This window comes from Balaenoptera borealis (assembly GCF_965194805.1).
Source record: "Balaenoptera borealis genome assembly, chromosome: 15".
Taxonomy (NCBI): domain Eukaryota; kingdom Metazoa; phylum Chordata; class Mammalia; order Artiodactyla; family Balaenopteridae; genus Balaenoptera; species Balaenoptera borealis.
The window spans coordinates 33,317,208-33,370,352 of record NC_138871.1 but is presented as its reverse complement, the minus strand read 5'-3'; the positions used below and the strand labels follow the sequence as shown (position 1 = coordinate 33,370,352).

The window sequence follows — 53,145 nt, the reverse complement described above, 5'->3', positions numbered from 1 at the left end:
ATTGCTTCTAAGGTTTTACCATGAGGTATGGGACTTGCTGCCTTTATAGATAAAAAAGATCATAGAGTTAGAATTTTACAAGCAAACCTTTTGTTCTCTGTCTAAATAATTGTCTAGAGGAAGAAATGAGGGAAACAAACACAATAATTCAGTCTTTTTCACATAAAAATAATCACAGGGTCTTTTTTTTATAACCTAAGCATAACCTAACAGCTCTTCAAGAATTGCCTTATGGCAAGCAAGGAAGAAAGGGGTCTCATGACATCAAGTGGGGGAGATAAGACCCAAGATACTCAAAAAGGCAGATGAAAGTGGCACTTGTGTCATAATTTAGAAACTTCAAGGTCCGTATAAAGAAAACATTGATAACACACATAGTAATTATCCAGGAGAGTATTTGGGAAGGTACTACGGCATCTTTTCCAGGAGAGTAAAACACTGAAGACCTATAAAAAGATCACAAAGTTGGTGCAGAGGAGTCAAATATTAAGTAATTCTTTGCTGAGAGGTTAACATTTGGAATATGTGACATGTAGTTTTATTGATAGTGGGCCTGTTTTTTGGGTTTTTTTTCTCACAGAATAAGTTTCTAGTTAAGTTTACTTTCATTCATAGCTTATAAAGAATTTTAAAAAGAAAAAATTATTTTGAATTTATTAAATTCTTTAGCCTCTGGTAAGTATATTTCTTCACCATTCACCTTTTCATGTAATGAATTACACAATAGATATTTAATGTTGAACCATGCTTGTATTCATGGAATAAATCCTGGTCATGATTCTTCTGCTGTATCCAGTTTTGCTAATATTTACTAAAAGTTTTTGATCTGTATTTATAAGGGTGATGGGTAAATATTTGGGTTGGCCAAAATGTTTGTTCGGGTTTTTGGCCAACCCAATATTTGGGGGAGATTTCCATCCTTTGTTCCTCACAGTTCAGCAGACTTTTTGCATAAATCTGGCTTTGTTACCTTTTATAGGAGGAGACTTTAACTACTTTTTCATCTATCTATAATTACTGTGATTTCTACCTCTCGAGTCAATTTCTGTAATTTCCAGAAAATGATTCATTTCATCAAGTTTATAAAACGTTACTTTCATATTTTAAAAAATCCTCTACAGCCATATTTACTTCCTTTTTTGATTGCTAAAGCTATCCTCTACCACTGATCTGTTTATTTTCTTCAGAGATTTCATGCCTTTGAAATTTTGTCTTGGTAATGGTAAATGAGGTTTATAGGTGATTTGAATGTATGTGACTGTTGTTTTCTGCTTTCCTGTTAATTTCTTTATTCTGTTTACTTTAGCCGCCTCCCTGAATCACTGACCACTAAAAAGGCAGAATAGAATAGGAAAGATGTTCTAATATCCAGACACTTGGATTCTCAGCCTGGTTCCAGAAACTTACAAGCCTTGTAAGCCTAAGGCTCAAACACATACCATATCATCAACAACCTACTCCTCTCAAAGTGAGAATTATTACAATAAGGGCCAGTGACCCAAGGTGGGGGAATGTAAGCCATAATGATGTCTGGTCTCTGGTCTTCCCCTGGTTTAAGGAATGTAAGTATAAAAAAGCACTGTTATGAATTGAACTGTGCCCGCCCCCCCCCTTCCCCCATTCATATGTTGAAGTTCTAATTCCCAGGACCACAGAATACCACAGAATTGGAAATAGGGTCATTGCACATGTAATTAGTTAAGATGAAATTATACTGCAGTAGAGTGGGCCCCTAATCCAATATGACTGGTGTCCTTATTAAAAGATTTCACGCTTATGAAAACATTCGGGCACAGAGAGAACGCGTGTGAGGATGAAGAGAAAAAGTGGGGTGATGCTTCTACACTGTCACAGATTGCCAGCAAACCACCAGAAGTAGAGAGAGACACAGAACAGAATCTTCCTCACAGCTCTCAGCAGGGACCAATTTTAACTACACCTTGATCTCAGACCTTGAGCTTCCAAAACTGCAAGACAATCAGTTTCTGTTTTTTAAGCCACTCAGTTCATGGTGCTTTGTTACAGGAGTCGTAGAGAACTAATACTAGATGGGCTCTAGGGGAGTATCTCTAGAGCATTTCATGCTGCTCGTCTTTGTAAACCATTACAGGCTGTATTGGTCAGCCTTTGCAGCAATAATGGTGCATTACTAAGTACCTCGAAGCTTAGTAGCTTAAATTCCAAACATTTACTTTTCACTTGTGGGTCTGTGGTTGTGGAGCTGCTCGATGCTGCTGGGGTGTGCTGGACTTGATACCATGTGGGAAAGATCCAGGTCTCTCTGTCTTCTCGTTTTGGGGCCAAGACTGACAGAGCAGCTGCTGTTGTTTGCAGGTGGACAGTACGAGTTCAGAAGGTCGAGTCAAAACATGCAAGTGGGCATACTGAGTATGTCCACTCACATGCCATTGGCCAAAGCAAGTCCTAAGACCAAGCCCAAAGTCAGCTGAGGAGGGGTGGGGCTAGTAGCTAGTGGAGTCAGCAAAGTACTCTACCTAGACAAGTATGAACAAATAATTACCAACAAATAATACAGTCTACTGCACAGTCCCTAAGGCCTAGAAGAAGTGTGTTTGTTTGTTTTATAAGACATATATAGACATATTTGTATTAATTAAAATCTGCAGAAGTTCTCGGAACCATCACTTTGTTCGATTTTCCTGAAATGCCCTCCCGATCTCTGTCTCCCCTTTTCTCCTTTCTTTCAAGACCTGCATTGCCTGGCATGGAGCTTTGCATACATCAAGCAGTCAATAAGTGCTTGTTAAATTTATGGTTGAATTTAACCTTTTCTTCCTGATGTGACTTGTAAAAAAGTAGCCTTTCAAAGAACAGGCATTCAAAAAAAAAAAAATGACTGAATTGAATTGAGGACAGGATAAAGAACAGCTCTTTGAATATAGCTGTTGATGGAGACCCAGACAGCCTTGTCTGATTCAAGGATTACAAACAAGAAAACCAGAATGCCATCCTACTGCGATCTTCTGACGTCTTTAAGAGCTAATAACTTAGCCCCAATTAATTAAAATCTTTTTTATTTGATACATTTCCTTTGAGCTTAATTCATTCTCTTGCTATTTTTATTTGGTATCGTTTCTAAAAATTGCAAGAAAATCTAAACACATTTTATTCTCTTGCTAACCAGATCTTCCTGGAATGTGAATTCCAGGCATGTGTATAATGAAAATACTCCTCTAGTGATTCTGATGCACAACAGATATTAAAAATCATGTTTAATAAGGTAACAGAATGAAACTTCAGGAAGCCTCTTAATCCCCCCAACCCCGAAACCTGAGAGTTGGGAGGCCATGTTCAGTGCTGTTCTTCTCTAAATCAGTACTTCATTTGCCTCACAAGAATGGAAAGGACATAAATTTCAAGTTCTGGAAACATGAGTTTGAACTCTGGGTCTGCCATTTACTGCCTGTGTGACTTCAGGGCATTGACCTCTTTTTTTTTTTTCAGTGTGAAAAGGAACTAATGATAGGACCTACCTCATAGAGTTGTTGTGAGGATTAAGTGAATAGTGTATGTACAGTGTTGGCACATAATAGGTGCTCAATGAACACTTGCTCCCTTCCTTGACAAAGCATGGCATCTGGCCCCAAAGGGTGACCAGGTCATGAGGGAAGAGAAGAATGCTGTAGAAAAACCTGGATTCTCCCCTTGGGAGTTAGTCTCCTCCATTTCCAGAAATGCACCTCAGGCGAAGACACTGTGCATAGGTAAAATATTGACTGTGAATGCTGTTGTTTTTTTGTTTTGTTTTGGTTTATTTTTATTTTTTAATCTGAAAAGTCTACCAGGCAGGGAGTATGAAACTGAATGAATAAAAGACTACACGGATTAAAAGAAAAAATCTACTAACTACTTTTGCTGAAGCTTTTGCCTGCTGATTACTCAAATTACTGACTTTTGAACTGGGTCTCAGTCCTTCTTGCAAAGGTTCCACAGAGCAGGCCTTTGTGCCCCATGAAAATGCTGGTCTACTGCCCATGCCCTGTGACAAACCCTTATCCTGGGCTCAGTTCAGGACTTGGCATGTGTGGTAGAACCTAAATGTTCATTTTCCTAGCAGTAAGGCTACAGAAAATAGAATAACCAATGGTTTAACGTTTTGTTAATTTCTGCTTTAGCTGGGGAGAGAGGTACTTTAAACACTTGAACTGAATTGAATGGAATTTGGCCCATAGCCAGAGGACCTTAGTACAGTCATACCCTATCTTCTCTGAGGCAGTTACTAGAATAGGAATTAAAATATAGCTAAAGATGGAAACACTTCTTTTTCACAGGAGCAACAGGAGTCTGAAGACCTATGAAGATGGTGGGTATAGTGCTGGGGGCAGCAACAATACAATGTTGCACAGCAGTTGTGCAACCACCCATTGTAATAAGTTCTACAACATTTTCAGCGTCTCAAAAGAGACTCTTGTAACCATTAAGCAGTCACTCCCCATTTCCCACTACCATTGTGCTTTCTGTCCCTGTGGATACCTCTTTTGGATATTTCTTAAAAATGTAATATGTGGTCTTTTGTGTCTGGCTTCTTTCACTCAACATAATGTTTTTAAGATGTCCCATGTTGCAGCATGTATTTCTTTTTCAGCAAGAGAAATTATTTCATTTCCTTTTATGGCTGAATAATATTCCATTGTAAGGATATACCACATCGTTTGTTATACTTTCATCAGTTAATGAACATTTGGATGTTTTTGGTTACTGCGAATAATGCTGCTATGAACATTCGTGTACAAGTTAATGAATGAACAAATATTTTCATTTCTCTTGGGTATATGTTGTCTTAGTTAGCCTTTGCTACAATAATGGTGCATTACTAAAATAAGGCATTTGGAATTTGATAGGGATTACATTGAATCTGTAGACCTTTGGGAAGTATTGCCATCTTAATAATATTGTCTTCCAATCTATTAACATGGGACATCTTTCCACTTATTTAGGTCTTCTTTAATTTCTTTCAACAATGTTTTGTAGTTTTCAACGTGTAAGTATTTCACTATCTTGATTAAATTTACTCCTAAGGATTTTATCTTTTTGATGCTATTGTAAATACAGTTGTTTTCTTAATTTTATTTTGGAATTTTTTTTCTTTCTTTTTTTTTTTTTTTCTTTAATTATTGCCCTGGCTAAAACTTCTGGTACAATGTTGAATAGAAGTGTGAGAATAGATATCTCTGTCTTGTTCCTTATCTTAGAGTGAAAGCTTTAGTCTTTTACCATTAAGTGTGATGTTAGTTTTTCATAGATGTCCTTTATAAGGTGGAGGAAGTTGCCTCTATTCCTAGTTTGTTGAACATTTTTATGATGAAAGAGTGTTGGGTTTTGTCAGATTTTTTTCTGTATCAGTTGATATTATCATGTGGTTTTTGCCTTTTATTCTATTAATATGGTCTATTTTATTTGTCGATTTTCATATATTGAGTCAGCATTCCAGGGATAAATTCCACTGTGTCATGGTGTGTAATCCTTTTTCTATGTTGCTGGATTTGGTTTGCTTGTATTTTGTTGAGGATTTTAATGTCTATATTCATAAGGGATATTGATCTATGATTTTCCTTTCTTAAGATACCTTTGGTTTTTATATCAGGGTAATACTGTTCTTATAGAATGAGTTAGGAAGTTTTCATTACTCTTCTCTTTTTTATAAGAGTTTGAGAAGGATTTGTGTTCATTCTTCTTTAAACATCTGATAGAATTCACAGGTGAAGCCATCTGGTTCTGGGCTTTTCATTGTTGTAACTTATTGATGACTAAATCAATCTCTATACTTGTTTTAGGTCTATTCAGATTTTCTATTTCTTCTTGGGTCAGTTTTGGTAATTGTGGTTTTTAGTACTTTACATTCCTGCTTTTACTAATTTTAGTCATTTCATTCATGATTTTAGTACTTTTCTCTCTTCAGGGTAGCTAAAGTTTTCTCAATTTTGTTGATCTTTTGAAATAACCAGCTTTTCATTTCATTGATTCTCTGTATTTTTCTATTCTCTATTTTGTGTATTTCCATTAAAATATCATTTCCTTTTTCTTGCTGTGAGTTTAGTTTGCTCTTTTTTTCCAAGTCTCTTAACTTGAAAGATTAGGATATTGATTTTATTACTTTTGAAGTAGGTATTTATAGCTATAAATTTCCCTCTCCACAGTACTTTTACTGCATCCTATAAGTCTGGATATGTTGTATTAATTTTTGTTCATTTTTTTCTTTCAGCACTTTGGATATGATATTCCTACATAGTTTCTGGTGGTAAATCAACTGTTAATCTTATTGATTATCCCTTGTACATGGGTCACTTCTCTGTTGTGGTTTTCAAGATTGTCTCTTTGACTTTCAACTGTTTGATTGTAATGCAACTCTGTGTAAATCTCTTTGAATTGATTCCACTTGGAGTTTCTTGAGCTTCTTGAATGTGTAGATTAATTTTTTTTTAATTTTGAAAAATCAAATTCAGGAAGATTTTGACCATTATTTCTTTAAGTGTTCTTCCATTCCCTTTCTCTCACTCCTGTCCTCTGGGAGTCCCATTTGTACATATGTTGATATACTTAATGGTGTTTCAGAGGTCTCTTAGGCTCTGTTCATTTTTTTTTCCTCTTTTTTTCTAAAACTGGATAACTTCAATCAACTTTCTTCAAGCCTGATGATTCTTTTCATGCCTGTTTGAATCTGCTGCTGAGCTACTCTATTGAATTTTTCATTTCAGTTATTGTACTTTTCAAATCCAGAATATTCTCTATTTGATGAGACACTCTCCTTAGTTTCTTTAGTTCTTTCTCTATGGTTTCCTTTGAACATATTTTTAAACAGCTGATTTAAAATCTTTGTTTAGTAAGTCCAACATCTGGACTTCCTCAGGTATAGTTTCTATTGATTGCTTTTATATTTCACTGTGTATTGTTTCTTCATATCCTTTGTAATATTTTGTTGAAAACTGCACTTTTTGAATATTATGTGGGCAACTCTGGAAATCAGATTCTCCTCCCTCCCTAGGATTTGTTGTTGTTGCTGCTTGCTGTACTTTTGGTCTTTGTTTTTTAGTGGCTTTTCTGAACTAATTCTGTAAAGTCTGTATTCTTTGCTATGTATGGCTACTGATGTTTCTGGTCTGTTCATTTATTGGTTACCTAATGATTTGGACAGAGATTTCCTTAAACACCTGGAACCAAAAATTCTTACAGCTTTTGCCAACAGGCTCTCTGTGAATGTTGAGGCATACATTTAGCATCTAGTCTGGAAGTTTACAGCTCTGTCCTAAGCTTCACGTTGTTATGCTTGTGCAGAGTCTCAAGGTCTGCCAATAATGAGAGTGTAGGGCTTCTTGGGTCTTTCTTGAGCAGGTACACAGCTCTGGGCATGTATGTAGCCTTCTATACTCCCAGAAATGTTTAGGAGCTCTTCAAAGTTCTTCATTCCATACTCTTTCTTTTCAAGCTTCCAGGTTAGTCTGTTGTTTGCCCAGCTGTTATCCATTGCCTCAGGCAGCCGTGGCTAAAATATTTCCTTGTAATTGTTTTTGACAAATGTTCCTGGGTAGTGGCTTTAGTACTAGTTGTGTTTTGAGTCAAGTGAGATGAAGATAGCCTTTCAAGCAGTCTTCCAAGGAGTCACTAGTAGGTCAAATAATGACAATTCTTTGTGAATGGGGTTTGTTCTTCTCTCTCTGGTATTGAGAATGGGGACCGTTATTTTCAAGGCTGTTACTGAGCTGGGGAGTGGGTGGTTGGACTAGGGTAAGTTAAAACACCACAAAGCTAACCATTCTAACATAAATTTAGCTGTTTTTCTTGAATGAGTGCTCCCCGTGTTATTGCAAGCCTTTGGTTAATTTCCAGATTCCTATCAAAACTGATTCTTACAGTTTTTGACGTTTTTTTCATTGCTTTCATGGAGGGACGTACTTTTTGGAGTTCCTTACTCTACCATTTTGCTGAAGTCCTATCTGATCTTGAATAACCATACCAATACTGGACATTTGAAGATGTTATGCAGTATTTCAAGCAATTTCATATCCATTTTCTCATTTCATTCTTATAACAAAATTTGAAGTCAAGAAGTAAATATGCCTTTTATAGATGAGGAATTTGAGGTGCCCTGCATACAGCTACTCTGTCTTCCCAGCTCATCTGTCATATTATAATTGTGATTAATTTGTTTTCATAGGTAGACCATGAACTGCAAGACAGGATAGATAATGCTATTTGTACTACTAGCATAATTCTTAGAACAAAGTACAAATTTTGGAATTAAAAAAAAAAAGAATAATGAATAAAGTTTAACACATGAGACCTCTTTCCTGATGAATGGATTCATGAAATCCTACGGTGTTAGACCTGGAAGTGTCCTCACGGGCTACATCGGGAGGGAAAGGATGGTGTAGGACTTAGTTCCTTCCCTAATGTTTCAACAAAACCAACTCCACATTAGTTTTTTCTCCCCATGTTCTTTTAACAAATATTAATTGAGCTCCTACTCTGCCCCAGGCCTTGTACTAGTAGCTAAGAACTTAGAAATTAATAAGACAAACTCCTTGTCATGAAATTTACATTTGTGAGACAAAGAATGAGTATATAATTTCTAGAATTAAATGTAAAAAAACCCCAGAAAAACAAAGAAAAGCAAAACAAGGCAGGGTAAGGTAGGAAGGGCACTGGAAGACACAGAATTATTTTAGATAGTTTTAACAGAGATGTCTTTTCTCAGGTGAAATTTAGGCAAAGATATGAAGGAAACGAAGGATCAGGCCATCTGAGAATGTAGGGGCAGTGTTATAAGCAGAGGAGCAGCAAATGCCAAGACTCTGAGGTGGGAGAGGGTTTAGCATGATCCAGAAGGAATGAGAAGGCAGGCATGGGCTGAACAAGGGCAGAGTGCCATGTATGAGAGAGGTGGAGATCAACCAGGTCAGCTCATGGGCTGCCTTGGTAGATTTTCTTTGAGTAAATAGTTCTATGGATAAAGAAAAAGCTGAAAAATACTCAGTTTTATATTATAATTTGTGATTATTGCTCCCTTTTTTGACCTTTAAAAAAAACTGAAGTATAGTTAATTTACAATGTTGTGTTAGTTTCAAGTATACAACAATAATATATATATATATAATATATATATAATATTTATTCTTTTTCAGATTCTTTACCATTATAGGTTATCACAAGATATACAGTACAGGATATCTTGTGATATACAGTAGGTCCTTGATGTTTATCTGTTTTATATATAGTAGTGTGTATATGTTAATTCCAAACTTCTAATTTATCTCTCCACCCTGCACCCCATCCTCTCTACCATCTTTTCCTCTCTTTCTTCATTCCTTCCTTTTCTTATCTTTCTTACTTTTCTTTCTTTCTTTCTTTGTGTTACACACCAACAAAGGGATCTGGACCATGTTCTCTTTACCTGTGATAAACACAGCACCTGGCACATAAGGATACTCAAATGATATTTTTGAATGAGTGAGGAAATTGAGACCTGAAAGGTAAAGTAGCATTTTCAAGGCCACACAGCTAATTAGTGGCAGAGCCAGAGCTGGACCTATATTTAGTTCAGTTTCCACTACTTTACCACATCCCTTGCACGGAATCAAAAACAGATCCAAAGAATTTTGCAATTAGCGTAGCTTGTCATTTCCTGCTACTGCCTCCAAGTATAGTTTAGTCACCCAATCAGGCAGCTAAGTCATTAGCAAAAGAGTACTTGTTGTTTCATTGAGTCAGGTGAAAGTTTTCATGGTGACTGACAGTCAGCATCAAAGATACAATGTGTTGTAAAGAACCAAAAGGTATGTTTTGGGAGGCAGGGTGGAGGGGCTGGACCATTGGTACAATGTCCCAGGTCAGGGAAGGGTGACTTAGCTGCAAACCTTCCTTAATGAGGGAAGAGAGAGAAAGGAAAAATAGCATCAAGAAATTGTCAAAGTAGAAAATGCCACATTTACTACTTTGCAGATGCAGAGGCCAGAAAGCAGACAGAATCAGAGCACACATTGTTAAAATGACCCATAATGCTTTGGAGAACAATAATATGATTGGCCAAGGCTTGAAGCATCTCTTTCAACACCAGCACAGGAGGTCATCCGTGTCTCCACACGATGTGCAGCAAATTCAGGTAGACCCGAGCCTGAAATGGATCTGGAAAGCAAGAACGCATGTGCTAAGACTGATGGTGTCTCCACCCACCCCACAGCTCTGAATGAGTCCTACAGCAGATCCAACTGCCATCCAAGATAAAAGAAGAGATGAATTTTCATAGTAGGTGGGGCAAGCCAGAGACCGCAAGGGGAAGTCACCAAATCAATAGGAATAGGAAATCTGGCCAGAAGACGGCAGTTGGTATAGTCAGGCCAGCCCAAGTCTCTAGCTATGACTGATGCTTCTACCAGCTTAACTGTGACGGAAATAGCTTGTGTTGCTGCTGCATTTCAACCAAGAATGAATGGAGTAGTTGGAAGTAAGTAGCCTTGCCCAGACTTCCACTCGCATTGATGGCAGCATCCAACGGATTCCATGGATGGAATACGAGATGTTCAGCACACAAAGGCTGCTATCGCTCTCCTGCACCAGAAGATCTGAAGCTTACATAACAGATCGAGGTTGTACAAACATCCCAGAGGACAACGCTGATGAGTAGTTGAAACTTGCCAGCAGTGCAGACAAGCAGCAGGCCACCCACATCAAGCAGGTCTTTGAAGAACCAGAAATCTACTCAAATCTTCTTCCAGCTACAAAAGAAGCTTAAGTGCTACCACTGGAAGTTCTGGGGGATGGAGTGGGATGGGATCTCACGGCAACCACAGGACATCTTCAGGGACATGCACCAGGGTCTGAAGGATGTGGAAGTGAGGGTGGCTGGCTTCAGTGAGAGTGTGGTCAGCTTAACAAAGGTGCGCTTTCCAGCTTCTCCCGGTAGCCACTCAGGGGTGGGGGCCGTGATCTCAAAGCCCAAGGAGATCATCTGACTAGTTGGAGCAAATTTGACCACGTGGAAATGTCTCAAACTTGATGCCCAAAGGAATCATGTAATTTTAGAGCTTGAAGGGATCTTAGAGATTCTTAGAGATTTTGGCAAAGCCGAATCCCAGAGAAGGTAGGCAAGCTGTACACCACCACACAGACAACAGCAGGGTAGAAATTTGAGCCCAGCATGTTAGCCTTCCAGCCTAGTCCTGGAGCCTCTTTACCCAACAGAATGTAGAATGGAGGAATACAAAGTTGGATGCAAATGATCAACTGGCATGCTGAATTGATAAAGCGAAGACTTTTAAGGACCAAGTGTTGATCCAGTAGACAGACTCTGGGCCACTGCTAGCATTTCATTTGTCTAAAGGCACCCCTTCCTCTGGGTGGACTCAGGCCACAGGAAGACCATCAGCTTGGCACAAGGTGTGTGGGCAGGGCTTCGGCCTCTGCATGCCTTCTTGTCTGGGTAGTTTGTGTAGGAGACACCCTGGACAGTCTCATCCAGCAGCCTGGCAAATTGGGGAAAAGTTACAGGGAAGCCCTTGATGTAGGAGGATGGTGCAGGGAGTCAGGGAGCTTTGGATACTCTTTGGTATCCATAGCCCAGTTCTGTGTGCTCTTGTCTAGCTAATGGGATCAGAACTCAGCTTGAGGCTGGAGGACTTCACACCGTTCCCTGACCTGGTTCCACCGGGGTGTGTAGCTGAGTTCTGTGACTGTCACGGCTTAAACCACAAAACTGAGAGACGATAAGCAGAAACCTCTCTTCCCCGCTGTTGCCTCCGATACCAGAATGCATCTCTCCCCTTTACTGGGTGCTTAGGGCCAGTTCTAGTTGCTTTCCTGGCTAGAAGTGGCACTGAGGCCTGCTGCCTGGAACTTGGGGCTCCAACACACTGCCAAGCCTTTGCTCACAGCTGTCCCCATTGTCAATCAGAAAAGAAGAAGCAGGGTCTGGCCTCACAACCATCTTGTCTCTCTAAGACCAGGGCAGTTCACTTCCGCTGCTGGACCTTCCATACGGCCTCTCCACGCCTCCTGCCACCTACTCCGAGGAGTTCCATCCTCTTGCAGGGCAAGGCTCACCTATTTCCTGCCTGAGCATGACCGAGATGCAGAGTAGCTGCATTTTTGTCTTTTCCTCATGGGTTCCAGGAGACAATCTCCCCACGGAAAATAGTCTGAGCTTGGAATTCTACCAAAGCACAGATTATTCTGCCTGGTTTCTTTAATACATACACAGAGAGTCTTCTAAGGAACCACATCCACTAGTAGACTGTTACACCAGTAACAGCCTCTGGTCCTGAGGTGGGTATTTTGAACATTTGTGACTTTATAGTTGATTGTCTCTATTTGTGTATTTAAAGTATACATTGACATATGCTAGTATCACATTAATAAATTTTATATAAGGTTGTTTTAAGATACTCTGTTTTTAGGAAAATACCCACACCAAACTGCTAATAATGGGATTAGGGATAAAGGTAAGTGTGAGAATTTTCATTTTCTATACTCAGTATGGTTTGAGGTTTGTTTTTTTTTTTAACAACAACACATGTTACTTTTGTGATCACAGACAACACTTAAAAACATGGGAAATATATACTTCACATACTATGCCTAATTAAACACTACACACACACACACACACACACACATAATGTATTCTTTACTCTTGAGAATAGTATTTGATGTGGGGAGAGAGAGAGAGAGCACGAGCAGGTGCAGGTGAGCGTAGAGTCTGGAGACACCTGAACATGGATGAGGTGACATCATCAACAGGTAAAAAGCTGATGAGGAGGTTAAGTGCTGCCATACAAAGTGGCATTTCTGTCTGGGCAGCTTCAACTCTTCTCAGACCCTTCCTTCCAAGTGATGGCTTCTGCTCTACTTTACCTAAATTACAGGAAGTCCTAGTCCTTTGTCTCAATATTCACACCTTTCAGCCCTCCCCCGCCTTTTGGTTAATCAACATTGAGAGCAGTTTCATTAGATGAGCTATATCACTATAGTCTGACTTTTGGCAGTGATAAAAGTGCTTCCAGGGGTTTGCCATTCATATCACTTGTCTTCCACCTCCCCCCACGCCCCTGCACAACCGTCTACACACACACACACACACACACACCACACACACACACACACACAACTTGAAAATGGTCTGAATGCAAGGCAGTTTTGTAACTTATTCAATAAACCATGCAAAAGATTAATTACACATTTTTACATTTAATTTGAGTTCAGCCTTCTCCTGTGCCTTTCTCTACACATACAAGGAGCACGGAACTCTGACACTTGACTTTCTGTGGAATGACATCATCTTCTTGGCCCTGTGCCTGTGGCTGTTCTCCTGGCTGAAATTCAAGCAAATGTCAGGCAGATTAAAAATCAGAAGGGGGAAATATGGTTGTGTGAAATCAACTGGATCAACTCACATTTATTATAAAGCAACTCTGGGCAGAATGCAGTAAAGGCTGAAGATTAAGAGAAAGCTTAAGATATTCCCAAAGTGAGAGTGTTGATTTGAATTCTTAAATTATGCTACTGATCCAATTTCCATTTTTACATTTTGTGATCTTGGCTAATTTGATGGGCAAAATTTTATTCCATTGTTTTTAGATGAAATTTCTTGGATTACTGGTGAGAGTAAGCCCTTTAAAATACATTTCATTGTTATTTGCATTTCTTTTTGTGAATTGCCTATTTGTATATTTTGCCCATTATTCTTTCGAGGTACCAGCTTTTTCCTTATTACAAAGTAACAGTATTTAATATACTAAGGATCTTGACCTTTTGTTTGCAATATTTGCCATAAATAATTTTCCTAGTTTGACATTTATCTTTTAGTTTTGTTTATGGTTTTTCTGACTTTCAAATGTTTTAATGTAAAAAATTCTATCCATTGCCTTTGGGGTTCATCTATTACCTTTTTGTTTTTTGCTTAGTAAAGGCTTTACTACTCTGAGATCTCATGAATCTCATAAATTTTTTTCAGTGTTTTCTTTCAGTTTTTAATTCTTTGAATTCAACTCTTTAATCCTTCCTTATTGCATTTTGGAATATAGTGTGAAATAAAGATCTAAATTAATGATTTCCCCTAATAGGTGAATCTCCTATTTGTTGTAATTAATTCACCCTTTTCTCATTTATGAAATTTAAAGGATTATACAAATAATATAGCTTCAATAAAAAAATCAGAAAATACAAATAGTGGAAATGAGGGGGAAAACACTTGTATTTTCTTTCCACTCTGAGTTGAGTGTTAGCAATTTCCTCTGCCCTTCCAGACATTTTCTTCTCTAGATGATGCATACATTTCCCCTACAAATGGAATCATATTGCAATATGGTTTTGTTACCTGATGTTTTTCCATTCAGTAATGTATCATGACTATCTTTTCATGTCAGTCAATATACTTTTACAGCACTATGTCCTAATTAACTTTTCATTGAAATATATTGTACATTCAGAAATGTGTACATTTCATAAGTGTACAGCTGGATGAATTTTTACCAACTGAACACATGCATGTAACCAGCTACTAGATCAAGAAGAAGAATATTACTAACACCCCCAAAACCCTCCAAATGGCTCTTGCCTGTGACCTCTCTTCCCCAAGGGTAACCACTGTCCTTCTGTCCTGACTTCTAACAGCGTAGATTGATTTCATAGTCCTATTTTTGATAGCTACATTGTATTCCATCATACGTAAATGTATCACAGTATACTTGCTATGGGTTAAACTGTGTCCTCCCAAAAGATATGTTGAAATCCTAACTTCCAGTACCTGCGAATGTAAACTTATTTGGAAATAGGGTCTTTGCAGATATAATCAAGTTAAGATGAAGTCATCAGGGTGAGTCCTAATCCAATATGCTAGTGTCCGTATAAGAGGAAAATGCCATATAAAGACAGAGACACACAGAGAAGAAGGCTATGTGACCATGGAGGCGGAGATGGGAGTGATGCAGCCGTAAGCCAAGGAACACCAAGGACTGACAGCCACCACCAGAAGCTAGGAAGAGACAAGGAAGGATTCTACTTAGAGACTCAAAGGGACCATGGCCCTGCCAACACCTTGATTTCAGACTTAACTTCCAGAACTATGAGAGAATAAATATCTGTTGCTTTAAGCCACCTAGTCTGTGGTACTCTGTTATGGCAGCCCTAGGAAACTGATAACCCAGTTTTGATGACTTTTGGGTTTTTCTTACATTTTATTATTTTATAGTGTTATGAATATTTATTTTTTTCCTTAGAAGAAACTATAAGAATGAACTATCTGAATCAAAGAATACTAGTAGACAATGTGAGTACAAAGTACGTAGTAAGATGATGGTTATGATTCACCAACTCTATCTCTAAGTGTTATACTTGGTGATAGAGGTGATGTGGGCTCCTTCCTTTGTAATGAATTCTCCTGTAACTCCAGTCTCACCAGGATTCCCTAGCCTGTGGGTACAGTGGGCCCACATAAAGATATAACTCACTTCTGCCACCACCTCCATAATCAGAACATTCCAGCCCCTTATCTCTAGGAGTCTCTGGGGTGGGGCGTGAGGCAGTGGTGGTTATCATTCCAGTTCTTGAATAATCCTCTCACCTTCTTCTCCTTAACGTCCCAACACATCCTCCATAAAGACTTTTGGGGGCCTGACTGTGCTACTCCCTCTGAGAGCGCATTAAGTCAGTGGAAAGGACCCATCTCATCTTCAGAAGCTGAGCTGCAAGGTGCCAGGGCACTGTGGCATTCCATGTGGTCCTCATTGCATTAGAACCAGGCAATGTTTCTTAGACAAGGAGAGAAGGCCTTTCTTAGCCACTGTGTACCAGGAGCCCCCAAAGAGCCCTCCCTGTTTTGTCTTGTGTCCCAGAGTCCTGCTGCCTGTAGCCCCTTCACCTGGGACTTAGCTAGGAAGATTGGAATCCGAGGCAGACACCACGTGTCAGCTGCATTACAGTCCCCATGTAAAATATTCCAGATTGATGATTCCACAGTTAGACTTCATGCCGGGATGTATCCAGATCTTAACAGTGAGCACACTTTCTGCTCAAACTCATTACCTGCTGTCTTCTTGAGCCTTCATAATATTTTGATATTCATAGGTAAAATATCCTCTTATTTCTCTTCTTTTTCAAAAAAAAACATTCTTATAAGCCATGACCTGTTTATTTCTCCAGATAAATATATAAATAATATTGTCGACCATTAAGAAGTTGTCAGGGATGGCATCAAACCAATGAAATTAAGAGATTTGACATCTTTGGCATGTTTGGGTTTCCATCAGGAATGAGAGCATGTCTCTGTGCCTAGCTGAATCTCCTTTCACATCTCCTCCAGAGGGATTTGGGGAGCTGGAGAGGAATGGCAGAGAGCAGTCCAAACAACCTGCTGAGTGGGCTTTGGGAAGCCGATCAAGCATTGCTGGCTCGAGTACAGGGGAGGTCATTGAAAAAGGAGGCGGGATGAGTTCTGAGCCAGCTCTGGGTGTCTTCCAGGAATTCTTGATTTTTTTCATGGCACTGGATGAGAGTGTGTGCCCAGGGAACAAATCTGATGAAAGCAGAAAATAAGCTGATTTAGTAAAATTTGTCAGACAGGAGGAATTGTGGCTGAACCCTGGAGCCAAGGAGCATGGAAAGAGGGGTAAATTGAAATCAGGTAGCAATGTGTCCTGTGGGTGTGGCTAAGCAGAGAGGCAGGGCTGAGCTAAATTTCAGGAGACTTGGATTCCAGTCTGAGCTCTGAAGTCACGCTACTCTGTTCCCTTGGGCTAAAGGCCTTTCCTCTTGAGCATCTGTTTGCTCTTTTCTCGCTATAAGAGTGCTCACTGAAGGACCTCTAAGGCTCTCCTTGAGCTGGGTTTCTAAGTGGTATTTACTAGAGCAACACGGGAGTTGCATGGCTGAAAAAAGCCCCAAGATGTTAAACGTTCATGTCTAAACCAAAGGACATAATTATAGAATGATGTGATGAAGAAATGAAATTTCAAAGCACCTTTGGGATGATTCCTGCCAGTGGAATAGGAAAGGAAAAAAATCCAAGGTAGCTCAAGAACATTATTTAGGGGTGAGGGGTACCTAAAAGCACTAAAAAAGTGCTTTCCAAATGAGTTCTTTCTTTTGGTTTTGTTGGGTGAGGGCTCCCTGAAGTGAAATTCTCTCAGATATTGTGACTTGCTTTGCAGGTGGGATGAAGCAAGGAATGTGCCCCTTGCAGCAGGAGACTCTAACCACAGAAAAAATTTCCAGGTCATTGGTGTCTTTGGGGCTACACATTTGAAAAAGAAATTACATCATTGGAGTTCCAGATTTTTTAAAACTCATTTCCTTTCCTTATTTTTTTTTTTAAAAATTTTTATTTCCAGATTTTGCCATAAGCCTAGGTTTAACTCTGTCACAGAGATGAATTATTAAAATTGGGCCCCAGATGTCTGCTTCACAGATGGAGGGGGGTCCCCTGAAGCCTTTGGCAGAAACTGACATGTAGGGACTAAGTCCTTCAAAGGAGTCCCCACCAAGAGCTGCAGTGCATAGAACCTGCCAGACTATATCTGCTTCTAATATTTCCATTTCCCCCATGGGGGTCCTGGCCAATAAATTCTTCCAATTATGCCCTCATGACTCCAACTCCAGAAGTCACCCAGTACCTCACTGCTCTGAAGGTCAAAAATGTCTTCATTGTGGCTAGCGTTATTGTTAGCCTCAAGAACCATTCATTGCCAGGTTTTTGAAGGGGAAATAGGAAAATTCTAAGTTTTGCATGGTACCCAGCCTCCAAGATGGCCTCCAAATCAGTCCCCAGTGATCCCCCTCTTGGTATTCACACACTTGTGTGGTCCCCGCCAACGCTGTGGCAGGGTGTGCGCGAGTGTGTGAAAAATAGCATATTGCAGAAGAGGGGAGGTCAGCTACCATGTAATGAGGTCACTCGGGCAGCCTAGAGTGAACCCCATATGATGAGGAGGAACTGAAGTCTCCAGCAACAGCCAGTGAAAACTAGAGGCTTGACAACAACCTTGTGAGTGAACTTGGAGGTGGATCCCCCAGCCCCACCCCAGTTGAGCCTTCAGATGAGAGTACAGCCCTGGCTGACAATTTGACATCAATCTCATGACAGACCTTGAACCTGGAACCATCCAGCTATGCCACTCCCAGATTCCTGACCCTCAGAAACTCAGTGAGGTAATACATGTTTGTTGCTTTCAGCTATGAAGTTTTGGGGTAATTTGGAATGCAGAAATAGATAACTAATGCACTCTGTGCTTTGTTTTTGATTTTCTGAGTAAATAGGAAGACATGCTATGTGGAATGAACACATATATACTATATGGAATGACAGGTCAACATGTGTCTATCTTATATCCTCCCTGAGTTTGGGGCGGGATCAAGGAATCCATATGTTTAACTAGCATCCCAGATGATTCTTATCATCAGGAAAGTTTGAGAAACAATACAGAACAGGATTCAAAAATGAATGAGACATACCTCTTCTTCAGGAAACTGTGCAAGATGGAAAGCAAATTGGTACACAGAAATACATTTGAAGAGAGGCACCAAGTGGCAAGGAAAGGTTTGAATAGCCTTGGGGGAATCAAGGAATGCTTCCTGGAAGAAATGACACATGAGTAGATCTCAAGGGTTGGTTAGGACCTCAGGGAGCAATATATGGAAAGAATCACAGAGTGAGAGTAACTGGTGGCATTTATCAGGGGCCTGCATTGCACCAAGCACTTTACCTGCCTCATCTTATCCAGTCCTCACAACAGTCCTGTGCAGTAGGAGCTACTGTCACCCATTTTACAAGTGGGAAAGCTAGGCTTTGGTTAGCACACTGTCCAAGGTCACACAGCCCCTGTGTGCAGTACTAGGTGGAAAGGAGATAGCTGACTCTATCTGTCATGCTTTTAACCGCTATCGTGTTCCATGTCCTAGGGGACATGAGACTCAGAAATGTGAAAGGCTGGAGATTTTTTGCAAAAGACAGTAGTTTTGTGGAAATAACAGAAGATGGTGTCCATGGAGGGATATGGGCCAGGGGAAGATACTGTATGAAGTGCTGGAACCTGGCAGTGGTTTCCTAGTGCAAGGTCAACTCATTCATTTAGTGAATGAGGAAAGGGAGCCTCAGAAAAGTTCTGTGACTTGCCTGAAGTTTGATAGTGGCAAAGAGGAGTAAAAGTCCAGACCCCTGGCAGCCCCATTTCCATTGTGGACAACTGGAGGCCAAACTTTGATGCCTTACTAACGAGGTCTGAGCTCTTCCATGGCTTTTTTTTTTTTTAAATAAATTAATTTAATTAATTTATTTTTGGCTACATTGGGTCTTCGTTGCTGCGTGTTGTGGTGTGTGGGCTTCTCATTGCGGTGGCTTCTCTTGTTGCGGAGCACAGGCTCTAGGCACGCGGGCTTCAGCAGTTGTGGCTCGCGGGCTCTAGAGCGCAGGTTCAGTAGTTGTGGTGCACGGGCTTAGTTGCTCCACAGCATGTGGGATCTTCCCGGACCAGAGCTCGAACCCGTGTCCCCTGCATTGGCAGGCGGATTGTTAACCACTGCGCCACCAGGGAAGCCCATGGCTTATGTTTGTTTTTTGTTTGTTTGTTTGTTTTGTTTTGTTTTTAAACAATTTTAAGTGTATACTTCAGTGAAATTAAGTGTATTCACAATGTTGTGCAACCATTACCACTATCCATTTCTAGAACTTTGTCATCAACCCAGACAAATTCTGTGTCCATTAAACAATAACTCACCATTCCTCTTCCTCATTCTATTTTCTGACTCTATGAATCTGCCTAATCTAGGTACCTCATATACGTGGAGTCACGTGTTTATCCTGTTGTGTCTGCCTTTTTTCACTTAATATAATGTTTTCAAGGTTCACCCATATTGTAGCATGTATAAAGACTTCATTTCTTTTTTCCCCCATTTTTTCTATTGTGGTAAAATACATATAATATTTACCATCTTAACCATTTTTAAGCGTACAGTTAAGTGAATTAAGTCATTCATATTACCCTGCAACCATCACCAGGATGCATCACCCTAACTCTTTTCATCTTGCAAAATGAAAACTCTGTACCCATTAAATAGGAACTCCCCTTCCCTTACCCCCTCAGCCCTTGGCAAGTGCCATTCTACTTTTGGTCTCTATGATTTTGATGCATCTAGGTACCTCATATAAGTGGAATTATGCAGTATCTGTCTTTTTGTGACTGGCTTATTTCACTTAGTATAATGTCCTTAAGGTTCATCCATATCCTATCACGTGTCAGAATTTCCATCCTTTTAAAGGCTGTAAAATACTCCGTTGCATGTACCTACTACATTTTATTCATCCATTCATTTGTTGATAGACGTTTGGGTTGGTTCTACCTTTTGGCTGTTGTGAATAATGCTGCTATGAATATGGGTGTACAAATATCTCTTTCAGACACTGCTTTCAATAATTTTGGGGATATACCCAGAGGTGAAATAACTGGATCATATGGTAATTCTTTTTTTTTTTTAACTTTTCAGGACCTGCCATATTGTTTTCCACTGTGACCGCATCACTTTACATTCCCACCAACAGCACGCAAGGGTCCCAATTTCTCCACATCCTCGTCAACACTTTTATACTTCATTCCTTTTTTCAAGGATAAGAAATATTCCAATGTATGCGTACACCACATTTAAAAAATCCATTTATCAGTTGATGAACATTTGGGCTGTTTCCACCCTTTGGCCTGTTGTGAACAATGCTGCTATGAACATTGATGTACAAGTATCTGAGTCCCGGCTTTCAGTCTTTTTTGGACGTGGAATTGCTGGATCAAAAGCTAATTTGATATTTAAGCTCTTGAGAAATCTGTAGACTTTTGGAGATCTGCGCTCTGTAAGTTAGCTCTGGTCATCCTAGCCTTTGGAACAGATATCCCTGGGTGGGTGGGAGGCCTCCTCTCTCTCCCGCATCCACACCGCTGCCCTCCCCCCCACTTCCTTGCTTTCCGGAAAGCGGTTCTCAAGAGCCTCTAACACAGAGGTCAAGCGGCTGAAATGCAGCTGACCCCGGCGTCCAGCTGGGCTTGTCTGAGGGAACTACCTTTGGGTCGCTCCCAGCGTCTCCTGCGAGGGCGGTGTGGGCAGGAGGAGAGGCGCCTCCCGGTTCTCTGAAATCTCGCCAGCTCATCGGGCCCGACCGCCCACTCTGGCGGTGGCTCCGGGGCTGACCAGGTGAGCGCAGTCCCGAGCCCCGGGGCGGGCGCAGCCCTGCGGGATGGGAGCCTCGGGCGCCCAGTCCGCGCTGAGCCGGGCTCCGAGCTCCACCGCCCTCGTTCCCGCCCCAGGCGGCCGTTCCGGAGCCTGAGCCCAGGGAACGCGCGCTCCCTCCCGCGTGTCCTCGCCTCGAGCTGCCGCTTCTGCGTCCCCGACACTCCGACCCCGGGGCGACTCCCGGGGTCCCCAGCCGCGCGCGTGCCTGGGCGACCCGACGTGCCCCTGCCTGGAGCCCCGACCCCCTCCCCCTCGTGCCTCCCGCACCCGGCGGAGCACGCCTCCCCGAGCCGGGCACCCTGGCCCTGGGCGCCCCGCGGTCGCCGGGGCGGGGACAGCGAGGGGGGCGGGGGGGGGGAGGTGGCCACGCCGAGGAGCCGCGGTCCTCTGATCTGCGGCGGCGAGAGCGCAACTCCCGCAGAGCCCAGCCGGGAAAGAGCCCCGAGCAGAGGAGGGAGAGAGGGGACCTGTGCTCTTCCTATGGGCCTCTGGGAGCAGCGGCTCGTGTCCCCGGACCCGGAATAAAGAGCTCAGGACCTTGTCCGCCCGGCGCCGGGATGCCGCAGGTACGGAGCGCGCCCTCCGGGGCGATGCTCCGAGGACTCCGCGCGGCACCGGCCGCCAGGGCGCGGGGGCTTTTGAGTGGGGAGGGGGCTTTTCAAGAGACTCGCGCTCGTGCTCATTTCTGCAGGGGACTCGGTCTGTCCCCTCCTTCTGTCCTTAGGCGTAGCCTCTGAGGCTCCGAGGACAAAGTTGGGAGCAGGAGGGGGCTTATCAGCAGAGACTGCAAACAGATGCTTCCAGAGATGGGAAGGTCTGGCCGGGGGGGCGATCCCTAAACGCAGGGGCTCCAGAGGACACCGGGTGGCAATGGGGTTCCTCTTGGGGAGGTGAGAATGAAGGAGAAAAAAGGATCGCTGGACAATTTCTCCCCAGATCCCAAATCTCCTAACACCCTGTCTCCCCAAGAAGTTTTTATGCTCTTTGCTTTTAAAACATGACTTTGAGCCTTCCAGGTAGCGAGCTTGCAGGGTCCCTCTCCAGAGGTGGCGCGCCTCGGAGACCCACAGGGCCCGCGAGGGGCGAGGACTGTCCCACGCCGACCGCATCCTTCCTGCCTGAGTGGCAATCCTGGCCCCCTCTGACCTTTGCGCTCTGGGTTCTGCTTCACACGTGATAGCAGCAAAGGGCAGGGCCTGAGAGGGGCAGGACCGATGCTCAGGGGAGAAAAAAAATCTGCGAAAAATGGAGGTGAAGTGTTGGGGGAAAGACGGGGGACTGGGGCCGGGCCTCCCTGTGCAGAGGGACTTTAGTTCTACCCCCAAAGGCAGGCTCCAGACATGTCACCTTTGAGGCATGTGGGCAGCGTGCTTTCCTGGGGGTCCTAGGAGTCTTCCTTGTGTCTCCCTTTCCCAGGAACCTCAGGCTTCCACACTTCCCCTCCCTCTCTAGATTTCCTGCCCTCTGTGGAGCTCTCTTAGACCCCAGCCCTCTTCTTACATCCCAGCAACCTGGCCTGATGTTTGCAGGCGCTGGGAGGGACTGGGGCTGCAGGGAGAGAGGGAAGGGGACATGGGGATTCTGGCTCCCTCTTGGTTCTCCATCCCCTCCAGTGCAGCTGACAACCCTCTCCTGGTACCCCAGCCCCATCATCTGGGTCAGGCGTGCCCTCTTCTTCCTCGAAGCTGACCGAGGAGGCCTGGGTCCTCACTAGTAATTCCTTGCAGTCCTAGGATGTAACATCCTCCCTCTCCAGGGACCCCCATGCTTTACAGACATCACTGATCTCTTGCCCGGAGGATGTTGAAACTCTGAGAGCTCAAGCTATTTATCTCAGGACACACAAGCAGCCAAGGAAGGATTTTGTTCCAGAGTCCCCTTTCTAAACCACTCAATGATTAGGCTGGGACTTCACTCTTGCAGCCTCTGTCTGGGGACAGGCCTTGGTAAATGCTGTGCCTGGCTTCTAGGGTCACAGCAGACTTGGAAGTAGGAACAGGAAACCTAGTGAGGAGAGGGGAAGGCAGCTGCTACATACGCTCTGATTTTAAAGCAGTGTTTTGCCAGAAGGAAAGAAGCATGGAGAGCAGTCAGGCCTGTCTCAAAAGTCTTGCCTCTTCAGTGGAATTCAGAATAATTTTTTAAGCTACAGAAAGGGACAATTCCACAAGGACAAAGTTCAGGCTGTCAGGACAAGGAATGGAGTTTGGAGCAGGTCACTTTGGTTCTCTTCAGCCTCCCCACACTCCTAACTTTGGTCCCTGAGAAAAAGTGCAACATTCAGAATCTTCAGTAGAACGGAAATAAACTGAGTTAGTGCTTGTTTGCCTCTGTAACAATCTAACCTTCCCTGAACGAGTGGGTATGTGGTTTTGATTCCTTTGTTTTCTTTCCCTGGTTCCTTTATTTCCACTCCATCAGCCAGTGTTCACTCTGGGCAGGTGGCTAATGGGTCAGCTTAGTTTATAGAATGGTTTTAAATTTGGCCAGGTTCACTTACATATGTAGCCAATTGTTTGTATGTCTTTCAAAGGCTTAGGATGGAGCTTGGATACTGGACCCCAAGGACGCTTGCAGGGACAATCTGACTCATTAAGGGAAAGCTGAGTCTCAGCAGAAAGGGGAGACCTCAGCCTAACGACATCTCCCCAGAGGAATTCCCAGGACACTGCTCAAGGCTTCACCTGGCCAGCTGGAGGTCACCATGGGGGTCATGGATGAGAACGCCACAAACGCCTCAACCAACTCTTTTTCTCTGCTTGACCCCCATGGAACCCAAGCTGCTTTCTTCCCATTCAACTTCAGCTATGGCGACTATGATATGCCCTTGGACGAAGATGAGGATGTGACCAATTCCCGGACCTTCTTTGCTGCCAAAATTGTCATTGGCCTGGCGCTGGTGGGCATCATGCTGGTCTGTGGTATTGGCAACTTCATCTTCATCGCGGCCCTGGCCCGCTACAAGAAGCTGCGAAACCTCACCAATCTGCTTATCGCCAACCTGGCCATCTCTGATTTCTTGGTGGCCGTCGTCTGCTGCCCCTTCGAGATGGACTACTACGTGGTACGCCAGCTCTCCTGGGAGCACGGCCACGTGCTGTGCGCCTCTGTCAACTACCTGCGCACCGTCTCTCTCTACGTCTCCACCAACGCCCTGCTGGCCATCGCCATCGACAGGTGAGTGAGGGGTGGGGACAATGAACGAAGGGGCAGTTGTGATTGATGACAGGTATCTGTATTCCCCAGAGCTGTGAATGCATGGGGGGCCCAAAGGTGGCCCATTTATTGAACAGTGCGAAGAGTTCTAGTTTTCCAGCAGTAAGCAGGCAGGAGGTAGTGGAGCCCCCTAGAGTTGGGCAGCAGGAAGGCTTTTGATCCCTCTGTTATGGACAATGTCCTAGAGGTTGTATCTGTCCAAGGTCTAGAGGTAGGCAGCTCCCAGGAGGTGTGGAGGGACAAGTTTAAGTTTCAGGCAGTTACCTCTTGAGTCAACTTGGAAATCTTGAGGGAGGTTTCTATCTCATCAAGACATCCTCTACTGAAACGTGATGTCCCTACAAACACCGGTTGATTTTTTTTTATTGTTATGATGATTTAAAAAAATTTTATTTTATATTGGGTATAGTTGATTAACAATGTTAACACGGGTTGAGGGATTTGTTCTAAAAAACAAACAAAACAAAACAAAACAAAAAAGGGGACCCATGCTTACATACTCTTTTTTGGTTGTTGCAGTAATCAGTTGGCTCCTTTTCATACGTTAGTGTACAACAGTACAGAAGAGCTATTTCTAGTGATGGTAAATAAAATCAGTAAGAGCAGCCTATGCAAATCTTTCCTATGTTATCTCTAGGCTTTTCATTTAGTATAATCGCCTGTGCTAATGGGCCAGAGTAGTTTTTGTTCCCTTGGAACAGTTTTGCAGGCTCCTGTGCCCAAAGGTGGACTCTTGTTACAAAACACCTTGTTGCAGTCCAGAGACAGTTACCCTGAGGGTCTAATCGGGCCTCTGTGTACTTGGATCTGCACAGCCCGTCTCTCTCTCTTAACCCAGAGAGCCTGAAGCACAGACGGTCTCCGTGTCGCATGGCCTCAGGGCTCTGGTGGCGTTCAGCTCCCTCCCCCCACAATCAGGACACCCCAGGACAGTGTTCCGGGGAGGAACACAGCAAATAGAGCTTGATTTCTGAAGCCATCAGTGGGACGACCAGGGGTAGAATACCTAGACATAGACCACTCCCAAGGGCAGGGCGTTGAAAAGGAGCCTGGCCTTAAAACCTAGGAGGATATTGGAATTAGCACATTAAACGACCCTCGGTCTGTCACCCATAGAAGGTGTCCAGAGGTGTCATCCCTGCGCCAGGCTTGGCCAAGCTCTTCCACGTGAGTCACGAAGCCCCCATGGTGTTCTGTCCACCCAGGAACGGACCCTGGGTGAACCTGTAGAAGGCGCAGGAGGGGGACAGTCAAGCAGAGTATCTGCCCCCCAAGTTCCCTTCACAGCTGTCGAGGAAGATCTCCAGGAACCTTGTCTCTGAAGTTTTCTGAAAGTGGAAGCTGCCACCATCCCTCTTAGTGCATGAACAGGACAAAACATATGGGGTCATTTCCTGAAGTTTCACTCTGGCAAGACAGTTTTTCACAGAAGGTGCTCTCAGCCACCGAAAGTGGGGTAGGTAGGTGCCTGCTGCGGGGCCCCTGCTCCCTGGGTGAGACCCATTTTACCATGGAGCGGGCTACTCGTAGAAAGGGGTAACACTGCAGGAGGAAATGGTTTCAAGGGGAATGGAAGCCAGGACAAAATCAGGGCATTGGGCTATTCTGAACATGTAACATGTATGTCAATCAATCCACCTCCATCTACTGAACTCTTTCAAACTTCATATTCGCCTTTCATATGAAACTCAGCTTGTCTGAAATATTGCAGGCATTTCTCTTACGGTGGGTATTTTAATCGGGAACGTGCTTTGCATCATGGGGACGGCTACTGTTTAGAGTGGGGTTGTGATTGGAAACTTGAACCCAGACACTGGGTTTGATTTTGTTAGTTTTAGGCAACTAATTTTTGTCTTGATATAAAAAATATGGCCACAGTTATAAACATATCTTTATTTTTGTTTAATGAAGTTTCTGTAGGAATAGTGTGAGCAGTTAGTCTGCCTGGGTTTAAACTCCTACTGCACCACTTATTAGCTGCAGGGCCTTGTGTTAGTTAGTTGACCCTTCTCTGCCTCAATTTTCTCATGTATAAAATGGGAATAATTAGAAAACCTAATGTATTGGATTGCTTTGAGGATGACATGAAATAATACATGTAAGTGTTTAGAACAATGCTTAAAACAGAGTAAGCACTCAATAAACAGCGGATGTTATGCTTTGTAAATTAACCCTTAAAGGAATAACAACAACAAAACCAGATAAACTAATGACTATTTCCGATTGGCTAACCTCTTTGCTTTCATTATAGTGATTGTTTTTGTGATGTGATTAAAGAAATAATGATACAAAGTTTCTAAGAAACAGGGCTCTCAAGATATAGTAGAACAGAACTATTTATTTCCCACCCTGTTCTCTGTTTCTACTGTTGGTTCCATGGTTCTCCCAGGCATCTAAGCTCAAAAGTCCCCTTTGTCCTGGCTGCTCTCTCCCTTTCTCCAGCATTCACTTAATTCCCAGGCCCTGACAATCCCCTCTCACCCAGGGCTGAATTATCATAGTCTCCTCTTGGCCTTCCTGCGGCCGGCCACAGGTGCCTCTCAGCTCCGCCCCTCTGCCAACCCTACTCCCTCACAATCCATCCTAAGCATTCATTCATTCACACAATGCATTTTTATAGAGCGACTACAAAGTGACAAATACTATTTCAAGCACTGGTGATACGATGGTGAATAAGCAAAAAAGCTCCTTGTGCTGATGGAGCTTGATGGAGAGAGAACAGTCAGGCAAGCAACCAAGGAAGGTAATTTCAGAGCCTGAGAAATACTCTGAGCAAAAACAAATAAACATAACCTATAATGGAAAAGAATCCGAAAAACAAATACATATATGTATAACTGAATCACTTTGCTGTACACCTGAAACTAACACAGCATTGGAAATTAACTATTCTTCAATGAAACAAACAAACAAACACTCAAACACTGAGAGTGACCGAGGGTGGGAGACACTCTAGCTGGGAATCAGGAAAAGTGTCTCTGAGAAGATACTTGAACAGACCTCTGAATGATGGGGGAAAAAAACTGGCCTTGTAAAGACTGGGAAAGAGCATTCCAGACAAAGAGAATTCTAAGTGCAAAGGCTTCGAGACGGGAGCAAACCTGAAGGTGCTAGGAATAGCGAGAAGGGTTCCATGGCCCAGGGGAAGAAAGCAAGACTGCAGCCAAATTAATCTTCTGCCTCATACAGCCCTCCCTCTCTTGCTCAAAAGACCTCTAACAATGCCACTGTATACAAAATATGGCTGGAATCTTTTCATCTGCTTTTCCAACATTTTATTATCGAGCTCCAGACTGCCTGCCAGTCTCATGCTGGGTAAACACACTGATGTCCTGTTTTCCAAAAAAAGTTGCAATCTTTTTGAGAACTGTCACCACGGCTTATTACATTTCTGTTCATCCAGTGCTAGGTACTTGCTGAGGGTGAAGTTTTACTAAGATCCTAGGTGCCCAGAATTCACAGACAGCAAAAGGTTATAAAAGAAGTAAGGCGTGATCCCTGCTCTTGGGAAGCTTACCATCCAGAGTGTGGGGGAGGGGTGAGAACTATCACAGGAAAGTTAGGGGTAAGTAAAGGGTCAGTCTGAAATGAAATTTAGAGAAGGGGGGGATCGTGGCGTAACAGAATAATCAGAGGAGGCTTCATGCAGGAGATGGACTTTTTACAGGCTTTCTACAAATGACGTTCAGCAAAGGAGAAAAAAGGATTTCCAAGAGGGTAGGTAGAACTGTGTTTGCAAAAGCCGAGAGGTGAGAATGCTTGAGGTGAGAGTGAGGTCCGGGGAGCGGGGGGGGCGGGGGGACAGGGCAAGGAATGTAAAAGAGTAGAGATCAGAAAGAATAGGGTCCTGTTCTAGAAGATCACAAAATCTAGGCACAGGGAGTCAGACCTGAGGGTAGCAGGGAACTGCAAAATGTCCTCAGAGGACTCTGTCCCCCCAGGTCTGGGTTTCCTCTTTGATGTGGAGACACCTGCACTGTCCTCGGGGAATATCTTTTGGATCTCAGGCACATGGGGCACTGGGGTCCCTCCTTTTTTTTATCCGGAATCCAGGGGAAGCTGGCCAGTCTGCCTGCCTGTTGGCAGCTCTCTTGTACTGTCTGGACGAGGCAGCTAAGGCATGAGGAACAGCACTCAGCCTTAGGAAGCCCAAATGCTTCCTGGTGAGCTTATCGGTTGGGGCCGGTTGGCCCAAAAAGCAGGTTGTACATTTGCTACCCATCCCATGAGCCGCCTAGTAGCTACTGTGACCGCCACTTCGGTGATTAGACCTGGGGCTGAGTCCTGGGGCAGAGAGGGAGCTCAAATGCTCTCTGCTTAATCACCCAGCCCACTGTCATCACACAGTTAGTGGCTGGACATTTCTTTGTCCAGCAGCCTTCATTCTTTGTTCTCTGGGAAATGCTGACTCTAAGTGGATCTGGACCTGAACCGCTGTAGTGGCAGACACGCTACAATGCCAAGGGCATACTCCTAAGGAAAGTAGCTGCCAATTGCCCGACTCCTTTTTGGAACATCAATAGGCCGAAGCTGACTATGATGAAAAGAACAGAGGGGCTGCCAGGATGCCAGAAGGGCAGGAGGAAGGGATATTGCTTGCTCTGGTTTGAGAAGGAAGGAACAATTGGCGTGTTGGCGAGCCCACTGGATTTGGAGCAAGATACGGATGGGTCTACATCATGGTTCTGTCGGTTACTAGCTGCGTGGCTTTTGACAGGTTATTTAACTTCTTCAAACCTCAGTTTGCCCTTCTGTAAGGTGGGCATCTTTGGTCCCTTATGTATTCAAATGAGTTGGGGTTATCTAATGAGAGTGTGGATTTGAAAACGCTCTGTAAACTGTAAGCTGCTTTACAAAGTCAAGCAACTATTACTAATAATGGAGTTCTGAGCCTAGCATACCCAAGGCTGGTGGCAATCCTTGAAACAGTTTTCTGCAATTTGCTTATTGGTTAATGTATTTGGAAGACCTCTTGCACAGCTCCTGGTGCTAACTTTGGGGATGGAGGTGGGGTGATGTCAGGATGAACTAACTATCTGATGGGCAATCACAGATTAATTTTGATGGGAAGATAAGTAAATCCAATAAAATAGGTCCAATAAAATAGAAAGTAGCATAGAACTTGCAAATGCAGTATTTGCCAGTAACAGGTGAAAGAAAATTGCTTGCTACACAGAATAGCTCTAAAAATACATTTTAGGATACTAAGAGTTTCTTCTTGTATATTAATAGCCTATTGTTTATGTGCAGTGTCTCATTGGAGCTTCACAGTATCTCTGTGAGCTTGGTGAGGCACTTGATATTCCCATGTCACAGATGAGGAAACTGAGTCCTCAGGGCTAAGAAAATGAAAAATTTGCATAGCAAGTTTGTGGCAAAGCTGGGAGTAGATTCTTGGTCTTCTAGATCAGCATTCTCCCCTACGTGTTCATTGGAAAAACACTCTGAGTTTGAAAATATCATAAAGACTTGGGAAATTACTAGTGGGAAAAGAAGGAACAGAATCATATAGTGATCGTTCATATAGCAAGCAATTACGAATACAGAAATATTCTTTGAGAGAGTAATCAGCAGAACACGGTGGGGTAGATAGAGAGGGAGAGAGCTGGTGAGAGCAAAAGCTCGAAACTCTTAGTTTTCGTTATGACTCAGAGCAGGTTTGGTGCCCTCCATACAGCAAGAGCGGCGTGGTCTTCATGTGCATTGACAAAAGCATTGCCAACACCCTGCAGACATTCCCATTTCACCCTCAGCATCCACCCTGGGAGACTGGCGAGTGCCAGGGATTGTTGCTGGCGGCAGAGCGTGACAAGCAGCCAGATGGGCGACCAGAGGGTTGACCCAACCCATCCAACTTCATCTAACAGCTGGTAGCTACAAGAGAGCAGAAGCCTTGTGCCACTGAACTCTCCAGATGACACTCAGTGGGGTTGGCTGTCTGTGTTGTGGGAAGGACAGAAACAGCAGGAATATGACACACAAAAAAAGAATGACCCTCCTCTTCCAGTCAAAATCCCAAGTAAGATGACCTCAAAGGGATCGGCTGCGAAGGGAACAGAATTGTTTAGCTTTCCTTCAGGCCCCTGTCACGTCTGCCCTTGGCTTTACCAGGGATAAGCTGTGGACACGTGAGGATGTGTTTATTTCCAGCGTTGATTAGTCATTCCCTCCCACTTCATTTGCCATCTTTCTCCTTCTCCTGCTTCTACCCCCTGCCACACATAGAACGTCTTCCAGGAAACCAGAGCTCTCTGTCTAAGTATGTGCACTCTCTCTGGGAAGGAGGCTTTCATACTGCACGAATGACTCACATCCCCCGGAAAATGCTCTCTCTTCTTTTCTGGACAACTGTGGTAACAGCAGTGTGGTTTTAAGGGAAAGAACAAAAGCAATATCTTTTACTGTCTGTTGCTTTGTGGTTTAAAAAACATGTTCGTGTATATTCTCAATTGATTTTCACATCAACCATGTGAGATAGGGTTAAATGTTTTCTATCGAGAGTCCTGTGGTATTTGACCTTGAGAAAGTCACTCATCTCTCACTAAGCTCCATTTTTCAACCTGAAAAGTAAGATAAATGGTCACATGCTTTTCCTCCACCTTTGCATGCAGAGCAATGTTTTTAAAAATGTGGAATGAAGGCAAAACTTTGCCCACTGTTTCTATCAGAAAGGGCAAATCCTCCCAACAACTCTTTGGAATTATCAGGTCCTTTTAGCTCTAAGCTGTTGGGTAATTAGGATGAATGGCCCTGAAAACAGGAAGGACCTGGGAACAGTGCCAGGCTAGAAACCGATAGGAGATGTTATTACTACATTTAATAATAATAGTTACCATTTATTGAGTATATACCGTGTTTTAAACTGTGCCAGAAATTGTGTCTATATTGGCACATTTAATCTTTAAAAACAAACAAACAAAAAAACTTTTGCAGATAAGGAAATTGAGATTCAGAGAGATTAAACATAACTTGCCTGTCCTGGGCATATATCCAGACAAAACTCTAATTTGAAAAGATAAATGCACCCCTATGTTCACAGCAGCACTATTCACAATAGCCAAGACATGGAAACAACCTAAATGTCCATTGACAGATGAATGGATAAAGAAGATGTGGTATATACATACAATGGAATATTACTCAGCCATAAGAAAATGAAATAATGCCATTTGCAGCAGCATGGATGGACCTAGAGACTATCATAGTAAGTGACTATGTAAGAGAAAGACAAATACCATATGATATCACTTATATGTAGAATCTAAACTATGACACAAATGAGCTTATCTATGAAACAGAAACAGAAGAGACTCGCAGATATAGACAACAGACTTGTGTTTGCCAAGGGGTGGGTGGCGGGGTGTGGGAAGGATGGATTGGGAGTTTGGGATTAGCAGATGCAAACTTTTACATATAGAATGGATAAACAACAAGGTCCTACTGTATATAGGGAACTATATTCAATATCCTGGAATAAACCATAATGTAAAGAATATGAAAAAGAATATATATATATATATATATATATAAAACTGAATCACTTTGCTGTACAGCAGAAATTAACACAACATTGTAAATCAACTATACTTCAATTAAAAAAAAAAAAAAACTTGCCTGAGGTTGCACAGCTATAAGAGGTGGAGCTGGAGCTGGCATTCAAGTCTGCCTTTCCTGGAAGCCCATATAGCACTGCTCTTTCCCTCTACACCTACCATTTGATTGTGCCTCAATGTTGTAAAAATAACGTCCTCCTCCAGCACTTCCTTACCACAGTGGTTGATCCCATTTGTGTCCTTGTCCTAGATATCTGGCCATTGTCCACCCACTGAGACCCCGCATGAAGTATCAAACAGCCACTGGCTTGATTGCCTTGGTGTGGATGGTGTCCATCCTCATTGCCATACCGTCAGCCTACTTCACCACTGAAACGGTCCTCATCATTGTCAAGAGCCAGGAGAAGATCTTCTGCGGCCAGATCTGGCCAGTGGACCAGCAGATCTACTACAAGTCATACTTCCTCTTCATCTTCAGCATTGAGTTTGTGGGCCCGGTGGTCACCATGACCCTGTGCTATGCCAGGATCTCCCGGGAACTCTGGTTCAAGGCTGTCCCTGGTTTCCAGACTGAGCAGATCCGGAAGCGGCTGCGCTGCCGCCGGAAGACGGTCCTGGTGCTCATGTGCATCCTCACCGCCTACGTGCTGTGCTGGGCGCCCTTCTACGGCTTTACCATTGTGCGTGACTTCTTCCCCACTGTGTTTGTGAAGGAGAAGCACTACCTCACGATCTTCTATGTGGTTGAGTGCATCGCCATGAGCAACAGCATGGTCAACACCGTGTGCTTCGTGACCGTCAAGAACAACACCATCAAGTACTTCAAGAAGATCATGCTGCTCCACTGGAAGCCTTCTTACAGTGGGAGTAAGTCCAGTGGGGACCTTGACCTCAAAACCACGGGGGTGCCTGCCACTGAAGAGGTGGACTGCATCATCCTGAAATAACCCCAGATCAGGACCTTTGGAACCCTGAGCAGTGTGCTTAGGTACATGCTATCAACCAAGAACACTTGGTTTGCTGCATAGGGCAAAGCAAATGGACAAATATGTCAACACTGTGTTCAGGGAGCTCAGAATCTCTAAAACTGGTGTGATTAGACGCCATCACCAGTGGCCGACATTCATTGAACATCTAGTTTGTGCAAAGAGTAGGCACTGGTGAAACCTATATATGTTGACGATATTTAATAGGCAAAAAGAAGTAATGATTAAACCAAGAAAAATGTTGGGAGATAGCCTGGAATAATGGGGTTTCCAGAAGGGAGCCTGAGTAGGCATCTAAGACTGTGGTACATGTGTCTGTAGGGTGAGGGTCTCTCTGGACCATCTAAGTTACTCATCAGACACTGATGTAGCCCATCTCTGGGATTGTTCTTAAGCTTGAGTTCACTCCTAACATTTGCAGGGCTGGGGCAAGAATACAAAGCAGGCTTCTGGCTCTTTCTGCAACTTTCTCTTCTCATCCTTGGTCCTGATTCTCACCCTGGGCACCCAGGAAAGAAAGGAACATACAAATTGTTGGTGGGGGGGGGGACCCAACAATGAGATTCAGTGACTCTACAGGCTTACTGAGGGCTCGTCCCTCTTTCTAATCCACCTCCTTTGTTTGGTGTTTTGAATTTGGAACTTTGGGATCAGAAGACCTGATCCAGCCTTGGCTCCATCACCTGTGTGGACCTGGGTAAAGCCTCTTGGTGGGGACAAAGATGATACCTGTGATAGCTACCAATGGGGTGGTTGTGAAGAGCCAATGAGATAATATATGGGAAAACTCTTTCAACCATGCAAGTAATCAAAAGAATGGACTAACAGCTGTGTGTAGTGCCCTGGAGAAGGAAAGACTTGTCACCTTAGCTTATGTATCTAGAAACCTCACCATCTCCCCGTTTCATTATTCTTTGTGTGAATATTCCCTTGCTCCTCTTAGCCCTGCTATGTATGCATTATGTGCCTAATAACATGATGGTACAACAAGGTAGTGAAATTTGGTGGCAGAATTATAAAAGGAGATGGTAGCTTGGTCTCCAGGCAGAAGATGAGCTTTTAGAAACTTCAGAATCAGAGCATCTTTGTGATCATGGAAGTGTCAACCATGACTGTTCCTAACCAGCGTGAATCTGGGCTATGTGATACTTGTTTCATAGTCTGGTTTTATTTTCATGAGGGTGTATAGCTATAGAGCAGATTTGTCCTTTACTTCTTAAATAATTCTAGAGCAGTACATCTATAATGTACAGTACATCTATAATTTAAGTGACATGTGTATGGTGTTTCCCCCTCCAAACATAGTCAACTCTTTATTGACAGCAAAGTTTATTTTTCTAATAGTTACTGTATTTCCCTGGAAGACACATTTCAAAAACCTATTTATTTCTTCTTATTCATCATCCAGCAGACTTACCCTATGGTTTAACCGGAATACTCTCAGAGGATAAAAACTAATTAAAATATTAGCCTAAAGCCAACATGCTTTGGAAGGTAATTCTTCTTCTTCTTATTTTTTTAAAATAAAATCACAGATTGTATTCTAAAATTAGGAAAGTTAGTTTTTGGACTGAACAATAATAAAATGATATAATTTGTTGTCATGTTCATCTTTTCCATTAGGAATGCTAAACAGGAGTTGACTGTATTAAATGGGAGATTTTTATATCTGACAACCAAACCTCTTTCTGATTTTCAGCCTAAAATATCAAATTTTCACTTGTTTGCCTGTCTATAATATTTCTAGATATTGTGTCTGTTCGTGATTGTACAGTGAATGAAAGTGCTGTTATCAAGTGAAATTAAAAAATCTATATATACAATCATTGACCATAGTGTTCCTGTAGTATCTGCTCTCCCCCATCCTTTTCCAAGTTACAGTGTGATGGTTTTCTGAGTGAGCACTGAATAGATGCTGATTCCATGATCATACAAGTTCTGAGAATAATACTATTTCATGTTCTTCTTGCCTACAAACTTCTCTCCATCTTAAAGAGATTTAAGTGATTTATATTTTCTTCCTATAAGTCTGCTTTGGTAAAACCATAGCATTTGAGTGCCAAGACTGGAAATCTGAGGACCACTTTATGCCTGTTACATTAACTAAAGCTAAACCTTTGAACAGGCTCAATGTCTGCATGTGGAAAGTGAGCCAGGAGATGAACCTAGGGTACCACGCCTCTTTCAGATTAGTGGCTGATTCATTAAACTGAGCGGTGGACTGGCCAGCCAATGGCTTCCCCAAAACTGGTGGAAAACCCAACAAGGTGGCACTTGTGCTTATGTATTTCTTTTCTGTTCCCTAATGCATGCAAAGGGATATGCACATTGTCCAATACAGAAGAATAAAAACATTATTTTATAAAATCAAACCATCTCCTGAACTAAAGTAAAAGAGAAGGGCAGGTTTTGAACAAAATTTTGGGAGGTTTTGCCTAATGAGTGAGTACACATTTAAAAAATAACTTCTTAAATCAAAGACATTATGGGAATGGCAATCACCACAGCAAGCCCTCAAGCATCGAACAAGTTCCATGCTCATTGTGGAAAAGAATGCTGAAGGATTTGTGAGATTGACAGAAAATTATGAACACAGGTCCTGTTTCTTGAAAAATATGATAAATGTTGGAATGTGTCCACGAAAGAATGAGTCCAGCTCTCCTTCCTAGAGTGTAAGAATATCAAATTCCAATCATTCATATTACAGGTAATGAAACTGAAGCCCAGAGAGGGGAAGAGAAGTTCAAGGTCACATATCTGGTCACTGTAAGAGCCAGGGTTATACCCCAAAGCTCAGTCCAGAGTTTTTCTACCACAGCATACATGGGTGCAGGAGCATTAATCTTGGAAAGAGAAAGATCCTTTCCAAGAATCCTTGAGATGACTCTTCATCTCCAGTCTGGCCCTTCTCTGGAGACCCTTAAAGAGTTTAGCAGAAACATTCCTGGTTCCTTTTGCAAGATAAGTTTCACTCATCCTACCACTGGGAACTCGTAGCACATACATGGAGATCTGGAGGTTTTAGGGAAGAACTCCTAAAAAATGTTTACAGCTGCTCTTTCTTTAAATGCTTAGTTGGGGATCCCTAGGAACATAAAAGAAAAGATAGCAGGCCCCTGTCCCTGAGGACAGCTGCCCTGCCCTAGAAAAGCAGAGGAGAGAGAGAAAGAAAACAGGCTTGGCTGGGTGTCCAGATGGAGGGCAAGCGTATGTGTTCAGAGTTCAGTGGCATCAGAAGTGAAGGTGAGAGGTGAGGAGCTTTGTGAACAAGGTCAGACTTGAACAGGACAAGTGGGGTTAGAGAAGCAGAGGGCAAGCACTCCACATGGGAAGAGAAGTATTACCTTTATCTGCTTCGGGAGACCAAAATTGATTTTTGCCGGGGGAAAAGGCTTCTCACCCAATGATAGGATTGCCATCCCTAGAAGAGGTAACTGAATAACACTCAGAGATGTAAGTAATATTGCAGCCTTATCTGAGAGTGAGTTCTGATGGAAGGAGGGGGAGGAGAGAAGGAGAGACAGAAAGTAGTCTTGGGAAGCTGGTCTGTATGATGGAGTGAGGAACGCATCTCATCATTAGGGGAAAAAATTAAAAAAAAAGATGCGGAGGAGGAAGTTGTTGAAAACACATTTGGTTGACTTTAATACCAACAATGAGGGGCCTCCACAATATGTAGAGTCTTGCACAGTCCTTACAAAAGCCCTCCAAGGCAGGGGGAGAGGTGGGGGCTAGTATGACTCATTTTACAGATGAGGAAACCGAGTCTCAGCTCAGAGTGCTACTCAAAGTCATGCAAGGAATGAACAGTGTGCTGAGATTTGAACCGAAGAAGTTCCACTCTAGGGCTCAAGCTTGTGATCATTCTGTGCTGTAGCCTTTAAATGATTTTCCTAGGTCTTCCACGTGCTTGCTAATAAACCAAATAAATGTCTGCCTCCTTCAGTCCAATCATTAAGTGATAAATCGTCTCTTAAGTTAATTAGATTTTTCTCAAAACCTGAGAATGGCACAAGTCCCACTTTTATTTTTTCTCCTCTGAGAAGATTTATTCACCCTCAGCAGTTTACCCTGATGCAGAGTCCTTAACCTTTGAGTGTCATGGGTGCTTTTGGCATCTAGTGAAATTCATATTCATGAAAAACAATGTTTTTGAATGTATTAAATAAAATACATAGGGATGCCAAAGAAATCAATTATATGGACATACACTTATCAAGGTATTTTAAAAGTTGATAGTATGACTGTGTGAATATTTATATTAAATTTCTTTATGTAAAACCTTTATTTAAGGCCTTAAATTATAAGATTAAGATCAAGGCTAATAACTACCATAATTTTGAAGCAGTGATGAATGTGATTGACATTTTGAGATCTCTTCCCAAACTGCAATGTAGTATAAAATATCTGTCATTTCTCCTGGGGACAGTTTCAGGGACTGCTAATACTAGATTGGTTTGTCACCTATGTCATAATAGCAAGAAATGCTAAAGTTTAGTTACAGGTTAGTGAGAATAACCATACATTTTTTTCCATCTGTGTTTATGGCCCCTGAACTGGTTAAGAACACATGCCTGGAGGGAGGCCAAGGCAAGCACAGCCTGGAGTGGGCACGGGTAGAGATGGAGATGGCAGGAAGGAAGAGTCGCACACATGTGAATGGAATTAAGTCAACAGGTCTTTGTTGGGCACTTTTCTTATAAAGATGCCTCTGGAGGCCTTGTGGTTCACCCACTCTCTATTCTGTGCCTTCTCAGTGGTCCCAGCCCTCATCCATGTGGCAAAAATTCATTCAAGAAGCCAGAGATGGTCTCTCTCCTTATAACCTGGACACTCCGGACTCTTTCACACAATTATTTAACAATCATATATTGTCTTAGACTGTGATGTTACAAAATGAATAAGACACAATTCCAGGGCTTCCCTGGTGGCACAGTGGTTAAGAATCCGCCTGCCAATGCAGGGGACACGGGTTCGAGCCCTGGTCCGGGAAGATCCCACATGCTGCGGGGCAACTAAGCCCATGCGCCACAACTACTGAGCCCGCGTGCCACTACTACTGAAGCCTGCACACCTGGAGCCCATGCTCTGCAACAAGAGAAGCCACTGCAATGAGAAGTCTGCACACCACAACGAAGAGTAACCCCTGCTCGCCACAACTAGAGAAAGCCCGCACGCAGCAAAGAACACACAACGCAGTCAAAAATTTAAAAAAAAAGACACAATTCCAGCTCTTGTCCCTTAATGATTGGTCTCAAGGAGACTGGGCATTTGGTTGCTGGAAATCACAAGGCATATTTACTTATCAAGTCAACTGCTTTGCTTCTCTTCTTGTTTGTTACTTTCTGTTCTTATATTAATTATTTTGGTTCCGCTTTCCTCATTTTAATATTGTTGGCCCCTTTCATATCTTCTTGAGTTGAGTATACATTTCTTTTATTTTTATTCTTTCTTGTGTCTTGTAAGTGATTAAGGGAGTGAATTTTTCTCTGAGTGGAGCTTTACTCTTGGTTGAAAGTGTAAAATATCTTTAGCTCTGAAATATTTTGTTTTATTTCATTATGTTTGACAAATGTATTTCTTGGTTCAGGGTTTCCATATTCTCTTTATATACTTAAGATTTCCAGCATTTGTTGCATTTATTTCCTTTTGTTTACTGTGATATTTATTTCTTCCAGAGTAGACTATTCATCTCTCTTTTGCAGGATCTCTTTCTTTTTCTTCTCTTTTCCTCTTTCTTCCTTTCTTTTGTCCTTTGTTTTTTGCATAAATGTGCACTCTTGTCCTGTTTTTTTCTTTTCATTTTACTCACCTTGGGCAGAAACAGCCCTACTGCCCGAATACCGTACAGGTGAATTTCCCTTGATTCTATGACCTCTCTGTTAGTTTCTTCCATCTGAGCTTCAACTAGATAGTTTGTGCTCCATGGTCTGCTTTGCTGAGGATGGAAAGTAAGGACTATTTGTAGCCATGATTGGTGGGCTGGTTCTTTTTTCTATTACTTTATTTTATTTTATTAATTAATTTATTTAAAAAATAAATTTATTTATTTATTTTTGGCTGCATTGGGTCTTCATTTTTGTGCGTGGGCTTTCTCTAGTTGTGGCGAGCGGGGGCTACTCTTTGTTGCGGTGCACGGGCTTCTCATTGCAGTGGCTTCTCTTGTTGTGGAGCATGGGCTGTAGGCGCATGGGCTTCAGTAGTTGTGGCACTTGGACTCAGTAGTTGTGACTTGCGGGCTCTAGAGCGCAGGCTCAGTGGTTGTGGTGCATGGGCTTAGTTGCTCCGCGGCATGTAGGATCTTCCTGGACCAGGGATCGTACCCATGTCCCCTGCGTTGGCAGGTGGATTCTTAACCACTGTGCCACAAGAGAAGTCCTCTCTTATTTTATTTAAAGTCTTATCCTGGGATTCACTCTTGCTAGACAGGTGCCCATCCTTCCCTTGGATTTTGGATTGTTCCCTCAACTCAGGGAGAGCTATTGAACTTCACTTTCTTCAATGATAATCTTCCCTAAATTAATTATTCTTAATTTCATCTGATTTTTTCCCCATCTACTTCTCTTCCTCCTCTCCCAGTCATTCGGTGGGAAAATAAAGAGAACTTGAGGCTTTCTTGCAGGATATTTCTTCTTTGCTTCTCTGACTCCTCTCTCTAGCCTGTTCTAGAACCCAAGAGACTGACTTTTGGATTATACCATTGGTAAACTGTATACTGTGTTTTCCTCTAGCTTCTTGTTGGATTGTCAATGGCAGGCACAAACAGAAGGTCAGAGGATAAAACAGACTGAAGATGGGGATTTATTCAGTTGACTCCCAACTTTCCAGATGGCAGGGCCACCTTCTATAGCTGTTGGTCCCCTTGGGTACTGCTCCTCCCCTTTTCCTTTAGGCCTAGGGGAGACCCTGGTTGCCTTTGTTGCTGGCCTTAGGGAGCTCACTACCCCTGGTTGGTTCTTCTTAGCCCTGTCTGTACCATTACAAGCCTGTGCTTTATTAAGGACAACCCCCCCTCCCCAACCCCCTTCTTCCTGGTAATTCCCTAGCTGGTAGAGTATCAGTCACAGCACTATGAATTCTAGAAGAAGAAGGGGATCATGCATATCTCTTATGGATCACCCACCCCATAAGAGGCCAAAACAAGTTCTTGTCTGACTTTTAATTTTCTCTTTCCATTTTGCTAAGTCACTTTTTGTTCTTGGATATATTAACCTGGGGTGGTCATTCTTCAAACCTCTCTTGACTTCTTCCCAGTTGGTGAAAAAGAAAATGGTGAATCCTGGCAATTTTCCTCATTTCTGGTATGTCATCATACATAGTATTGGGAAAAGGCTTTTAACCCATAAAGGAATTTTTAGTTTGTTTCTCTAAGATGTCTACCTCCCACACACAGTATGTGCTTCCTTCAAAGTGGGAAATATTTGTATGATTCTTCAAAATTTCATCTACTCATTTTGTTCATAGTACCACTTTTAAAGGATACACTATATCTATCTATCTATCTACACACACACATATATATATACATACATATATATGTATGAGGTTGAGATATATATCATTAGGTTTATGATCCTATGTCTCCTTTACCATGTTTCCCTAAAAGTCCTTTGTATGTGTCAAAGAGTACTATTGAAAGGTTAATATGTTGGAAGGATTTTTGTCAGAAGAACCAGAACAAGATAGGTCATTAGAAGGGAGTAAAAATACAAAAGAAGAGATGGATGGAGTGAAGGTTTTAAAGTGTTACTGGAGATAAGGAAGGAGGAGCTGGAAGGGATGATACTGATGTTTTGAGGTTGGGTGACTGGAAATTCAGGAGCAGGAACTGGTTTAAGGGGGCAGATAAGAAGTTTATTATCAGATATATTGATTTTGAGGTACTGATAAAATATTTAGCTATATCCAGCAAGTTGTTAGGAATATTGGGGAGGAATTTAGGAGATAACCGGAAGTTAGACAGGTGTGGCTACCATTCACACTGAACTATCACAAAGGATCGGATTGTCAAATTAGACTCACAGATTAGAGCTCTTTTTCAGTATCAAGGTTTACTAACAATCTCAAGTCTCAAGAAATCCAGAGGCTTAGGTAAAGGAGGGATTTTCTAGGACAATCTGGTGGCTACCTAGGTCCTTTCTTCCCATATCAGACCTACTCTTTGCCCCCAAATAAAATATGAGGTCTCTAAATGAGATTAGTGTGTCACCTCACTGGGTAGGGGGATATTTAAATTCTGAAATAACTCTTTTTTTTTTTTAAACACAGATCATCACAGGGATTTTCTGACTCTTTTAGAGGTCCCGACTCATAAATGCACAGACTCTAGTTTTATTTAACATAAGTAATCCTGAAACAGCGATATCCTGCTAAGAGAATTTTACTGATAAGGACTCTTTTCACATAAAATCACTAATTGATTCCAGAAGATCCAGTGATCAACAGGTTTACAAGGAGATTAGACTGGACCACCTGCCTTTGCGCCTCGGGAGCATTCTTCTGATAATAGGGAGAGAAATGGACCACAGACAAGCTGGCTTAACACCTTCCTAGCCTCACACAAACTTGGCAATTGAAGTCTTTGAAATGGATGAAGTTGAAATTACAGAATACAGAGAGAAAAGTAGAATGAACGTTGAGAAATAAAAAAAAAGGAAAAAACCAGGAATGAAAAGGGAGAGAGAGAGAATATTCAGAGAAGAAGAATGAATTTAGTGTGACTGGAAATTTTAGCTGCCTTCAACTCACCAATATCTTCTTTTTCCTTAGTAAGGGAACCAAATTTTTATTTCAGAGTAAAGACTATATTTCCCAGACTCCCTCACTGTTAAGGATGAGTGTGTGACCAGTAAAACCTAGAAGGAAAGATATGAAAGTATAGAACTTATTTCCCTACAAAGGGGGAAAATGTCTTTCTCTTTCCTTTTCAAAATTCTGTTGTTTAGAATGAGATGTGATGGCTCCAGCAGCCATCTTGGACAATGAAAATAAAGCTTGCACTATAGGCATGGCGGACCAGAGAGCTGAAAGGGTAATGGGCCCATAGTAACTCTGTGGTGTCCATTCCAACACTGGACTATCTCTACACTTCTCCTAAGTGAGGTAAAGGTAAACTGCCTTCTGATTTAAGTCACCGTTTAAGGAAGTCTGTTCCTACTTAACTTTGCCTCCAGAAGGGCTCAGTATCAGCTAGCTCTGACTACATTTTGTCTTCCAATGCCCATCTTCTCAATGGAGGTTACATTGTCAAACTACATGAACAGGATTTCAACATTCTCCAGCATATTAGTACCTTAATAAAAACAGAATCTGAACAATTCTAATTTAATCTGAACCACACATATGAGGAAAAATTTACACCTGACTTCAAGGTGCATCCTCTTTACCATAGGCAAGCTTTTCTTTTTAAGAATAAGAATTGCTTAAATGTTCTTTTTGGCTACTGTGATATGGAATATAGTAGTAGTAGTAGTAATAATAATATACTATACTATTAGTTCTAGTCAATCAATGCCTCTGTGACTCTATTAAGCACTTTACAAGCATGATTTTATTTAACCCACATAACCCAATGAGATGGGTGGTAATATTGTTGCTGAGGGTCACTTGTCCTGTGGTCAGACTATGGTTCAAAACCAAGCTGGTTTGGTTTCAGCATATGAAGTCACTAGGATGCATTATCTTGTAAACTTGTAAGGTCTCTTCCACCTTTGTATTTAAAACTACAAGGCCAAGGATTGGAAGGGATACCTCTGAATAATATTGAGATGACACTACCCTATCTGATCTTCCCTTTTTTCCCCTCTATGTCTACCTTTGTATGGAGGAGTGTCTGAGGACAAGCACTCCACCTTTTAGCTGCATTGTAATGAGAATTCTATCTAAACGCACAAAGTTTTTGAGTTTTTTTCCTCGACTCTAAAGCCAAAAGACAACAGACAGGGCAGGTGGATCCAATGTCCAATGGAGCTGTCAGCTTCTCCACACTGCTAATTAGAAAAGATCTCAAACTGGCCACCAAGATGGGATCTCTGAGGCTGTGGATAGAAAAGAATTGAGCACCCATGATTCTGTTTCAAACTTGGGCTCTCTGAATTATTTACACCAGAAAGCTAAAATTAATAGATATTTGTTTTTATTGGGAATTAAGCTTGCAGAAACCCAGGTTTAGAACAGTTCTCAGCATGAGGCATTAAAATGTATGTCTCTAGGACTTCCCTGGTGACACAGTGGTTAAGAATCTGCCTGCCAATGCAGGGGACACGGGTTCGAGTCCTGGTCCAGGAAGATCCCACATGCTGCGGAGCAACTAGGCCCATGTGCCACAACTACTGAGCCTGTGCTCTAGAGCCCACGAGCCACAACTACTGAGCCCACGTGCCACAACTACTGAAGCCTGCGCACCGCAACGAAGAGTAGCCCCCACTCGCCATAACTAGAGAAAGCCCACACGCAGCAACGAAGACCCAGTGCAGCCAAAAATAAATAAATAAATAAAATTAAAAAAACAAACAAACAAAAAATAAAATGTATGCCTCTAGCTCTGACCTTTTTATTTAGGAAGTGGGCAGACCAAAATCTTCTGTGAACTTCAAGGAAGAGCAGTTTGAGCATCAATAAATAATACACAGTCTAATGAGTACATTTTGTTTTTTAATAGCATTGAAAAAATATGGGACAAAGAAGGTCATCTTCATCTGAACATACACAGAAATTTATAGAATCCTTGAATTAGAATAGGTATTTGAATTTTAGTGTGATTATTTTTGGATTCCCACAAGAAAAATATGTCTATAGACTCTTAAAATGGCAGTTTGTAAAGCAAGCCATACCTCGTTCTAGGTGTACCTCCAGACATGTAAAAGAACTTTTGGACCCCAAGGGGGAGGTCAGGTTTTCAGATAAAACGTCCTCAAGAGTCAGTCAGTATATCCATGGCAACCTATCACCAAACCAAATAGGTACACCCCTCCCCCAATTGTTAGAGTGCAGTGACATCACATTTGCTTAATGTAATTGTCATTACGTTGTCACCTGTCCATAACAGCGGGAAGTCCTGATGTGTAACCCTCTTTCTAAGTATTACTGAGGCTCCCCAAGGAAGGTGTAGGTCTCACAAATTTCTTCTTGGTTGTTGCTCATCACTTCAGCCAGGCATCTCATGTCCACAGTCTGCATCAACAGTTGCTCAAGTCTGTAGGCTGTGCCCCTCCACAAGGGGGCTCCAGATGGCCTGTATGTTGTAGTGGCTTGTCTGCCTCTCCCGAAGTCTCTCAACATCAGAGAGAGAGGAACGTCCTCACTCCTCCTGTCTAGGACCAGGCTACATGCGTTTCCTTTGGCAGAATTTTCTCATCTCTCATCCAGTAGTTTATTAATATTTCTCAAAATCTGAGTTTTTCAGTCTTTAATGCTTGGGAGTTACCGGTAGTACACCTTGTGACATGTGCCAGGAAGCCTAATTCCTTTCATCCAGAGGGAGGTAAGGAGCAGTTGGCCCTTATATGTGGTCTTGAAAATGTGATTTTCAGTTAGTAAGCCCTTGGGGAAAGTATACACACACCTCTACTAAAAATGAACACCTAGTTTAGGGATTGATTGTTCACAATCCACACTTGGGGTGTGTCTGTTGTTGGGGGAGAAGATCCCTTTTGGTTGTAAGGACACAGTCTTACCAATGATATATTGAATTACATTATGAAAACCAAATTTATCTCAGTCTGAAGCATCAAAAGTCAGGTAATGGTGTCTTCTCCATGAACAATGAACAAGGAGTGGGTATTATATATACTATACATATATAGTGCCGCATGGCTGTTAGCAGAACTGATACCATCTTGGGCCCTTACAGGTTCTCCTGTCCTTTTGCTGCCCTTACCCAGGACTGTACTGTGCAGTAAATCACTTCTCTCTGGTCGAGGGCTTTGTAGTTAAATGATATTGTTTAATCATTAGATCAGGTGGCCTCTCTGCCCTGTTCATGCCCAAACAATGATGAAAACCTTCACTGACATATTCCCAGCACCCACGAGATTAGTTACCCATTCACTAATTTTTATTTAGGAATACACTTCCTATTTCCAAGCACCTACCCCCATCTCCTGGGTTAACTATAATATTGTCCCCACGGCCCCTTAGTGGTGCGGAGTGCAGCTGCAAATGCTTCCAGATTGTTGTCCGCTGGATTCCAATCCCACCCTATGCGTAAGTTACTCTATAATAAATGAATCCATTGATTATATGGAGCTGCCTTCCTCATTTTTTGCTCTCAATATGCCTTCTCAATTTAATGGGCACTTTTCATTCCTTCCATCTTCTAATGAGTATATATAATTTACTTTATATATTGTGATAGGCTGAACAATGGCCCCAAAGATATCCAGGTCTGAATACCTGGAGCCTGTGAATACTTTATATAGCAGATGGGACCTTGCAGAAGTGACTTAGTCAAGGATTGTGAGATAAGGCAGCAATCTTGGATTATTCAGGTGGGCCCTAATGTAACCACAGATGTCCTTATAAGTGGGAAGCAGAGGGAGAAAAGGTGGTGCTGAGACCATGGAAGCCGAGATTGGAGTCACGTGCTTTGGAGCTGGGGAAGGGGTCACAAGCCAAGGCCACTAGAAGCTGAAAAATTCGAGGAAATAGATTCTCCTCTAGAGTCAGCCCTGCCGACACCGTGACTTTAGCCCAGTAAAACTGATTTTTGGACTTCTGATCTCCAGAACTGTTAGATGATACCAAAACTCTCCTTAAGATTGCTGCCTGGAGACTTCACTTTTCTACCCACATTCCCCCCTGCCTACAACCACAGATCTGCTTCTAGAATTAGTTTGTGGGAACTCCAGTGTAGGTCTTGCTGCCTTCTCAATGCCAGGCCCTCAACTCTGGGTTCCCTTTGCTGTTGGATTGTAGGCTCCAGTTGTCAACCCTGCATGTCAGGCTGAAGATGGTTGCCAAGGCCTTCCTTGGGGGACATTTTTGGGGAGTGAGATTATTATTGTGGTTAATGAGATATTCTGATTACCACTGAATTTCTTTCTTGTCCTCTCTCTACCCCTTATTACAATGGAGATATTCCATAGGAGTTGACAGTCTAAATAAATGTTCTTCTCAGAAAAGCCTCCTTCATGGTTTAAAGAAAATCCGTCCTCCTCCTTATGATTTGGAGCTGAGAGAAACCTGCCCAGCTGTGAAAAGGCAGATCAACTGGTCTCTTCTTCCTCCAAAGAATTTTCCTTGAGCTTCCAGTCAAGAACCTGGAAAGAGGAACTCTTGTCCACTGTGGGTGGGAATGTAAATTGATACAGCCACTATGGAAAACAGTATGGAGGTTTCTCAAAAAACTAAAAATAGAGCTACCATATGATCCAGCAATTCCACTCCTGGGTTCGAAAAAAATGAAAACACTAATTTGAAAACATACATGCATCCCAATGTTCATAGTTGCCTTATTTACAGTAGCCAAGATATGGAAGCAACTTAAGTGTCTATCAACAGATAAATGGATAAAGAAAATGTGGTATATATATAAAATGGAATACTACTCAGCCATAAAAAGAATGAAATTTTGCCATTTGCGACAACATGGATGGACTTGGGGGGTATTATGCTTAAGTAAAATAATTCAGACAGAGAAAGACAAATACTGTATGCTATCACTTATATGTAGAATCTAAAAAATAAAACAAACTAGTGAATACAACAAAAAAGAAGCAGACTCACAGATATAGAGGACAAACTAATGGTTACCAGTGGGGAGAGGGAACGGGGAGGGGCAAGATAGGGGTAGGGGATTAAGAGGTACAAACTACTGTGTATAAAATAAATAAGCTACAAGGACATATAGTACAACATGGGAAATATAGCCAATATTTTATAATAACTATAAATAGAGTATAACCTTAAAAACTGTGAATTACTGTTGTACACTTGAAACTTGTATAATATTGTACATCAACTATACCTCAATTAAAAAAAAAAAAAAGGGGCTTCCCTGGTGGCACAGTGGTTGAGAATCTGCCTGCCAATGCAGGGGACACGGGTTCGAGCCCTGGTCTGAGAGGATCCCACATGCCCGTGAGCCACAACTACTGAGCCTGCGCGTCTGGAGCTTGTGCTCCGCAACAAGAGAGGTCGCGACAGTGAGAGGCCCGCGCACCGTGATGAAGAGAGTGGCCCCCTCTCGCCGCAACTAGAGAAAGCCCTCGCACAGAAACGAAGACCCAACACAGCCAAAAATAAATAAAATAAATAAATTAAAAAAAAAACAAACTCACGGGAGAGAGATTGTAATAATATTAAAAAAAAAAAAAAAAAAAGAATCACTTTTCTGGAGAGTTCAGCTCATTTGGAACTGAGAATGCTTCTTCCTCGGTGTGTCCCAGTGGAAGCATTTTATTTATTGGCAGATAACAAGCAGAGGGAGCAGCTGGCTTGTTTACATACTTAGCTAACAGAAGTGCTGTGTTGCTCCCCTTTTGTGCCTGAGGCTCTGCCAGAAGGGAGGTACCTCTGGGGCTGATAGAATAAATGTCAGAGCACATTGCTCAGCCTAAGTGTGATGTCTGCAGCTACTGACTCCAGGGCTTGTGGGCATAAAAAAAATGAAATCAATTTCCTTTGTTTTGCACAAACTTGTACTTTCTTATTTTGCAGATTGAAAATCCAGGGATTCTATAAAAACAGTCACTGCATTTGGAATCATTGTTTTTACCATCTAACATTTATTCATTATTTAACAAGTCTCTCTTTAATGCTACTCTGTACCAGGACCATGTAGGTGTGGGAGATTCAGCAGTGAATAAGGCAAAGTTCTAGCCCTCATGGAGCTTATAGTCTCGATCAACCAATCAAACAAACAAACAAATAAGAGCACATGCATAAACATATAATTTCTGATAGTAGCAAATGTTATTTTTAAAAAAAAGTAGAGCAGGGTAAAGGGACGGCAAGTGACAATTCATGGAATAAGGCAGAAAGGATTTGGAGGTGGTTTAGGTTGGGAGTTCAGGGATAGCTCGGCTTCTCGGAGACGTGAAATGAAGAAACCAGTTCTGTCAAGATCTGGGAGAAGAGCTTTACAAGCAGAGGAGCAAGCAAGGGCAAAGTCCCTGAGGTAGGAGCAAGCTTGGTGAGATGTGAGATGAACAGCAAGAGGCTAGTGTGGCTGGAATGAGTAAGGAGGAAATGGCCAGAGTTGACATTGGTGAGGAGGCCATACACCAGATCATGCAGGACTTCACAGGCCACAGTAAGTGTGAATTTTATCCTAGCTGTGATGGAAGTTTGCTGGTAAGTTTTAAGCGAGGAATTAATGTGGCTCTAAATTAGCATTTAAAATTAAGCACTCTGCCCATTGCATTGAGAATAATCTAGAGAGAGTGGGTCATGTTTGGAAGCTGAGAGACCAGCTACAAAGCTATGACTTGCTCTAGTTTCTGGAAGACTTCCATTCTAAGGAGTATGTTTCCATATTTTTAATTTCTAAGAAGATTCTTTTTGTTCTCTTAATATTCCATTTAACAGCATTCTTTTCTTGTTTTCTTAGATAAAATTTCTTCTCTTGTATTATAGAGGATATTATTATTACTTTTTGAAATTCTGTTTTCTCTGAATTGTCTTTATTACTAACAAGTGTGTTTTATTTTATTTATTATTATTATTATTGGCTTTGTGATTAACAGCATAGATTTAAGCCAGATTGCCTGGTTGAAATAACAGCTTCCCCACTTACTACCTGTGTGACCTTGGACAAGTGACTTAATGTTTTGTTTTGTTTTTTTTATTTCAATGGAGATAACAATAGTATTAACTCAAATGTTGGTTAGAAGGGTTAAATGAGTAAATACATATAAAGTACTTAGAATAGTGCCTAGCTCACATATGTGCTCAGTAAGGCTCAGCTCTTATTTTTTTTATTTGCTTTGGTCTAATTGTTAGATGATCTCCTCAACTGTCTGGGGATTCTTTTTTTTGGAATTTTTGAATTTTATTTTATTTATTTTTTTATACAGCAGGTTCTTATTAGTCATCAATTTTATACACATCAGTGTATACATGTCAATCCCAATCGCCCAATTCATCACACCACCATCCCCACCCCCACGCGCTTTCCCCCCTTGGTGTCCATACGTTTGTTCTCTACATCTGCGTCTCAACTTCTGCCCTGCAAACCAGTTCATCTGCACCATTTTTCTAGGTTCCACATACATGCGTTAATATGTGATATTTGTTTTTCTCTTTCTGACTTACTTCACTCTGTATGACAGTCTCTAGATCCATCCACGTCTCAACAAATGACTCAATTTCGTTCCTTTTTATGGCTGAGTAATATTCCATTGTATATATGTACCACCACTTCTTTATCCATTCGTCTGTCAATGGGCATTTAGGTTGTTTCCATGACCTGGCTATTGTAAATAGTGCTGCAATGAACATTGGGGTGCATGTGTCTTTTTGAATTATGGTTTTCTCTGGGTATATGCCCAGTAGTGGGATTGCTGGGTCATATGGTAATTCTATTTTTAGTTTTTTAAGGAACCTTCATACTGTCCTCCATAGTGGCTGTATCAATTTACATTCCCACCAACAGTGCAAGAGGGTTCCCTTTTCTCCACACCCTCTCCAGCATTTGTTGTTTGTAGATTTTCTGATGATGCCCATACTAACTGGTGTGAGGTGATACCTCATTGTAGTTTTGATTTGCATTTCTCTAATAATGAGTCATGTTGAGCAGCTTTTCATGTGCTTCTTGGCCATCTGTATATCTTCTTTGGAGAAATGTCTATTTAGGTCTTCTGCCCATTTTTGGATTGGCTTGTTTGTTTCTTTAATATTGAGCTGCATGAGCTGTTTATATATATTAATTCTTTGTCCGTTGATTTGTTTGCAAATATTTTCTCCCATTCTGAGGGTTGTCTTTTCGTCTTGTTTATGGTTTCCTTTGCTGTGCAAAAGCTTTGAAGTTTCATTAGGTCCCATTTGTTTATTTTTGTTTTTATTTCCATTACTCTTGGGGGTGGATCAAAAAAGATCTTGCTATGATTTATGTCATAGAATGTTCTTCCTATGTTTTCCTCTAAGGGTTTTATAGTGTCTGGTCTTACATTTAGGTCTCTAATCCATTTTGAGTTTATTTTTGTGTATGGTGTTAGGGAGTGTTCTAATTTCATTCTTTTACATTTAGCTGTCCAGTTTTCCCAGCACCACTTATTGAAGAGACTGTCTTTTCTCCATTGTATATCCTTGCCTCCTTTGTCATAGATTAGTTGACCATAGGTGCATGGGTTTATCTTTGGGCTTTCTATCTTGTTCCATTGATCTATGTTTCTGTTTTTGTGCCAGTACCATATTGTCATGATTACTGTAGCTTTATAGTATAGTCTGAAGTCAGGGAGTCTGATTCCTCCAGCTCCGTTTTTTTCCCTCAAAACCTCTTTGGCTATTTGGGGTCTTTTGTGTCTCCATACAAATTTTAAGATTTTTTTGTTCTAGTTCCGTTAAAAAATGCCATTGGTAATTTGATAGGGATTGCATTGAATCTGTAGATTGTTTTGGGTAGTATAGTCATTTTCACAATATTGATTCTTCCAATCCAAGAACATGGTATATCTCTCCATCTGTTGGCATCACCTTTAATTTCTTTCATCAGTGTCTTAGAGTTTTCTGCATACAGGTCTTTTGTCTCCCTAGGTAGGTTTATTCCTAGGTATTTTATTCTTTTTGTTGCAATGGTAAATGGGAGTGTTTCCTTAATTTCTCTTTCAGATTTTTCATCATTAGTGTATAGGAATGCCAGAGATTTCTGTGCATTAATTTTGTATCCTGCAACTTTACCAAATTCATTGATTAGCTCTAGTAGTTTTCTGGTGGCATTTTCAGGATTCTCGATGTATAGTATCATGTCATCTGCAAACAGTGACAGTTTTACTTCTTCTTCTCCAGTTTGTATTCCTTTTATTTCTTTTTCTTCTCTGAATGCCGTGGCTAGGACTTCCAGAACTATGTTGAATAATAGTGGTGAGAGTGGACATCCTTGTCTCGTTCCTGATCTTAGAGGAAATGCTTTCAGTTTTTCACCATTGAGAAGGATGTTTACTGTGGGTTTGTCATATATGGCCTTTATTATGCTGAGGTAGGTTTCCTCTATGCCTACTTTCTGGAGAGTTTTTATCATAAATCGGTGTTGAATTTTGTCAAAAGCTTTTTGTGAATCTATTGACATGATCATATGGTTTTTATTCTTCAATTTGTTAATGTGGTGTATCACATTCATTGATTTGCATATATTGAAGAATTCTTGCATCCCTGGGATAAATCCCACTTGATCATGGTGTATGATCCTTTTAATGTGTTGTTGGATTCTGTTTGCTAGTATTTTGTTGAGGATTTTTGCATCTATATTCATCAGTGATATTGGTCTGTAATTTTCTTTTTTTGTAGTATCTTTGTCTGGCTTTGGTAGCAGGGTGATGGTGGCCTCATAGAATGAGTTTGGGAGTGTTCCTTCCTCTGCAATTTTTTGGAAGAGTTTGAGAAGGATGGGTGCTAACTCTTCTCTAAATGTTTGATAGAATTCACCTGTGAAGCCATCTGGTCCTGGACTTTTGTTTGTTGGAAGATTTTTAACCACAGTTTCAATTTCATTACTTGTGATTGATCTGTTCATATTTTCTATTTCTTCCTGGTTCGGTCTTGGAAGGTTATACCTTTCTAAGAATTTGTCCATTTCTTCCAGGTTGTCCATTTTATTGGCATAGAGTTGCTTGTAGTAGTCTCTTAGGATGCTTTGTATTTCTGCAGTTTCTGTTGTAACTTCTTTTTCATTTTAAATTTTATTGATTTGCATCCTCTCCCTCTTTTTCTTGATGAGTCTGGCTAATGGCGTATCAATTTTGTTTACCTTCTCAAAGAACCAGCTTTTAGTTTTATTGATCTTTGCTATTGTTTTCTTTGTTTCTATTTCATTTATTTCCGCTCTGATCTTTATGATTTCTTTCCTTCTGCTAACTTTGGGTTTTGTTTGTTCTTCTTTCTCTAGTTCCTTTAGGTGTAAGGTTAGATTGTTTACTTGAGATTTTTCTTGTTTCTTTAGGTAGGCTTGTATAGCTATAAACTTCCCTCTTAGAACTGCTTTTGCTGCCTCCCATAGGTTTTGGATCGTCGTGTTTTCATTGTCATTTGTCTCTAGGTATTTTTTGATTTCCTTTTTGATTTCTTCAGTGATCTCTTGCTTATTTAGTAACGTATTGTTTAGCCTCCATGTGTTTGTGTTTTTTACGTTTTTTTCCTTGTAATTCATTTCTAATCTCATAAAGTTGTGGTCAGAAAAGATGCTTCATATGGTGGTGTGCTGAATTGGGCGATTGGGATTGACATGTATACACTGATGTGTATAAAATTGGTGACTGATTAAAAAAAAAAGAAAAAAGAAAAAAAAGAAAATGTCACTTGTTCATATTATTCATTTATTCAAAGATATTTATTAAGCTATTATTTTCTGTTTATTAATTTTAAATAAACCTCGGACTGTTGGAGAAAAGACCACATATCCATTGTCTCTTAACTACTGGGCAGAGCAGATATCAGTAATTAGAAGAAATAGATTTTATGTGAAATTTTATACTGAAATCAATCTTGTAACTGTAGCTAAAATTGGCGTCACTTTCTAAGTAAGGGACTTGATAATGCTTATATGAAATCTAAGTCTGGTATGAAAATTAAGTGCTTATCAATACCACTTCTTGGAAGCTATTTCCTTCCAACTGGCCATTTGGTTTGCATTCTGCATCACTGCTGAATCTAAAGCTTGAAAACTTTGTCATAAAAATTCCTTTATTCCACGTGACTTGTGTTATTTCTTCAAGTTTCAAAGTTGGAAGGGATCTTCAGAGACCACCTGGCCCAATCCCCTCATTTTTCAGTGGAGGAAACACTCCCGGGAGGTTAATCACTTAGGCAAAGATCACACAGCTAGCTGAGTTTTGGGATAAGAATCCGATTTTGTAACCCTTGGTTCATTGTTTTTTCCTCTACTGCAAGTAAGTGAGAAGAGAAATCCTGGGAATGGCTTTTTGTCAGGGGCTGGAGTGGGGTGGAAGGACAGAGTGTCTGCTTTGGGGAGGGTAGGTTAATCACAGAGCTTTCCAGAAGCCGTATTCCTCAGAAGC

At 41.7% G+C, this 53,145-nt stretch overlaps 1 protein-coding gene across 2 annotated transcripts; it reads left to right on the top strand.

Annotated features, from left to right (window-relative positions):
• The first annotated feature begins 19,294 nt into the window (after positions 1-19,294).
• PROKR1 (prokineticin receptor 1) lies at positions 19,295-49,833 on the top strand. Of its 2 annotated transcripts, XM_082356397.1 has the most exons (3): positions 19,295-21,180; positions 23,753-24,396; positions 32,239-49,833. In XM_082356397.1, exons 2-3 carry the CDS (start codon positions 23,924-23,926, stop codon positions 32,933-32,935), a joined length of 1,170 nt encoding a protein of 389 aa, XP_082212523.1. In that variant the 5' UTR covers positions 19,295-21,180; positions 23,753-23,923; the 3' UTR covers positions 32,936-49,833. The 2 variants fall into 2 exon arrangements, with proteins under 2 accessions (XP_082212523.1, XP_082212522.1); XM_082356396.1 differs by lacking the exon at positions 19,295-21,180 and having other exon boundaries at positions 22,320-24,396.
• The last annotated feature ends 3,312 nt before the right edge of the window (positions 49,834-53,145 follow it).

What these genes read in the sequence shown, in the direction of transcription:
- PROKR1 (XM_082356397.1), top strand. Translation starts at nt 23,924, where the DNA reads ATGGGGGTCATGGATGAGAACGCCACAAACGCCTCAACCAACTCTTTT. An exon ending in CTGGCCATCGCCATCGACAG is followed by an intron (nt 24,397 to 32,238) that starts GTGAGTGAGGGG and finishes TCCTTGTCCTAG; the next exon opens with ATATCTGGCCATTGTCCACC.